Here is a 72,089-nt window from a genome sequence, read left to right as displayed (position 1 = left end):
TTTCCCGTTAAGCAGCCATAGTGTGTTTTGTAAACGTGTGACTCTGTTCTGTTTTGTAATTCAGTTCAAGTGTAGCGGTTTTTACATTCCCTCTATAAGTGATAGCTTATAATAAGTGTGTTTTTCTGTATGACTTATTTCACATAGAATCGTCGTAGCTAAAGCCACTCATCATGCTGCTACTAGCCTTATGACATTGATTTCATGGCTGAGTGATATTCCATTGTACATAAGGACCACCACTTCTTTATCCATTTTTCTCTTTCCTGGGATATTTAAGGTGTCACGAAGTGGAGGTTCTTGTCAACAGAGCAGCCCCAAACTTTGGGGTGCCTGTGTCTTGCTGATTTTTAGTTTTCCCAATTTATACGCCCATGAGTGGAAGTGCCCTATGCGCTCTAAGCTGTGTTTTTTCGATGTTTCAGGACACACCGTACACTTCTCCAGAGTGGCTGTTGGCAATTTACATCCCTCCCATCATCGTAGCAAGGCTCCCATTTCTCCATGGCCTGTTCTGCATTTCTGGTTTTGACACTTTTTTCCGCATGGCCCTTTTGACCGATGGGAAGCGAGACTTCTTTGTAGCGCTGATTTGCCTTTCCAGGTTGCTTGGTTGGCCAAAAAGGGCGTATGCGTTTTTTCCTGAATATATTCAGGAAAAAACGCATACGCCCTTTTTGGCCAAGGGCATCATTGTCGACGTTTTGCCGCTTTTCATGTGCTTTAAAGGCGATTCGAATCGACCTCCTGAAATCTGTTTCCTGCAATTCTGCCTTGCTTTCAGATCCTCTTCGTTGCCTTCCCTCAATATATTTGTGGACGAGAGTTATCATTTATAACTCTGCAGGTTTGTGAATTGCAGTGCCCCTGAGCTCCATTTTTCAACTCGCTTTTTTGGGAGCTGGCCACAAAAGCGCAGGATTGCCTCAGGCCCTATTCTGCTTCCGGGCGGCAGGCTGAGCCTGTGGTTAATTCTTCTTCCTGATGGGAAAATAGAGTGACCTGTGCCTGTCCCAACACCTAGAGCTAGTCTCTCATTGGCTCCCCCTCTTCCCGTTCATCCTCAGGACAAATTGCAAGCTGTACGGAACGGGAGGTTAAAGGTGCTGATTCTCCAAGGAGGGAGATTGCTAGTAAAGCGGCTGGAATGGCGAACCCGAGCACAAGGAGATGAGAAATGAGGTGCGTTTTAGAAACCTTTCCCGATCACACGGTGTACCACCTTCTGGGTTTCTCATGCATGTTTTCGAGGTAGGAAGATGCCCTTGAACCTGGAGATTTGGGACCCATGGGATGGGTAACAGGCAGTATTACTTTAAAGGCTCTGCGTTTGCTCCCCCAACCTCACCAAACCTCTCAGCCCCGAGAATGTCCACCCTTATGTCTCCTCCAGCTGTGGGTCTAGATATGGTCAATCCAGGTTGCATCACAGCCCCTGAACGAATTTTGTAAGAATTTCTCTCTCTTTCACTGTCTTTGTTTCACGGGTTTTTAAAAGTAATTTATTTTTATAATGGGGTTTAGCTGCTTTTCACGGCTGTGTTTCTGCCGCTTTACACCCACTTGACTGACTTCCAGAGAGATATCAATACATAGGTTTTAAGATTCTTACTAGTCAGATATATTCTTGTGCGGTGAATAGGGGGTGTTGAGTCCAGTTCACTGAGCAAGGAGTAGGTCTTTCTATTACATATTGGGTTTATGGAACGGTATCTGAGCTCATTTGAAACCCTTGTTTTATGCATCACCCCACCCCACCTTTCCCGTTAAGCAGCCATAGTGTGTTTTGTAAACGTGTGACTCTGTTCTGTTTTGTAATTCAGTTCAAGTGTAGCGGTTTTTACATTCCCTCTATAAGTGATAGCTTATAATAAGTGTGTGTTTCTGTGTGACTTATTTCACTTAGAATCGTCGAAGCTAAAGCCACTCATCATGCTGCTACTAGCCTTATGACATTGATTTCATGGCTGAGTGATATTCCATTGTACATAAGGACCACCACTTCTTTATCCATTTTTCTCTTTCCTGGGATATTTAAGGTGTCACGAAGTGGAGGTTCTTGTCAACAGAGCAGCCCCAAACTTTGGGGTGCCTGTGTCTTGCTGATTTTTAGTTTTCCCAATTTATACGCCCATGAGTGGAAGTGCCCTATGCGCTCTAAGCTGTGTTTTTTTGATGTTTCAGGACACACCGTACACTTCTCCAGAGTGGCTGTTGGCAATTTACATCCCTCCCATCATCGTAGCAAGGCTCCCATTTCTCCATGGCCTGTTCTGCATTTCTGGTTTTGACACTTTTTTCCGCATGGCCCTTTTGACCGATGGGAAGCGAGACTTCTTTGTAGCGCTGATTTGCCTTTCCAGGTTGCTTGGTTGGCCAAAAAGGGCGTATGCGTTTTTTCCTGAATATATTCAGGAAAAAACGCATACGCCCTTTTTGGCCAAGGGCATCATTGTCGACGTTTTGCCGCTTTTCATGTGCTTTAAAGGCGATTCGAATCGACCTCCTGAAATCTGTTTCCTGCAATTCTGCCTTGCTTTCAGATCCTCTTCGTTGCCTTCCCTCAATATATTTGTGGACGAGAGTTATCATTTATAACTCTGCAGGTTTGTGAATTGCAGTGCCCCTGAGCTCCATTTTTCAACTCGCTTTTTTGGGAGCTGGCCACAAAAGCGCAGGATTGCCTCAGGCCCTATTCTGCTTCCGGGCGGCAGGCTGAGCCTGTGGTTAATTCTTCTTCCTGATGGGAAAATAGAGTGACCTGTGCCTGTCCCAACACCTAGAGCTAGTCTCTCATTGGCTCCCCCTCTTCCCGTTCATCCTCAGGACAAATTGCAAGCTGTACGGAACGGGAGGTTAAAGGTGCTGATTCTCCAAGGAGGGAGATTGCTAGTAAAGCGGCTGGAATGGCGAACCCGAGCACAAGGAGATGAGAAATGAGGTGCGTTTTAGAAACCTTTCCCGATCACACGGTGTACCACCTTCTGGGTTTCTCATGCATGTTTTCGAGGTAGGAAGATGCCCTTGAACCTGGAGATTTGGGACCCATGGGATGGGTAACAGGCAGTATTACTTTAAAGGCTCTGCGTTTGCTCCCCCAACCTCACCAAACCTCTCAGCCCCGAGAATGTCCACCCTTATGTCTCCTCCAGCTGTGGGTCTAGATATGGTCAATCCAGGTTGCATCACAGCCCCTGAACGAATTTTGTAAGAATTTCTCTCTCTTTCACTGTCTTTGTTTCACGGGTTTTTAAAAGGAATTTATTTTTATAATGGGGTTTAGCTGCTTTTCACGGCTGTGTTTCTGCCGCTTTACAGCCACTTGACTCACTTCCAGAGAGATATCAATACATAGGTTTTAAGATTCTTACTAGTCAGATATATTCTTGTGCGGTGAATAGGGGGTGTTGAGTCCAGTTCACTGAGCAAGGAGTAGGTCTTTCTATTACATATTGGGTTTATGGAACGGTATCTGAGCTCATTTGAAACCCTTGTTTTATGCATCACCCCACCCCACCTTTCCCGTTAAGCAGCCATAGTGTGTTTTGTAAACGTGTGACTCTGTTCTGTTTTGTAATTCAGTTCAAGTGTAGCGGTTTTTACATTCCCTCTATAAGTGATAGCTTATAATAAGTGTGTTTTTCTGTATGACTTATTTCACATAGAATCGTCGTAGCTAAAGCCACTCATCATGCTGCTACTAGCCTTATGACATTGATTTCATGGCTGAGTGATATTCCATTGTACATAAGGACCACCACTTCTTTATCCATTTTTCTCTTTCCTGGGATATTTAAGGTGTCACGAAGTGGAGGTTCTTGTCAACAGAGCAGCCCCAAACTTTGGGGTGCCTGTGTCTTGCTGATTTTTAGTTTTCCCAATTTATACGCCCATGAGTGGAAGTGCCCTATGCGCTCTAAGCTGTGTTTTTTCGATGTTTCAGGACACACCGTACACTTCTCCAGAGTGGCTGTTGGCAATTTACATCCCTCCCATCAGCGTAGCAAGGCTCCCATTTCTCCATGGCCTGTTCTGCATTTCTGGTTTTGACACTTTTTTCCGCATGGCCCTTTTGACCGATGGGAAGCGAGACTTCTTTGTAGCGCTGATTTGCCTTTCCAGGTTGCTTGGTTGGCCAAAAAGGGCGTATGCGTTTTTTCCTGAATATATTCAGGAAAAAACGCATACGCCCTTTTTGGCCAAGGGCATCATTGTCGACGTTTTGCCGCTTTTCATGTGCTTTAAAGGCGATTCGAATCGACCTCCTGAAATCTGTTTCCTGCAATTCTGCCTTGCTTTCAGATCCTCTTCGTTGCCTTCCCTCAATATATTTGTGGACGAGAGTTATCATTTATAACTCTGCAGGTTTGTGAATTGCAGTGCCCCTGAGCTCCATTTTTCAACTCGCTTTTTTGGGAGCTGGCCACAAAAGCGCAGGATTGCCTCAGGCCCTATTCTGCTTCCGGGCGGCAGGCTGAGCCTGTGGTTAATTCTTCTTCCTGATGGGAAAATAGAGTGACCTGTGCCTGTCCCAACACCTAGAGCTAGTCTCTCATTGGCTCCCCCTCTTCCCGTTCATCCTCAGGACAAATTGCAAGCTGTACGGAACGGGAGGTTAAAGGTGCTGATTCTCCAAGGAGGGAGATTGCTAGTAAAGCGGCTGGAATGGCGAACCCGAGCACAAGGAGATGAGAAATGAGGTGCGTTTTAGAAACCTTTCCCGATCACACGGTGTACCACCTTCTGGGTTTCTCATGCATGTTTTCGAGGTAGGAAGATGCCCTTGAACCTGGAGATTTGGGACCCATGGGATGGGTAACAGGCAGTATTACTTTAAAGGCTCTGCGTTTGCTCCCCCAACCTCACCAAACCTCTCAGCCCCGAGAATGTCCACCCTTATGTCTCCTCCAGCTGTCGGTCTAGATATGGTCAATCCAGGTTGCATCACAGCCCCTGAACGAATTTTGTAAGAATTTCTCTCTCTTTCACTGTCTTTGTTTCACGGGTTTTTAAAAGTAATTTATTTTTATAATGGGGTTTAGCTGCTTTTCACGGCTGTGTTTCTGCCGCTTTACACCCACTTGACTGACTTCCAGAGAGATATCAATACATAGGTTTTAAGATTCTTACTAGTCAGATATATTCTTGTGCGGTGAATAGGGGGTGTTGAGTCCAGTTCACTGAGCAAGGAGTAGGTCTTTCTATTACATATTGGGTTTATGGAACGGTATCTGAGCTCATTTGAAACCCTTGTTTTATGCATCACCCCACCCCACCTTTCCCGTTAAGCAGCCATAGTGTGTTTTGTAAACGTGTGACTCTGTTCTGTTTTGTAATTCAGTTCAAGTGTAGCGGTTTTTACATTCCCTCTATAAGTGATAGCTTATAATAAGTGTGTGTTTCTGTGTGACTTATTTCACTTAGAATCGTCGAAGCTAAAGCCACTCATCATGCTGCTACTAGCCTTATGACATTGATTTCATGGCTGAGTGATATTCCATTGTACATAAGGACCACCACTTCTTTATCCATTTTTCTCTTTCCTGGGATATTTAAGGTGTCACGAAGTGGAGGTTCTTGTCAACAGAGCAGCCCCAAACTTTGGGGTGCCTGTGTCTTGCTGATTTTTAGTTTTCCCAATTTATACGCCCATGAGTGGAAGTGCCCTATGCGCTCTAAGCTGTGTTTTTTTGATGTTTCAGGACACACCGTACACTTCTCCAGAGTGGCTGTTGGCAATTTACATCCCTCCCATCATCGTAGCAAGGCTCCCATTTCTCCATGGCCTGTTCTGCATTTCTGGTTTTGACACTTTTTTCCGCATGGCCCTTTTGACCGATGGGAAGCGAGACTTCTTTGTAGCGCTGATTTGCCTTTCCAGGTTGCTTGGTTGGCCAAAAAGGGCGTATGCGTTTTTTCCTTAATATATTCAGGAAAAAACGCATACGCCCTTTTTGGCCAAGGGCATCATTGTCGACGTTTTGCCGCTTTTCATGTGCTTTAAAGGCGATTCGAATCGACCTCCTGAAATCTGTTTCCTGCAATTCTGCCTTGCTTTCAGATCCTCTTCGTTGCCTTCCCTCAATATATTTGTGGACGAGAGTTATCATTTATAACTCTGCAGGTTTGTGAATTGCAGTGCCCCTGAGCTTCATTTTTCAACTCGCTTTTTTGGGAGCTGGCCGCAAAAGCGCAGGATCGCCTCAGGCCCTATTCTGCTTCCGGGCGGCAGGCTGAGCCTGTGGTTAATTCTTCTTCCTGATGGGAAAATAGAGTGACCTGTGCCTGTCCCAACACCTAGAGCTAGTCTCTCATTGGCTCCCCCTCTTCCCGTTCATCCTCAGGACAAATTGCAAGCTGTACGGAACGGGAGGTTAAAGGTGCTGATTCTCCAAGGAGGGAGATTGCTAGTAAAGCGGCTGGAATGGCGAACCCGAGCACAAGGAGATGAGAAATGAGGTGCGTTTTAGAAACCTTTCCCGATCACACGGTGTACCACCTTCTGGGTTTCTCATGCATGTTTTCGAGGTAGGAAGATGCCCTTGAACCTGGAGATTTGGGACCCATGGGATGGGTAACAGGCAGTATTACTTTAAAGGCTCTGCGTTTGCTCCCCCAACCTCACCAAACCTCTCAGCCCCGAGAATGTCCACCCTTATGTCTCCTCCAGCTGTGGGTCTAGATATGGTCAATCCAGGTTGCATCACAGCCCCTGAACGAATTTTGTAAGAATTTCTCTCTCTTTCACTGTCTTTGTTTCACGGGTTTTTAAAAGTAATTTATTTTTATAATGGGGTTTAGCTGCTTTTCACGGCTGTGTTTCTGCCGCTTTACACCCACTTGACTGACTTCCAGAGAGATATCAATACATAGGTTTTAAGATTCTTACTAGTCAGATATATTCTTGTGCGGTGAATAGGGGGTGTTGAGTCCAGTTCACTGAGCAAGGAGTAGGTCTTTCTATTACATATTGGGTTTATGGAACGGTATCTGAGCTCATTTGAAACCCTTGTTTTATGCATCACCCCACCCCACCTTTCCCGTTAAGCAGCCATAGTGTGTTTTGTAAACGTGTGACTCTGTTCTGTTTTGTAATTCAGTTCAAGTGTAGCGGTTTTTACATTCCCTCTATAAGTGATAGCTTATAATAAGTGTGTTTTTCTGTATGACTTATTTCACATAGAATCGTCGTAGCTAAAGCCACTCATCATGCTGCTACTAGCCTTATGACATTGATTTCATGGCTGAGTGATATTCCATTGTACATAAGGACCACCACTTCTTTATCCATTTTTCTCTTTCCTGGGATATTTAAGGTGTCACGAAGTGGAGGTTCTTGTCAACAGAGCAGCCCCAAACTTTGGGGTGCCTGTGTCTTGCTGATTTTTAGTTTTCCCAATTTATACGCCCATGAGTGGAAGTGCCCTATGCGCTCTAAGCTGTGTTTTTTCGATGTTTCAGGACACACCGTACACTTCTCCAGAGTGGCTGTTGGCAATTTACATCCCTCCCATCATCGTAGCAAGGCTCCCATTTCTCCATGGCCTGTTCTGCATTTCTGGTTTTGACACTTTTTTCCGCATGGCCCTTTTGACCGATGGGAAGCGAGACTTCTTTGTAGCGCTGATTTGCCTTTCCAGGTTGCTTGGTTGGCCAAAAAGGGCGTATGCGTTTTTTCCTGAATATATTCAGGAAAAAACGCATACGCCCTTTTTGGCCAAGGGCATCATTGTCGACGTTTTGCCGCTTTTCATGTGCTTTAAAGGCGATTCGAATCGACCTCCTGAAATCTGTTTCCTGCAATTCTGCCTTGCTTTCAGATCCTCTTCGTTGCCTTCCCTCAATATATTTGTGGACGAGAGTTATCATTTATAACTCTGCAGGTTTGTGAATTGCAGTGCCCCTGAGCTCCATTTTTCAACTCGCTTTTTTGGGAGCTGGCCACAAAAGCGCAGGATTGCCTCAGGCCCTATTCTGCTTCCGGGCGGCAGGCTGAGCCTGTGGTTAATTCTTCTTCCTGATGGGAAAATAGAGTGACCTGTGCCTGTCCCAACACCTAGAGCTAGTCTCTCATTGGCTCCCCCTCTTCCCGTTCATCCTCAGGACAAATTGCAAGCTGTACGGAACGGGAGGTTAAAGGTGCTGATTCTCCAAGGAGGGAGATTGCTAGTAAAGCGGCTGGAATGGCGAACCCGAGCACAAGGAGATGAGAAATGAGGTGCGTTTTAGAAACCTTTCCCGATCACACGGTGTACCACCTTCTGGGTTTCTCATGCATGTTTTCGAGGTAGGAAGATGCCCTTGAACCTGGAGATTTGGGACCCATGGGATGGGTAACAGGCAGTATTACTTTAAAGGCTCTGCGTTTGCTCCCCCAACCTCACCAAACCTCTCAGCCCCGAGAATGTCCACCCTTATGTCTCCTCCAGCTGTGGGTCTAGATATGGTCAATCCAGGTTGCATCACAGCCCCTGAACGAATTTTGTAAGAATTTCTCTCTCTTTCACTGTCTTTGTTTCACGGGTTTTTAAAAGTAATTTATTTTTATAATGGGGTTTAGCTGCTTTTCACGGCTGTGTTTCTGCCGCTTTACACCCACTTGACTGACTTCCAGAGAGATATCAATACATAGGTTTTAAGATTCTTACTAGTCAGATATATTCTTGTGCGGTGAATAGGGGGTGTTGAGTCCAGTTCACTGAGCAAGGAGTAGGTCTTTCTATTACATATTGGGTTTATGGAACGGTATCTGAGCTCATTTGAAACCCTTGTTTTATGCATCACCCCACCCCACCTTTCCCGTTAAGCAGCCATAGTGTGTTTTGTAAACGTGTGACTCTGTTCTGTTTTGTAATTCAGTTCAAGTGTAGCGGTTTTTACATTCCCTCTATAAGTGATAGCTTATAATAAGTGTGTTTTTCTGTATGACTTATTTCACATAGAATCGTCGTAGCTAAAGCCACTCATCATGCTGCTACTAGCCTTATGACATTGATTTCATGGCTGAGTGATATTCCATTGTACATAAGGACCACCACTTCTTTATCCATTTTTCTCTTTCCTGGGATATTTAAGGTGTCACGAAGTGGAGGTTCTTGTCAACAGAGCAGCCCCAAACTTTGGGGTGCCTGTGTCTTGCTGATTTTTAGTTTTCCCAATTTATACGCCCATGAGTGGAAGTGCCCTATGCGCTCTAAGCTGTGTTTTTTCGATGTTTCAGGACACACCGTACACTTCTCCAGAGTGGCTGTTGGCAATTTACATCCCTCCCATCATCGTAGCAAGGCTCCCATTTCTCCATGGCCTGTTCTGCATTTCTGGTTTTGACACTTTTTTCCGCATGGCCCTTTTGACCGATGGGAAGCGAGACTTCTTTGTAGCGCTGATTTGCCTTTCCAGGTTGCTTGGTTGGCCAAAAAGGGCGTATGCGTTTTTTCCTGAATATATTCAGGAAAAAACGCATACGCCCTTTTTGGCCAAGGGCATCATTGTCGACGTTTTGCCGCTTTTCATGTGCTTTAAAGGCGATTCGAATCGACCTCCTGAAATCTGTTTCCTGCAATTCTGCCTTGCTTTCAGATCCTCTTCGTTGCCTTCCCTCAATATATTTGTGGACGAGAGTTATCATTTATAACTCTGCAGGTTTGTGAATTGCAGTGCCCCTGAGCTCCATTTTTCAACTCGCTTTTTTGGGAGCTGGCCACAAAAGCGCAGGATTGCCTCAGGCCCTATTCTGCTTCCGGGCGGCAGGCTGAGCCTGTGGTTAATTCTTCTTCCTGATGGGAAAATAGAGTGACCTGTGCCTGTCCCAACACCTAGAGCTAGTCTCTCATTGGCTCCCCCTCTTCCCGTTCATCCTCAGGACAAATTGCAAGCTGTACGGAACGGGAGGTTAAAGGTGCTGATTCTCCAAGGAGGGAGATTGCTAGTAAAGCGGCTGGAATGGCGAACCCGAGCACAAGGAGATGAGAAATGAGGTGCGTTTTAGAAACCTTTCCCGATCACACGGTGTACCACCTTCTGGGTTTCTCATGCATGTTTTCGAGGTAGGAAGATGCCCTTGAACCTGGAGATTTGGGACCCATGGGATGGGTAACAGGCAGTATTACTTTAAAGGCTCTGCGTTTGCTCCCCCAACCTCACCAAACCTCTCAGCCCCGAGAATGTCCACCCTTATGTCTCCTCCAGCTGTGGGTCTAGATATGGTCAATCCAGGTTGCATCACAGCCCCTGAACGAATTTTGTAAGAATTTCTCTCTCTTTCACTGTCTTTGTTTCACGGGTTTTTAAAAGTAATTTATTTTTATAATGGGGTTTAGCTGCTTTTCACGGCTGTGTTTCTGCCGCTTTACACCCACTTGACTGACTTCCAGAGAGATATCAATACATAGGTTTTAAGATTCTTACTAGTCAGATATATTCTTGTGCGGTGAATAGGGGGTGTTGAGTCCAGTTCACTGAGCAAGGAGTAGGTCTTTCTATTACATATTGGGTTTATGGAACGGTATCTGAGCTCATTTGAAACCCTTGTTTTATGCATCACCCCACCCCACCTTTCCCGTTAAGCAGCCATAGTGTGTTTTGTAAACGTGTGACTCTGTTCTGTTTTGTAATTCAGTTCAAGTGTAGCGGTTTTTACATTCCCTCTATAAGTGATAGCTTATAATAAGTGTGTGTTTCTGTGTGACTTATTTCACTTAGAATCGTCGAAGCTAAAGCCACTCATCATGCTGCTACTAGCCTTATGACATTGATTTCATGGCTGAGTGATATTCCATTGTACATAAGGACCACCACTTCTTTATCCATTTTTCTCTTTCCTGGGATATTTAAGGTGTCACGAAGTGGAGGTTCTTGTCAACAGAGCAGCCCCAAACTTTGGGGTGCCTGTGTCTTGCTGATTTTTAGTTTTCCCAATTTATACGCCCATGAGTGGAAGTGCCCTATGCGCTCTAAGCTGTGTTTTTTCGATGTTTCAGGACACACCGTACACTTCTCCAGAGTGGCTGTTGGCAATTTACATCCCTCCCATCATCGTAGCAAGGCTCCCATTTCTCCATGGCCTGTTCTGCATTTCTGGTTTTGACACTTTTTTCCGCATGGCCCTTTTGACCGATGGGAAGCGAGACTTCTTTGTAGCGCTGATTTGCCTTTCCAGGTTGCTTGGTTGGCCAAAAAGGGCGTATGCGTTTTTTCCTTAATATATTCAGGAAAAAACGCATACGCCCTTTTTGGCCAAGGGCATCATTGTCGACGTTTTGCCGCTTTTCATGTGCTTTAAAGGCGATTCGAATCGACCTCCTGAAATCTGTTTCCTGCAATTCTGCCTTGCTTTCAGATCCTCTTCGTTGCCTTCCCTCAATATATTTGTGGACGAGAGTTATCATTTATAACTCTGCAGGTTTGTGAATTGCAGTGCCCCTGAGCTTCATTTTTCAACTCGCTTTTTTGGGAGCTGGCCGCAAAAGCGCAGGATCGCCTCAGGCCCTATTCTGCTTCCGGGCGGCAGGCTGAGCCTGTGGTTAATTCTTCTTCCTGATGGGAAAATAGAGTGACCTGTGCCTGTCCCAACACCTAGAGCTAGTCTCTCATTGGCTCCCCCTCTTCCCGTTCATCCTCAGGACAAATTGCAAGCTGTACGGAACGGGAGGTTAAAGGTGCTGATTCTCCAAGGAGGGAGATTGCTAGTAAAGCGGCTGGAATGGCGAACCCGAGCACAAGGAGATGAGAAATGAGGTGCGTTTTAGAAACCTTTCCCGATCACATGGTGTACCACCTTCTGGGTTTCTCATGCATGTTTTCGAGGTAGGAAGATGCCCTTGAACCTGGAGATTTGGGACCCATGGGATGGGTAACAGGCAGTATTACTTTAAAGGCTCTGCGTTTGCTCCCCCAACCTCACCAAACCTCTCAGCCCCGAGAGTGTCCACCCTTATGTCTCCTCCAGCTGTGGGTCTAGATATGGTCAATCCAGGTTGCATCACAGCCCCTGAACGAATTTTGTAAGAATTTCTCTCTCTTTCACTGTCTTTGTTTCACGGGTTTTTAAAAGGAATTTATTTTTATAATGGGGTTTAGCTGCTTTTCACGGCTGTGTTTCTGCCGCTTTACACCCACTTGACTGACTTCCAGAGAGATATCAATACATAGGTTTTAAGATTCTTACTAGTCAGATATATTCTTGTGCGGTGAATAGGGGGTGTTGAGTCCAGTTCACTGAGCAAGGAGTAGGTCTTTCTATTACATATTGGGTTTATGGAACGGTATCTGAGCTCATTTGAAACCCTTGTTTTATGCATCACCCCACCCCACCTTTCCCGTTAAGCAGCCATAGTGTGTTTTGTAAACGTGTGACTCTGTTCTGTTTTGTAATTCAGTTCAAGTGTAGCGGTTTTTACATTCCCTCTATAAGTGATAGCTTATAATAAGTGTGTTTTTCTGTATGACTTATTTCACATAGAATCGTCGTAGCTAAAGCCACTCATCATGCTGCTACTAGCCTTATGACATTGATTTCATGGCTGAGTGATATTCCATTGTACATAAGGACCACCACTTCTTTATCCATTTTTCTCTTTCCTGGGATATTTAAGGTGTCACGAAGTGGAGGTTCTTGTCAACAGAGCAGCCCCAAACTTTGGGGTGCCTGTGTCTTGCTGATTTTTAGTTTTCCCAATTTATACGCCCATGAGTGGAAGTGCCCTATGCGCTCTAAGCTGTGTTTTTTCGATGTTTCAGGACACACCGTACACTTCTCCAGAGTGGCTGTTGGCAATTTACATCCCTCCCATCATCGTAGCAAGGCTCCCATTTCTCCATGGCCTGTTCTGCATTTCTGGTTTTGACACTTTTTTCCGCATGGCCCTTTTGACCGATGGGAAGCGAGACTTCTTTGTAGCGCTGATTTGCCTTTCCAGGTTGCTTGGTTGGCCAAAAAGGGCGTATGCGTTTTTTCCTGAATATATTCAGGAAAAAACGCATACGCCCTTTTTGGCCAAGGGCATCATTGTCGACGTTTTGCCGCTTTTCATGTGCTTTAAAGGCGATTCGAATCGACCTCCTGAAATCTGTTTCCTGCAATTCTGCCTTGCTTTCAGATCCTCTTCGTTGCCTTCCCTCAATATATTTGTGGACGAGAGTTATCATTTATAACTCTGCAGGTTTGTGAATTGCAGTGCCCCTGAGCTCCATTTTTCAACTCGCTTTTTTGGGAGCTGGCCACAAAAGCGCAGGATTGCCTCAGGCCCTATTCTGCTTCCGGGCGGCAGGCTGAGCCTGTGGTTAATTCTTCTTCCTGATGGGAAAATAGAGTGACCTGTGCCTGTCCCAACACCTAGAGCTAGTCTCTCATTGGCTCCCCCTCTTCCCGTTCATCCTCAGGACAAATTGCAAGCTGTACGGAACGGGAGGTTAAAGGTGCTGATTCTCCAAGGAGGGAGATTGCTAGTAAAGCGGCTGGAATGGCGAACCCGAGCACAAGGAGATGAGAAATGAGGTGCGTTTTAGAAACCTTTCCCGATCACACGGTGTACCACCTTCTGGGTTTCTCATGCATGTTTTCGAGGTAGGAAGATGCCCTTGAACCTGGAGATTTGGGACCCATGGGATGGGTAACAGGCAGTATTACTTTAAAGGCTCTGCGTTTGCTCCCCCAACCTCACCAAACCTCTCAGCCCCGAGAATGTCCACCCTTATGTCTCCTCCAGCTGTGGGTCTAGATATGGTCAATCCAGGTTGCATCACAGCCCCTGAACGAATTTTGTAAGAATTTCTCTCTCTTTCACTGTCTTTGTTTCACGGGTTTTTAAAAGTAATTTATTTTTATAATGGGGTTTAGCTGCTTTTCACGGCTGTGTTTCTGCCGCTTTACACCCACTTGACTGACTTCCAGAGAGATATCAATACATAGGTTTTAAGATTCTTACTAGTCAGATATATTCTTGTGCGGTGAATAGGGGGTGTTGAGTCCAGTTCACTGAGCAAGGAGTAGGTCTTTCTATTACATATTGGGTTTATGGAACGGTATCTGAGCTCATTTGAAACCCTTGTTTTATGCATCACCCCACCCCACCTTTCCCGTTAAGCAGCCATAGTGTGTTTTGTAAACGTGTGACTCTGTTCTGTTTTGTAATTCAGTTCAAGTGTAGCGGTTTTTACATTCCCTCTATAAGTGATAGCTTATAATAAGTGTGTGTTTCTGTGTGACTTATTTCACTTAGAATCGTCGAAGCTAAAGCCACTCATCATGCTGCTACTAGCCTTATGACATTGATTTCATGGCTGAGTGATATTCCATTGTACATAAGGACCACCACTTCTTTATCCATTTTTCTCTTTCCTGGGATATTTAAGGTGTCACGAAGTGGAGGTTCTTGTCAACAGAGCAGCCCCAAACTTTGGGGTGCCTGTGTCTTGCTGATTTTTAGTTTTCCCAATTTATACGCCCATGAGTGGAAGTGCCCTATGCGCTCTAAGCTGTGTTTTTTTGATGTTTCAGGACACACCGTACACTTCTCCAGAGTGGCTGTTGGCAATTTACATCCCTCCCATCATCGTAGCAAGGCTCCCATTTCTCCATGGCCTGTTCTGCATTTCTGGTTTTGACACTTTTTTCCGCATGGCCCTTTTGACCGATGGGAAGCGAGACTTCTTTGTAGCGCTGATTTGCCTTTCCAGGTTGCTTGGTTGGCCAAAAAGGGCGTATGCGTTTTTTCCTTAATATATTCAGGAAAAAACGCATACGCCCTTTTTGGCCAAGGGCATCATTGTCGACGTTTTGCCGCTTTTCATGTGCTTTAAAGGCGATTCGAATCGACCTCCTGAAATCTGTTTCCTGCAATTCTGCCTTGCTTTCAGATCCTCTTCGTTGCCTTCCCTCAATATATTTGTGGACGAGAGTTATCATTTATAACTCTGCAGGTTTGTGAATTGCAGTGCCCCTGAGCTTCATTTTTCAACTCGCTTTTTTGGGAGCTGGCCGCAAAAGCGCAGGATCGCCTCAGGCCCTATTCTGCTTCCGGGCGGCAGGCTGAGCCTGTGGTTAATTCTTCTTCCTGATGGGAAAATAGAGTGACCTGTGCCTGTCCCAACACCTAGAGCTAGTCTCTCATTGGCTCCCCCTCTTCCCGTTCATCCTCAGGACAAATTGCAAGCTGTACGGAACGGGAGGTTAAAGGTGCTGATTCTCCAAGGAGGGAGATTGCTAGTAAAGCGGCTGGAATGGCGAACCCGAGCACAAGGAGATGAGAAATGAGGTGCGTTTTAGAAACCTTTCCCGATCACATGGTGTACCACCTTCTGGGTTTCTCATGCATGTTTTCGAGGTAGGAAGATGCCCTTGAACCTGGAGATTTGGGACCCATGGGATGGGTAACAGGCAGTATTACTTTAAAGGCTCTGCGTTTGCTCCCCCAACCTCACCAAACCTCTCAGCCCCGAGAGTGTCCACCCTTATGTCTCCTCCAGCTGTGGGTCTAGATATGGTCAATCCAGGTTGCATCACAGCCCCTGAACGAATTTTGTAAGAATTTCTCTCTCTTTCACTGTCTTTGTTTCACGGGTTTTTAAAAGGAATTTATTTTTATAATGGGGTTTAGCTGCTTTTCACGGCTGTGTTTCTGCCGCTTTACAGCCACTTGACTCACTTCCAGAGAGATATCAATACATAGGTTTTAAGATTCTTACTAGTCAGATATATTCTTGTGCGGTGAATAGGGGGTGTTGAGTCCAGTTCACTGAGCAAGGAGTAGGTCTTTCTATTACATATTGGGTTTATGGAACGGTATCTGAGCTCATTTGAAACCCTTGTTTTATGCATCACCCCACCCCACCTTTCCCGTTAAGCAGCCATAGTGTGTTTTCTAAACGTGTGACTCTGTTCTGTTTTGTAATTCAGTTCAAGTGTAGCGGTTTTTACATTCCCTCTATAAGTGATAGCTTATAATAAGTGTGTTTTTCTGTATGACTTATTTCACATAGAATCGTCGTAGCTAAAGCCACTCATCATGCTGCTACTAGCCTTATGACATTGATTTCATGGCTGAGTGATATTCCATTGTACATAAGGACCACCACTTCTTTATCCATTTTTCTCTTTCCTGGGATATTTAAGGTGTCACGAAGTGGAGGTTCTTGTCAACAGAGCAGCCCCAAACTTTGGGGTGCCTGTGTCTTGCTGATTTTTAGTTTTCCCAATTTATACGCCCATGAGTGGAAGTGCCCTATGCGCTCTAAGCTGTGTTTTTTCGATGTTTCAGGACACACCGTACACTTCTCCAGAGTGGCTGTTGGCAATTTACATCCCTCCCATCATCGTAGCAAGGCTCCCATTTCTCCATGGCCTGTTCTGCATTTCTGGTTTTGACACTTTTTTCCGCATGGCCCTTTTGACCGATGGGAAGCGAGACTTCTTTGTAGCGCTGATTTGCCTTTCCAGGTTGCTTGGTTGGCCAAAAAGGGCGTATGCGTTTTTTCCTGAATATATTCAGGAAAAAACGCATACGCCCTTTTTGGCCAAGGGCATCATTGTCGACGTTTTGCCGCTTTTCATGTGCTTTAAAGGCGATTCGAATCGACCTCCTGAAATCTGTTTCCTGCAATTCTGCCTTGCTTTCAGATCCTCTTCGTTGCCTTCCCTCAATATATTTGTGGACGAGAGTTATCATTTATAACTCTGCAGGTTTGTGAATTGCAGTGCCCCTGAGCTCCATTTTTCAACTCGCTTTTTTGGGAGCTGGCCACAAAAGCGCAGGATTGCCTCAGGCCCTATTCTGCTTCCGGGCGGCAGGCTGAGCCTGTGGTTAATTCTTCTTCCTGATGGGAAAATAGAGTGACCTGTGCCTGTCCCAACACCTAGAGCTAGTCTCTCATTGGCTCCCCCTCTTCCCGTTCATCCTCAGGACAAATTGCAAGCTGTACGGAACGGGAGGTTAAAGGTGCTGATTCTCCAAGGAGGGAGATTGCTAGTAAAGCGGCTGGAATGGCGAACCCGAGCACAAGGAGATGAGAAATGAGGTGCGTTTTAGAAACCTTTCCCGATCACACGGTGTACCACCTTCTGGGTTTCTCATGCATGTTTTCGAGGTAGGAAGATGCCCTTGAACCTGGAGATTTGGGACCCATGGGATGGGTAACAGGCAGTATTACTTTAAAGGCTCTGCGTTTGCTCCCCCAACCTCACCAAACCTCTCAGCCCCGAGAATGTCCACCCTTATGTCTCCTCCAGCTGTGGGTCTAGATATGGTCAATCCAGGTTGCATCACAGCCCCTGAACGAATTTTGTAAGAATTTCTCTCTCTTTCACTGTCTTTGTTTCACGGGTTTTTAAAAGGAATTTATTTTTATAATGGGGTTTAGCTGCTTTTCACGGCTGTGTTTCTGCCGCTTTACAGCCACTTGACTCACTTCCAGAGAGATATCAATACATAGGTTTTAAGATTCTTACTAGTCAGATATATTCTTGTGCGGTGAATAGGGGGTGTTGAGTCCAGTTCACTGAGCAAGGAGTAGGTCTTTCTATTACATATTGGGTTTATGGAACGGTATCTGAGCTCATTTGAAACCCTTGTTTTATGCATCACCCCACCCCACCTTTCCCGTTAAGCAGCCATAGTGTGTTTTCTAAACGTGTGACTCTGTTCTGTTTTGTAATTCAGTTCAAGTGTAGCGGTTTTTACATTCCCTCTATAAGTGATAGCTTATAATAAGTGTGTTTTTCTGTATGACTTATTTCACATAGAATCGTCGTAGCTAAAGCCACTCATCATGCTGCTACTAGCCTTATGACATTGATTTCATGGCTGAGTGATATTCCATTGTACATAAGGACCACCACTTCTTTATCCATTTTTCTCTTTCCTGGGATATTTAAGGTGTCACGAAGTGGAGGTTCTTGTCAACAGAGCAGCCCCAAACTTTGGGGTGCCTGTGTCTTGCTGATTTTTAGTTTTCCCAATTTATACGCCCATGAGTGGAAGTGCCCTATGCGCTCTAAGCTGTGTTTTTTCGATGTTTCAGGACACACCGTACACTTCTCCAGAGTGGCTGTTGGCAATTTACATCCCTCCCATCAGCGTAGCAAGGCTCCCATTTCTCCATGGCCTGTTCTGCATTTCTGGTTTTGACACTTTTTTCCGCATGGCCCTTTTGACCGATGGGAAGCGAGACTTCTTTGTAGCGCTGATTTGCCTTTCCAGGTTGCTTGGTTGGCCAAAAAGGGCGTATGCGTTTTTTCCTGAATATATTCAGGAAAAAACGCATACGCCCTTTTTGGCCAAGGGCATCATTGTCGACGTTTTGCCGCTTTTCATGTGCTTTAAAGGCGATTCGAATCGACCTCCTGAAATCTGTTTCCTGCAATTCTGCCTTGCTTTCAGATCCTCTTCGTTGCCTTCCCTCAATATATTTGTGGACGAGAGTTATCATTTATAACTCTGCAGGTTTGTGAATTGCAGTGCCCCTGAGCTCCATTTTTCAACTCGCTTTTTTGGGAGCTGGCCACAAAAGCGCAGGATTGCCTCAGGCCCTATTCTGCTTCCGGGCGGCAGGCTGAGCCTGTGGTTAATTCTTCTTCCTGATGGGAAAATAGAGTGACCTGTGCCTGTCCCAACACCTAGAGCTAGTCTCTCATTGGCTCCCCCTCTTCCCGTTCATCCTCAGGACAAATTGCAAGCTGTACGGAACGGGAGGTTAAAGGTGCTGATTCTCCAAGGAGGGAGATTGCTAGTAAAGCGGCTGGAATGGCGAACCCGAGCACAAGGAGATGAGAAATGAGGTGCGTTTTAGAAACCTTTCCCGATCACACGGTGTACCACCTTCTGGGTTTCTCATGCATGTTTTCGAGGTAGGAAGATGCCCTTGAACCTGGAGATTTGGGACCCATGGGATGGGTAACAGGCAGTATTACTTTAAAGGCTCTGCGTTTGCTCCCCCAACCTCACCAAACCTCTCAGCCCCGAGAATGTCCACCCTTATGTCTCCTCCAGCTGTCGGTCTAGATATGGTCAATCCAGGTTGCATCACAGCCCCTGAACGAATTTTGTAAGAATTTCTCTCTCTTTCACTGTCTTTGTTTCACGGGTTTTTAAAAGGAATTTATTTTTATAATGGGGTTTAGCTGCTTTTCACGGCTGTGTTTCTGCCGCTTTACACCCACTTGACTGACTTCCAGAGAGATATCAATACATAGGTTTTAAGATTCTTACTAGTCAGATATATTCTTGTGCGGTGAATAGGGGGTGTTGAGTCCAGTTCACTGAGCAAGGAGTAGGTCTTTCTATTACATATTGGGTTTATGGAACGGTATCTGAGCTCATTTGAAACCCTTGTTTTATGCATCACCCCACCCCACCTTTCCCGTTAAGCAGCCATAGTGTGTTTTGTAAACGTGTGACTCTGTTCTGTTTTGTAATTCAGTTCAAGTGTAGCGGTTTTTACATTCCCTCTATAAGTGATAGCTTATAATAAGTGTGTGTTTCTGTGTGACTTATTTCACTTAGAATCGTCGAAGCTAAAGCCACTCATCATGCTGCTACTAGCCTTATGACATTGATTTCATGGCTGAGTGATATTCCATTGTACATAAGGACCACCACTTCTTTATCCATTTTTCTCTTTCCTGGGATATTTAAGGTGTCACGAAGTGGAGGTTCTTGTCAACAGAGCAGCCCCAAACTTTGGGGTGCCTGTGTCTTGCTGATTTTTAGTTTTCCCAATTTATACGCCCATGAGTGGAAGTGCCCTATGCGCTCTAAGCTGTGTTTTTTCGATGTTTCAGGACACACCGTACACTTCTCCAGAGTGGCTGTTGGCAATTTACATCCCTCCCATCAGCGTAGCAAGGCTCCCATTTCTCCATGGCCTGTTCTGCATTTCTGGTTTTGACACTTTTTTCCGCATGGCCCTTTTGACCGATGGGAAGCGAGACTTCTTTGTAGCGCTGATTTGCCTTTCCAGGTTGCTTGGTTGGCCAAAAAGGGCGTATGCGTTTTTTCCTGAATATATTCAGGAAAAAACGCATACGCCCTTTTTGGCCAAGGGCATCATTGTCGACGTTTTGCCGCTTTTCATGTGCTTTAAAGGCGATTCGAATCGACCTCCTGAAATCTGTTTCCTGCAATTCTGCCTTGCTTTCAGATCCTCTTCGTTGCCTTCCCTCAATATATTTGTGGACGAGAGTTATCATTTATAACTCTGCAGGTTTGTGAATTGCAGTGCCCCTGAGCTCCATTTTTCAACTCGCTTTTTTGGGAGCTGGCCACAAAAGCGCAGGATTGCCTCAGGCCCTATTCTGCTTCCGGGCGGCAGGCTGAGCCTGTGGTTAATTCTTCTTCCTGATGGGAAAATAGAGTGACCTGTGCCTGTCCCAACACCTAGAGCTAGTCTCTCATTGGCTCCCCCTCTTCCCGTTCATCCTCAGGACAAATTGCAAGCTGTACGGAACGGGAGGTTAAAGGTGCTGATTCTCCAAGGAGGGAGATTGCTAGTAAAGCGGCTGGAATGGCGAACCCGAGCACAAGGAGATGAGAAATGAGGTGCGTTTTAGAAACCTTTCCCGATCACACGGTGTACCACCTTCTGGGTTTCTCATGCATGTTTTCGAGGTAGGAAGATGCCCTTGAACCTGGAGATTTGGGACCCATGGGATGGGTAACAGGCAGTATTACTTTAAAGGCTCTGCGTTTGCTCCCCCAACCTCACCAAACCTCTCAGCCCCGAGAATGTCCACCCTTATGTCTCCTCCAGCTGTGGGTCTAGATATGGTCAATCCAGGTTGCATCACAGCCCCTGAACGAATTTTGTAAGAATTTCTCTCTCTTTCACTGTCTTTGTTTCACGGGTTTTTAAAAGGAATTTATTTTTATAATGGGGTTTAGCTGCTTTTCACGGCTGTGTTTCTGCCGCTTTACAGCCACTTGACTCACTTCCAGAGAGATATCAATACATAGGTTTTAAGATTCTTACTAGTCAGATATATTCTTGTGCGGTGAATAGGGGGTGTTGAGTCCAGTTCACTGAGCAAGGAGTAGGTCTTTCTATTACATATTGGGTTTATGGAACGGTATCTGAGCTCATTTGAAACCCTTGTTTTATGCATCACCCCACCCCACCTTTCCCGTTAAGCAGCCATAGTGTGTTTTCTAAACGTGTGACTCTGTTCTGTTTTGTAATTCAGTTCAAGTGTAGCGGTTTTTACATTCCCTCTATAAGTGATAGCTTATAATAAGTGTGTTTTTCTGTATGACTTATTTCACATAGAATCGTCGTAGCTAAAGCCACTCATCATGCTGCTACTAGCCTTATGACATTGATTTCATGGCTGAGTGATATTCCATTGTACATAAGGACCACCACTTCTTTATCCATTTTTCTCTTTCCTGGGATATTTAAGGTGTCACGAAGTGGAGGTTCTTGTCAACAGAGCAGCCCCAAACTTTGGGGTGCCTGTGTCTTGCTGATTTTTAGTTTTCCCAATTTATACGCCCATGAGTGGAAGTGCCCTATGCGCTCTAAGCTGTGTTTTTTCGATGTTTCAGGACACACCGTACACTTCTCCAGAGTGGCTGTTGGCAATTTACATCCCTCCCATCAGCGTAGCAAGGCTCCCATTTCTCCATGGCCTGTTCTGCATTTCTGGTTTTGACACTTTTTTCCGCATGGCCCTTTTGACCGATGGGAAGCGAGACTTCTTTGTAGCGCTGATTTGCCTTTCCAGGTTGCTTGGTTGGCCAAAAAGGGCGTATGCGTTTTTTCCTGAATATATTCAGGAAAAAACGCATACGCCCTTTTTGGCCAAGGGCATCATTGTCGACGTTTTGCCGCTTTTCATGTGCTTTAAAGGCGATTCGAATCGACCTCCTGAAATCTGTTTCCTGCAATTCTGCCTTGCTTTCAGATCCTCTTCGTTGCCTTCCCTCAATATATTTGTGGACGAGAGTTATCATTTATAACTCTGCAGGTTTGTGAATTGCAGTGCCCCTGAGCTCCATTTTTCAACTCGCTTTTTTGGGAGCTGGCCACAAAAGCGCAGGATTGCCTCAGGCCCTATTCTGCTTCCGGGCGGCAGGCTGAGCCTGTGGTTAATTCTTCTTCCTGATGGGAAAATAGAGTGACCTGTGCCTGTCCCAACACCTAGAGCTAGTCTCTCATTGGCTCCCCCTCTTCCCGTTCATCCTCAGGACAAATTGCAAGCTGTACGGAACGGGAGGTTAAAGGTGCTGATTCTCCAAGGAGGGAGATTGCTAGTAAAGCGGCTGGAATGGCGAACCCGAGCACAAGGAGATGAGAAATGAGGTGCGTTTTAGAAACCTTTCCCGATCACACGGTGTACCACCTTCTGGGTTTCTCATGCATGTTTTCGAGGTAGGAAGATGCCCTTGAACCTGGAGATTTGGGACCCATGGGATGGGTAACAGGCAGTATTACTTTAAAGGCTCTGCGTTTGCTCCCCCAACCTCACCAAACCTCTCAGCCCCGAGAATGTCCACCCTTATGTCTCCTCCAGCTGTGGGTCTAGATATGGTCAATCCAGGTTGCATCACAGCCCCTGAACGAATTTTGTAAGAATTTCTCTCTCTTTCACTGTCTTTGTTTCACGGGTTTTTAAAAGTAATTTATTTTTATAATGGGGTTTAGCTGCTTTTCACGGCTGTGTTTCTGCCGCTTTACACCCACTTGACTGACTTCCAGAGAGATATCAATACATAGGTTTTAAGATTCTTACTAGTCAGATATATTCTTGTGCGGTGAATAGGGGGTGTTGAGTCCAGTTCACTGAGCAAGGAGTAGGTCTTTCTATTACATATTGGGTTTATGGAACGGTATCTGAGCTCATTTGAAACCCTTGTTTTATGCATCACCCCACCCCACCTTTCCCGTTAAGCAGCCATAGTGTGTTTTGTAAACGTGTGACTCTGTTCTGTTTTGTAATTCAGTTCAAGTGTAGCGGTTTTTACATTCCCTCTATAAGTGATAGCTTATAATAAGTGTGTGTTTCTGTGTGACTTATTTCACTTAGAATCGTCGAAGCTAAAGCCACTCATCATGCTGCTACTAGCCTTATGACATTGATTTCATGGCTGAGTGATATTCCATTGTACATAAGGACCACCACTTCTTTATCCATTTTTCTCTTTCCTGGGATATTTAAGGTGTCACGAAGTGGAGGTTCTTGTCAACAGAGCAGCCCCAAACTTTGGGGTGCCTGTGTCTTGCTGATTTTTAGTTTTCCCAATTTATACGCCCATGAGTGGAAGTGCCCTATGCGCTCTAAGCTGTGTTTTTTTGATGTTTCAGGACACACCGTACACTTCTCCAGAGTGGCTGTTGGCAATTTACATCCCTCCCATCATCGTAGCAAGGCTCCCATTTCTCCATGGCCTGTTCTGCATTTCTGGTTTTGACACTTTTTTCCGCATGGCCCTTTTGACCGATGGGAAGCGAGACTTCTTTGTAGCGCTGATTTGCCTTTCCAGGTTGCTTGGTTGGCCAAAAAGGGCGTATGCGTTTTTTCCTTAATATATTCAGGAAAAAACGCATACGCCCTTTTTGGCCAAGGGCATCATTGTCGACGTTTTGCCGCTTTTCATGTGCTTTAAAGGCGATTCGAATCGACCTCCTGAAATCTGTTTCCTGCAATTCTGCCTTGCTTTCAGATCCTCTTCGTTGCCTTCCCTCAATATATTTGTGGACGAGAGTTATCATTTATAACTCTGCAGGTTTGTGAATTGCAGTGCCCCTGAGCTTCATTTTTCAACTCGCTTTTTTGGGAGCTGGCCGCAAAAGCGCAGGATCGCCTCAGGCCCTATTCTGCTTCCGGGCGGCAGGCTGAGCCTGTGGTTAATTCTTCTTCCTGATGGGAAAATAGAGTGACCTGTGCCTGTCCCAACACCTAGAGCTAGTCTCTCATTGGCTCCCCCTCTTCCCGTTCATCCTCAGGACAAATTGCAAGCTGTACGGAACGGGAGGTTAAAGGTGCTGATTCTCCAAGGAGGGAGATTGCTAGTAAAGCGGCTGGAATGGCGAACCCGAGCACAAGGAGATGAGAAATGAGGTGCGTTTTAGAAACCTTTCCCGATCACATGGTGTACCACCTTCTGGGTTTCTCATGCATGTTTTCGAGGTAGGAAGATGCCCTTGAACCTGGAGATTTGGGACCCATGGGATGGGTAACAGGCAGTATTACTTTAAAGGCTCTGCGTTTGCTCCCCCAACCTCACCAAACCTCTCAGCCCCGAGAGTGTCCACCCTTATGTCTCCTCCAGCTGTGGGTCTAGATATGGTCAATCCAGGTTGCATCACAGCCCCTGAACGAATTTTGTAAGAATTTCTCTCTCTTTCACTGTCTTTGTTTCACGGGTTTTTAAAAGGAATTTATTTTTATAATGGGGTTTAGCTGCTTTTCACGGCTGTGTTTCTGCCGCTTTACAGCCACTTGACTCACTTCCAGAGAGATATCAATACATAGGTTTTAAGATTCTTACTAGTCAGATATATTCTTGTGCGGTGAATAGGGGGTGTTGAGTCCAGTTCACTGAGCAAGGAGTAGGTCTTTCTATTACATATTGGGTTTATGGAACGGTATCTGAGCTCATTTGAAACCCTTGTTTTATGCATCACCCCACCCCACCTTTCCCGTTAAGCAGCCATAGTGTGTTTTCTAAACGTGTGACTCTGTTCTGTTTTGTAATTCAGTTCAAGTGTAGCGGTTTTTACATTCCCTCTATAAGTGATAGCTTATAATAAGTGTGTTTTTCTGTATGACTTATTTCACATAGAATCGTCGTAGCTAAAGCCACTCATCATGCTGCTACTAGCCTTATGACATTGATTTCATGGCTGAGTGATATTCCATTGTACATAAGGACCACCACTTCTTTATCCATTTTTCTCTTTCCTGGGATATTTAAGGTGTCACGAAGTGGAGGTTCTTGTCAACAGAGCAGCCCCAAACTTTGGGGTGCCTGTGTCTTGCTGATTTTTAGTTTTCCCAATTTATACGCCCATGAGTGGAAGTGCCCTATGCGCTCTAAGCTGTGTTTTTTCGATGTTTCAGGACACACCGTACACTTCTCCAGAGTGGCTGTTGGCAATTTACATCCCTCCCATCAGCGTAGCAAGGCTCCCATTTCTCCATGGCCTGTTCTGCATTTCTGGTTTTGACACTTTTTTCCGCATGGCCCTTTTGACCGATGGGAAGCGAGACTTCTTTGTAGCGCTGATTTGCCTTTCCAGGTTGCTTGGTTGGCCAAAAAGGGCGTATGCGTTTTTTCCTGAATATATTCAGGAAAAAACGCATACGCCCTTTTTGGCCAAGGGCATCATTGTCGACGTTTTGCCGCTTTTCATGTGCTTTAAAGGCGATTCGAATCGACCTCCTGAAATCTGTTTCCTGCAATTCTGCCTTGCTTTCAGATCCTCTTCGTTGCCTTCCCTCAATATATTTGTGGACGAGAGTTATCATTTATAACTCTGCAGGTTTGTGAATTGCAGTGCCCCTGAGCTCCATTTTTCAACTCGCTTTTTTGGGAGCTGGCCACAAAAGCGCAGGATTGCCTCAGGCCCTATTCTGCTTCCGGGCGGCAGGCTGAGCCTGTGGTTAATTCTTCTTCCTGATGGGAAAATAGAGTGACCTGTGCCTGTCCCAACACCTAGAGCTAGTCTCTCATTGGCTCCCCCTCTTCCCGTTCATCCTCAGGACAAATTGCAAGCTGTACGGAACGGGAGGTTAAAGGTGCTGATTCTCCAAGGAGGGAGATTGCTAGTAAAGCGGCTGGAATGGCGAACCCGAGCACAAGGAGATGAGAAATGAGGTGCGTTTTAGAAACCTTTCCCGATCACACGGTGTACCACCTTCTGGGTTTCTCATGCATGTTTTCGAGGTAGGAAGATGCCCTTGAACCTGGAGATTTGGGACCCATGGGATGGGTAACAGGCAGTATTACTTTAAAGGCTCTGCGTTTGCTCCCCCAACCTCACCAAACCTCTCAGCCCCGAGAATGTCCACCCTTATGTCTCCTCCAGCTGTGGGTCTAGATATGGTCAATCCAGGTTGCATCACAGCCCCTGAACGAATTTTGTAAGAATTTCTCTCTCTTTCACTGTCTTTGTTTCACGGGTTTTTAAAAGTAATTTATTTTTATAATGGGGTTTAGCTGCTTTTCACGGCTGTGTTTCTGCCGCTTTACACCCACTTGACTGACTTCCAGAGAGATATCAATACATAGGTTTTAAGATTCTTACTAGTCAGATATATTCTTGTGCGGTGAATAGGGGGTGTTGAGTCCAGTTCACTGAGCAAGGAGTAGGTCTTTCTATTACATATTGGGTTTATGGAACGGTATCTGAGCTCATTTGAAACCCTTGTTTTATGCATCACCCCACCCCACCTTTCCCGTTAAGCAGCCATAGTGTGTTTTGTAAACGTGTGACTCTGTTCTGTTTTGTAATTCAGTTCAAGTGTAGCGGTTTTTACATTCCCTCTATAAGTGATAGCTTATAATAAGTGTGTGTTTCTGTGTGACTTATTTCACTTAGAATCGTCGAAGCTAAAGCCACTCATCATGCTGCTACTAGCCTTATGACATTGATTTCATGGCTGAGTGATATTCCATTGTACATAAGGACCACCACTTCTTTATCCATTTTTCTCTTTCCTGGGATATTTAAGGTGTCACGAAGTGGAGGTTCTTGTCAACAGAGCAGCCCCAAACTTTGGGGTGCCTGTGTCTTGCTGATTTTTAGTTTTCCCAATTTATACGCCCATGAGTGGAAGTGCCCTATGCGCTCTAAGCTGTGTTTTTTTGATGTTTCAGGACACACCGTACACTTCTCCAGAGTGGCTGTTGGCAATTTACATCCCTCCCATCATCGTAGCAAGGCTCCCATTTCTCCATGGCCTGTTCTGCATTTCTGGTTTTGACACTTTTTTCCGCATGGCCCTTTTGACCGATGGGAAGCGAGACTTCTTTGTAGCGCTGATTTGCCTTTCCAGGTTGCTTGGTTGGCCAAAAAGGGCGTATGCGTTTTTTCCTTAATATATTCAGGAAAAAACGCATACGCCCTTTTTGGCCAAGGGCATCATTGTCGACGTTTTGCCGCTTTTCATGTGCTTTAAAGGCGATTCGAATCGACCTCCTGAAATCTGTTTCCTGCAATTCTGCCTTGCTTTCAGATCCTCTTCGTTGCCTTCCCTCAATATATTTGTGGACGAGAGTTATCATTTATAACTCTGCAGGTTTGTGAATTGCAGTGCCCCTGAGCTTCATTTTTCAACTCGCTTTTTTGGGAGCTGGCCGCAAAAGCGCAGGATCGCCTCAGGCCCTATTCTGCTTCCGGGCGGCAGGCTGAGCCTGTGGTTAATTCTTCTTCCTGATGGGAAAATAGAGTGACCTGTGCCTGTCCCAACACCTAGAGCTAGTCTCTCATTGGCTCCCCCTCTTCCCGTTCATCCTCAGGACAAATTGCAAGCTGTACGGAACGGGAGGTTAAAGGTGCTGATTCTCCAAGGAGGGAGATTGCTAGTAAAGCGGCTGGAATGGCGAACCCGAGCACAAGGAGATGAGAAATGAGGTGCGTTTTAGAAACCTTTCCCGATCACATGGTGTACCACCTTCTGGGTTTCTCATGCATGTTTTCGAGGTAGGAAGATGCCCTTGAACCTGGAGATTTGGGACCCATGGGATGGGTAACAGGCAGTATTACTTTAAAGGCTCTGCGTTTGCTCCCCCAACCTCACCAAACCTCTCAGCCCCGAGAGTGTCCACCCTTATGTCTCCTCCAGCTGTGGGTCTAGATATGGTCAATCCAGGTTGCATCACAGCCCCTGAACGAATTTTGTAAGAATTTCTCTCTCTTTCACTGTCTTTGTTTCACGGGTTTTTAAAAGGAATTTATTTTTATAATGGGGTTTAGCTGCTTTTCACGGCTGTGTTTCTGCCGCTTTACAGCCACTTGACTCACTTCCAGAGAGATATCAATACATAGGTTTTAAGATTCTTACTAGTCAGATATATTCTTGTGCGGTGAATAGGGGGTGTTGAGTCCAGTTCACTGAGCAAGGAGTAGGTCTTTCTATTACATATTGGGTTTATGGAACGGTATCTGAGCTCATTTGAAACCCTTGTTTTATGCATCACCCCACCCCACCTTTCCCGTTAAGCAGCCATAGTGTGTTTTCTAAACGTGTGACTCTGTTCTGTTTTGTAATTCAGTTCAAGTGTAGCGGTTTTTACATTCCCTCTATAAGTGATAGCTTATAATAAGTGTGTTTTTCTGTATGACTTATTTCACATAGAATCGTCGTAGCTAAAGCCACTCATCATGCTGCTACTAGCCTTATGACATTGATTTCATGGCTGAGTGATATTCCATTGTACATAAGGACCACCACTTCTTTATCCATTTTTCTCTTTCCTGGGATATTTAAGGTGTCACGAAGTGGAGGTTCTTGTCAACAGAGCAGCCCCAAACTTTGGGGTGCCTGTGTCTTGCTGATTTTTAGTTTTCCCAATTTATACGCCCATGAGTGGAAGTGCCCTATGCGCTCTAAGCTGTGTTTTTTCGATGTTTCAGGACACACCGTACACTTCTCCAGAGTGGCTGTTGGCAATTTACATCCCTCCCATCAGCGTAGCAAGGCTCCCATTTCTCCATGGCCTGTTCTGCATTTCTGGTTTTGACACTTTTTTCCGCATGGCCCTTTTGACCGATGGGAAGCGAGACTTCTTTGTAGCGCTGATTTGCCTTTCCAGGTTGCTTGGTTGGCCAAAAAGGGCGTATGCGTTTTTTCCTGAATATATTCAGGAAAAAACGCATACGCCCTTTTTGGCCAAGGGCATCATTGTCGACGTTTTGCCGCTTTTCATGTGCTTTAAAGGCGATTCGAATCGACCTCCTGAAATCTGTTTCCTGCAATTCTGCCTTGCTTTCAGATCCTCTTCGTTGCCTTCCCTCAATATATTTGTGGACGAGAGTTATCATTTATAACTCTGCAGGTTTGTGAATTGCAGTGCCCCTGAGCTCCATTTTTCAACTCGCTTTTTTGGGAGCTGGCCACAAAAGCGCAGGATTGCCTCAGGCCCTATTCTGCTTCCGGGCGGCAGGCTGAGCCTGTGGTTAATTCTTCTTCCTGATGGGAAAATAGAGTGACCTGTGCCTGTCCCAACACCTAGAGCTAGTCTCTCATTGGCTCCCCCTCTTCCCGTTCATCCTCAGGACAAATTGCAAGCTGTACGGAACGGGAGGTTAAAGGTGCTGATTCTCCAAGGAGGGAGATTGCTAGTAAAGCGGCTGGAATGGCGAACCCGAGCACAAGGAGATGAGAAATGAGGTGCGTTTTAGAAACCTTTCCCGATCACACGGTGTACCACCTTCTGGGTTTCTCATGCATGTTTTCGAGGTAGGAAGATGCCCTTGAACCTGGAGATTTGGGACCCATGGGATGGGTAACAGGCAGTATTACTTTAAAGGCTCTGCGTTTGCTCCCCCAACCTCACCAAACCTCTCAGCCCCGAGAGTGTCCACCCTTATGTCTCCTCCAGCTGTGGGTCTAGATATGGTCAATCCAGGTTGCATCACAGCCCCTGAACGAATTTTGTAAGAATTTCTCTCTCTTTCACTGTCTTTGTTTCACGGGCTTTTAAAAGGAATTTATTTTTATAATGGGGTTTAGCTGCTTTTCACGGCTGTGTTTCTGCCGCTTTACACCCACTTGACTCACTTCCAGAGAGATATCAATACATAGGTTTTAAGATTCTTACTAGTCAGATATATTCTTGTGCGGTGAATAGGGGGTGTTGAGTCCAGTTCACTGAGCAAGGAGTAGGTCTTTCTATTACATATTGGGTTTATGGAACGGTATCTGAGCTCATTTGAAACCCTTGTTTTATGCATCACCCCACCCCACCTTTCCCGTTAAGCAGCCATAGTGTGTTTTGTAAACGTGTGACTCTGTTCTGTTTTGTAATTCAGTTCAAGTGTAGCGGTTTTTACATTCCCTCTATAAGTGATAGCTTATAATAAGTGTGTTTTTCTGTATGACTTATTTCACATAGAATCGTCGTAGCTAAAGCCACTCATCATGCTGCTACTAGCCTTATGACATTGATTTCATGGCTGAGTGATATTCCATTGTACATAAGGACCACCACTTCTTTATCCATTTTTCTCTTTCCTGGGATATTTAAGGTGTCACGAAGTGGAGGTTCTTGTCAACAGAGCAGCCCCAAACTTTGGGGTGCCTGTGTCTTGCTGATTTTTAGTTTTCCCAATTTATACGCCCATGAGTGGAAGTGCCCTATGCGCTCTAAGCTGTGTTTTTTCGATGTTTCAGGACACACCGTACACTTCTCCAGAGTGGCTGTTGGCAATTTACATCCCTCCCATCAGCGTAGCAAGGCTCCCATTTCTCCATGGCCTGTTCTGCATTTCTGGTTTTGACACTTTTTTCCGCATGGCCCTTTTGACCGATGGGAAGCGAGACTTCTTTGTAGCGCTGATTTGCCTTTCCAGGTTGCTTGGTTGGCCAAAAAGGGCGTATGCGTTTTTTCCTGAATATATTCAGGAAAAAACGCATACGCCCTTTTTGGCCAAGGGCATCATTGTCGACGTTTTGCCGCTTTTCATGTGCTTTAAAGGCGATTCGAATCGACCTCCTGAAATCTGTTTCCTGCAATTCTGCCTTGCTTTCAGATCCTCTTCGTTGCCTTCCCTCAATATATTTGTGGACGAGAGTTATCATTTATAACTCTGCAGGTTTGTGAATTGCAGTGCCCCTGAGCTCCATTTTTCAACTCGCTTTTTTGGGAGCTGGCCACAAAAGCGCAGGATTGCCTCAGGCCCTATTCTGCTTCCGGGCGGCAGGCTGAGCCTGTGGTTAATTCTTCTTCCTGATGGGAAAATAGAGTGACCTGTGCCTGTCCCAACACCTAGAGCTAGTCTCTCATTGGCTCCCCCTCTTCCCGTTCATCCTCAGGACAAATTGCAAGCTGTACGGAACGGGAGGTTAAAGGTGCTGATTCTCCAAGGAGGGAGATTGCTAGTAAAGCGGCTGGAATGGCGAACCCGAGCACAAGGAGATGAGAAATGAGGTGCGTTTTAGAAACCTTTCCCGATCACACGGTGTACCACCTTCTGGGTTTCTCATGCATGTTTTCGAGGTAGGAAGATGCCCTTGAACCTGGAGATTTGGGACCCATGGGATGGGTAACAGGCAGTATTACTTTAAAGGCTCTGCGTTTGCTCCCCCAACCTCACCAAACCTCTCAGCCCCGAGAATGTCCACCCTTATGTCTCCTCCAGCTGTGGGTCTAGATATGGTCAATCCAGGTTGCATCACAGCCCCTGAACGAATTTTGTAAGAATTTCTCTCTCTTTCACTGTCTTTGTTTCACGGGTTTTTAAAAGTAATTTATTTTTATAATGGGGTTTAGCTGTTTTTCACGGCTGTGTTTATGCGGCTTTACAGCCACTTGACTCACTTCCAGAGAGATATCAATACATAGGTTTTAAGATTCTTACTAGTCAGATATATTCTTGTGCGGTGAATAGGGGGTGTTGAGTCCAGTTCACTGAGCAAGGAGTAGGTCTTTCTATTACATATTGGGTTTATGGAACGGTATCTGAGCTCATTTGAAACCCTTGTTTTATGCATCACCCCACCCCACCTTTCCCGTTAAGCAGCCATAGTGTGTTTTGTAAACGTGTGACTCTGTTCTGTTTTGTAATTCAGTTCAAGTGTAGCGGTTTTTACATTCCCTCTATAAGTGATAGATTATAATAAGTGTGTGTTTCTGTGTGACTTATTTCACTTAGAATCGTCGAAGCTAAAGCCACTCATCATGCTGCTACTAGCCTTATGACATTGATTTCATGGCTGAGTGATATTCCATTGTACATAAGGACCACCACTTCTTTATCCATTTTTCTCTTTCCTGGGATATTTAAGGTGTCACGAAGTGGAGCTTCTTGTCAACAGAGCAGCCCCAAACTTTGGGGTGCCTGTGTCTTGCTGATTTTTAGTTTTCCCAATTTATACGCCCATGAGTGGAAGTGCCCTATGCGCTCTAAGCTGTGTTTTTTCGATGTTTCAGGACACAGCGTACACTTCTCCAGAGTGGCTGTTGGCAATTTACATCCCGCCCATCAGCGTAGCAAGGCTCCCATTTCTCCATGGCCTGTTCTGCATTTCTGGTTTTGACACTTTTTTCCGCATGGCCCTTTTGACCGATGGGAAGCGAGACTTCTTTGTAGCGCTGATTTGCCTTTCCAGGTTGCTTGGTTGGCCAAAAAGGGCGTATGCGTTTTTTCCTGAATATATTCAGGAAAAAACGCATACGCCCTTTTTGGCCAAGGGCATCATTGTCGACGTTTTGCCGCTTTTCATGTGCTTTAAAGGCGATTCGAATCGACCTCCTGAAATCTGTTTCCTGCAATTCTGCCTTGCTTTCAGATCCTCTTCGTTGCCTTCCCTCAATATATTTGTGGACGAGAGTTATCATTTATAACTCTGCAGGTTTGTGAATTGCAGTGCCCCTGAGCTCCATTTTTCAACTCGCTTTTTTGGGAGCTGGCCACAAAAGAACAGGATTGACTCAGGACCTATTCTGCTTCCGGGCGGCAGGCTGAGCCTGTGGTTAATTCTTCTTCCTGATGGGAAAATAGAGTGACCTGTGCCTGTCCCAACACCTAGAGCTAGTCTCTCATTGGCTCCCCCTCTTCCCGTTCATCCTCAGGACAAATTGCAAGCTGTACGGAACGGGAGGTTAAAGGTGCTGATTCTCCAAGGAGGGAGATTGCTAGTAAAGCGGCTGGAATGGCGAACCCGAGCACAAGGAGATGAGAAATGAGGTGCGTTTTAGAAACCTTTCCCGATCACACGGTGTACCACCTTCTGGGTTTCTCATGCATGTTTTCGAGGTAGGAAGATGCCCTTGAACCTGGAGATTTGGGACCCATGGGATGGGTAACAGACAGTATTACTTTAAAGGCTCTGCGTTTGCTCCCCCAACCTCACCAAACCTCTCAGCCCCGAGAATGTCCACCCTTATGTCTCCTCCAGCTGTGGGTCTAGATATGGTCAATCCAGGTTGCATCACAGCCCCTGAACGAATTTTGTAAGAATTTCTCTCTCTTTCACTGTCTTTGTTTCACGGGTTTTTAAAAGTAATTTATTTTTATAATGGGGTTTAGCTGCTTTTCACGGCTGTGTTTCTGCCGCTTTACACCCACTTGACTCACTTCCAGAGAGATATCAATACATAGGTTTTAAGATTCTTACTAGTCAGATATATTCTTGTGCGGTGAATAGGGGGTGTTGAGTCCAGTTCACTGAGCAAGGAGTAGGTCTTTCTATTACATATTGGGTTTATGGAACGGTATCTGAGCTCATTTGAAACCCTTGTTTTATGCATCACCCCACCCCACCTTTCCCGTTAAGCAGCCATAGTGTGTTTTGTAAACGTGTGACTCTGTTCTGTTTTGTAATTCAGTTCAAGTGTAGCGGTTTTTACATTCCCTCTATAAGTGATAGCTTATAATAAGTGTGTGTTTCTGTGTGACTTATTTCACTTAGAATCGTCGAAGCTAAAGCCACTCATCATGCTGCTACTAGCCTTATGACATTGATTTCATGGCTGAGTGATATTCCATTGTACATAAGGACCACCACTTCTTTATCCATTTTTCTCTTTCCTGGGATATTTAAGGTGTCACGAAGTGGAGCTTCTTGTCAACAGAGCAGCCCCAAACTTTGGGGTGCCTGTGTCTTGCTGATTTTTAGTTTTCCCAATTTATACGCCCATGAGTGGAAGTGCCCTATGCGCTCTAAGCTGTGTTTTTTCGATGTTTCAGGACACACCGTACACTTCTCCAGAGTGGCTGTTGGCAATTTACATCCCGCCCATCAGCGTAGCAAGGCTCCCATTTCTCCATGGCCTGTTCTGCATTTCTGGTTTTGACACTTTTTTCCGCATGGCCCTTTTGACCGATGGGAAGCGAGACTTCTTTGTAGCGCTGATTTGCCTTTCCAGGTTGCTTGGTTGGCCAAAAAGGGCGTATGCGTTTTTTCCTGAATATATTCAGGAAAAAACGCATACGCCCTTTTTGGCCAAGGGCATCATTGTCGACGTTTTGCCGCTTTTCATGTGCTTTAAAGGCGATTCGAATCGACCTCCTGAAATCTGTTTCCTGCAATTCTGCCTTGCTTTCAGATCCTCTTCGTTGCCTTCCCTCAATATATTTGTGGACGAGAGTTATCATTTATAACTCTGCAGGTTTGTGAATTGCAGTGCCCCTGAGCTCCATTTTTCAACTCGCTTTTTTGGGAGCTGGCCACAAAAGAACAGGATTGCCTCAGGCCCTATTCTGCTTCCGGGCGGCAGGCTGAGCCTGTGGTTAATTCTTCTTCCTGATGGGAAAATAGAGTGACCTGTGCCTGTCCCAACACCTAGAGCTAGTCTCTCATTGGCTCCCCCTCTTCCCGTTCATCCTCAGGACAAATTGCAAGCTGTACGGAACGGGAGGTTAAAGGTGCTGATTCTCCAAGGAGGGAGATTGCTAGTAAAGCGGCTGGAATGGCGAACCCGAGCACAAGGAGATGAGAAATGAGGTGCGTTTTAGAAACCTTTCCCGATCACACGGTGTACCACCTTCTGGGTTTCTCATGCATGTTTTCGAGGTAGGAAGATGCCCTTGAACCTGGAGATTTGGGACCCATGGGATGGGTAACAGACAGTATTACTTTAAAGGCTCTGCGTTTGCTCCCCCAACCTCACCAAACCTCTCAGCCCCGAGAATGTCCACCCTTATGTCTCCTCCAGCTGTGGGTCTAGATATGGTCAATCCAGGTTGCATCACAGCCCCTGAACGAATTTTGTAAGAATTTCTCTCTCTTTCACTGTCTTTGTTTCACGGGTTTTTAAAAGTAATTTATTTTTATAATGGGGTTTAGCTGCTTTTCACGGCTGTGTTTCTGCCGCTTTACACCCACTTGACTCACTTCCAGAGAGATATCAATACATAGGTTTTAAGATTCTTACTAGTCAGATATATTCTTGTGCGGTGAATAGGGGGTGTTGAGTCCAGTTCACTGAGCAAGGAGTAGGTCTTTCTATTACATATTGGGTTTATGGAACGGTATCTGAGCTCATTTGAAACCCTTGTTTTATGCATCACCCCACCCCACCTTTCCCGTTAAGCAGCCATAGTGTGTTTTGTAAACGTGTGACTCTGTTCTGTTTTGTAATTCAGTTCAAGTGTAGCGGTTTTTACATTCCCTCTATAAGTGATAGCTTATAATAAGTGTGTGTTTCTGTGTGACTTATTTCACTTAGAATCGTCGAAGCTAAAGCCACTCATCATGCTGCTACTAGCCTTATGACATTGATTTCATGGCTGAGTGATATTCCATTGTACATAAGGACCACCACTTCTTTATCCATTTTTCTCTTTCCTGGGATATTTAAGGTGTCACGAAGTGGAGCTTCTTGTCAACAGAGCAGCCCCAAACTTTGGGGTGCCTGTGTCTTGCTGATTTTTAGTTTTCCCAATTTATACGCCCGTGAGTGGAAGTGCCCTATGCGCTCTAAGCTGTGTTTTTTCGATGTTTCAGGACACACCGTACACTTCTCCAGAGTGGCTGTTGGCAATTTACATCCCGCCCATCAGCGTAGCAAGGCTCCCATTTCTCCATGGCCTGTTCTGCATTTCTGGTTTTGACACTTTTTTCCGCATGGCCCTTTTGACCGATGGGAAGCGAGACTTCTTTGTAGCGCTGATTTGCCTTTCCAGGTTGCTTGGTTGGCCAAAAAGGGCGTATGCGTTTTTTCCTGAATATATTCAGGAAAAAACGCATACGCCCTTTTTGGCCAAGGGCATCATTGTCGACGTTTTGCCGCTTTTCATGTGCTTTAAAGGCGATTCGAATCGACCTCCTGAAATCTGTTTCCTGCAATTCTGCCTTGCTTTCAGATCCTCTTCGTTGCCTTCCCTCAATATATTTGTGGACGAGAGTTATCATTTATAACTCTGCAGGTTTGTGAATTGCAGTGCCCCTGAGCTCCATTTTTCAACTCGCCTTTTTGGGAGCTGGCCGCAAAAGCGCAGGATTGCCTCAGGCCCTATTCTGCTTCCGGGCGGCAGGCTGAGCCTGTGGTTAATTCTTCTTCCTGATGGGAAAATAGAGTGACCTGTGCCTGTCCCAACACCTAGAGCTAGTCTCTCATTGGCTCCCCCTCTTCCCGTTCATCCTCAGGACAAATTGCAAGCTGTACGGAACGGGAGGTTAAAGGTGCTGATTCTCCAAGGAGGGAGATTGCTAGTAAAGCGGCTGGAATGGCGAACCCGAGCACAAGGAGATGAGAAATGAGGTGCGTTTTAGAAACCTTTCCCGATCACACGGTGTACCACCTTCTGGGTTTCTCATGCATGTTTTCGAGGTAGGAAGATGCCCTTGAACCTGGAGATTTGGGACCCATGGGATGGGTAACAGGCAGTATTACTTTAAAGGCTCTGCGTTTGCTCCCCCAACCTCACCAAACCTCTCAGCCCCGAGAGTGTCCACCCTTATGTCTCATCCAGCTGTGGGTCTAGATATGGTCAATCCAGGTTGCATCACAGCCCCTGAACGAATTTTGTAAGAAATTCTCTCTCTTTCACTGTCTTTGTTTCACGGGTTTTTAAAAGGAATTTATTTTTATAATGGGGTTTAGCTGTTTTTCACGGCTGTGTTTATGCGGCTTTACAGCCACTTGACTCACTTCCAGAGAGATATCAATACATAGGTTTTAAGATTCTTACTAGTCAGATATATTCTTGTGCGGTGAATAGGGGGTGTTGAGTCCAGTTCACTGAGCAAGGAGTAGGTCTTTCTATTACATATTGGGTTTATGGAACGGTATCTGAGCTCATTTGAAACCCTTGTTTTATGCATCACCCCACCCCACCTTTCCCGTTAAGCAGCCATAGTGTGTTTTGTAAACGTGTGACTCTGTTCTGTTTTGTAATTCAGTTCAAGTGTAGCGGTTTTTACATTCCCTCTATAAGTGATAGCTTATGATAAGTGTCTTTTTCTGTGTGACTTATTTCACTTAGAATCGTCGTAGCTAAAGCCACTCATCATGCTGCTACTAGCCTTATGACATTGATTTCATGGCTGAGTGATATTCCATTGTACATAAGGACCACCACTTCTTTATCCATTTTTCTCTTTCCTGGGATATTTAAGGTGTCATGAAGTGGAGGTTCTTGTCAACAGAGCAGCCCTAAACTTTCGGGTGCCTGTGTCTTGCTGATTTTTAGTTTTCCCAATTTATACGCCCATGAGTGGAAGTGCCCTATGCGCTCTAAGCTGTGTTTTTTCGATGTTTCAGGACACAGCGTACACTTCTCCAGAGTGGCTGTTGGCAATTTACATCCCGCCCATCAGCGTAGCAAGGCTCCCATTTCTCCATGGCCTATTCTGCATTTCTGGTTTTGACACTTTTTTCCGCATGGCCCTTTTGACCGATGGGAAGCGAGACTTCTTTGTAGCGCTGATTTGCCTTTCCAGGTTGCTTGGTTGGCCAAAAAGGGCGTATGCGTTTTTTCCTGAATATATTCAGGAAAAAACGCATACGCCCTTTTTGGCCAAGGGCATCATTGTCGACGTTTTGCCGCTTTTCATGTGCTTTAAAGGCGATTCGAATCGACCTCCTGAAATCTGTTTCCTGCAATTCTGCCTTGCTTTCAGATCCTCTTCGTTGCCTTCCCTCAATATATTTGTGGACGAGAGTTATCATTTATAACTCTGCAGGTTTGTGAATTGCAGTGCCCCTGAGCTCCATTTTTCAACTCGCTTTTTTGGGAGCTGGCCACAAAAGAACAGGATTGCCTCAGGCCCTATTCTGGTTCCGGGCGGCAGGCTGAGCCTGTGGTTAATTCTTCTTCCTGATGGGAAAATAGAGTGACCTGTGCCTGTCCCAACACCTAGAGCTAGTCTCTCATTGGCTCCCCCTCTTCCCGTTCATCCTCAGGACAAATTGCAAGCTGTACGGAACGGGAGGTTAAAGGTGCTGATTCTCCAAGGAGGGAGATTGCTAGTAAAGCGGCTGGAATGGCGAACCCGAGCACAAGGAGATGAGAAATGAGGTGCGTTTTAGAAACCTTTCCCGATCACACGGTGTACCACCTTCTGCGTTTCTCATGCCTGTTTTCGAGGTAGGAAGATGCCCTTGAACCTGGAGATTTGGGACCCATGGGATGGGTAACAGGCAGTATTACTTTAAAGGCTCTGCGTTTGCTCCCCCAACCTCACCAAACCTCTCAGCCCCGAGAATGTCCACCCTTATGTCTCCTCCAGCTGTGGGTCTAGATATGGTCAATCCAGGTTGCATCACAGCCCCTGAACGAATTTTGTAAGAATTTCTCTCTCTTTCACTGTCTTTGTTTCACGGGTTTTTAAAAGTAATTTATTTTTATAATGGGGTTTAGCTGCTTTTCACGGCTGTGTTTCTGCCGCTTTACACCCACTTGACTCACTTCCAGAGAGATATCAATACATAGGTTTTAAGATTCTTACTAGTCAGATATATTCTTGTGCGGTGAATAGGGGGTGTTGAGTCCAGTTCACTGAGCAAGGAGTAGGTCTTTCTATTACATATTGGGTTTATGGAACGGTATCTGAGCTCATTTGAAACCCTTGTTTTATGCATCACCCCACCCCACCTTTCCCGTTAAGCAGCCATAGTGTGTTTTGTAAACGTGTGACTCTGTTCTGTTTTGTAATTCAGTTCAAGTGTAGCGGTTTTTACATTCCCTCTATAAGTGATAGCTTATAATAAGTGTGTTTTTCTGTGTGACTTATTTCACTTAGAATCGTCGAAGCTAAAGCCACTCATCATGCTGCTACTAGCCTTATGACATTGATTTCATGGCTGAGTGATATTCCATTGTACATAAGGACCACCACTTCTTTATCCATTTTTCTCTTTCCTGGGATATTTAAGGTGTCACGAAGTGGAGCTTCTTGTCATCAGAGCAGCCCCAAACTTTGGGGTGCCTGTGTCTTGCTGATTTTTAGTTTTCCCAATTTATACGCCCATGAGTGGAAGTGCCCTATGCGCTCTAAGCTGTGTTTTTTCGATGTTTCAGGACACAGCGTACACTTCTCCAGAGTGGCTGTTGGCAATTTACATCCCGCCCATCAGCGTAGCAAGGCTCCCATTTCTCCATGGCCTATTCTGCATTTCTGGTTTTGACACTTTTTTCCGCATGGCCCTTTTGACCGATGGGAAGCGAGACTTCTTTGTAGCGCTGATTTGCCTTTCCAGGTTGCTTGGTTGGCCAAAAAGGGCGTATGCGTTTTTTCCTGAATATATTCAGGAAAAAACGCATACGCCCTTTTTGGCCAAGGGCATCATTGTCGACGTTTTGCCGCTTTTCATGTGCTTTAAAGGCGATTCGAATCGACCTCCTGAAATCTGTTTCCTGCAATTCTGCCTTGCTTTCAGATCCTCTTCGTTGCCTTCCCTCAATATATTTGTGGACGAGAGTTATCATTTATAACTCTGCAGGTTTGTGAATTGCAGTGCCCCTGAGCTCCATTTTTCAACTCGCTTTTTTGGGAGCTGGCCGCAAAAGCGCAGGATTGCCTCAGGCCCTATTCTGCTTCCGGGCGGCAGGCTGAGCCTGTGGTTAATTCTTCTTCCTGATGGGAAAATATAGTGACCTGTGCCTGTCCCAACACCTAGAGCTAGTCTCTCATTGGCTCCCCCTCTTCCCGTTCATCCTCAGGACAAATTGCAAGCTGTACGGAACGGGAGGTTAAAGGTGCTGATTCTCCAAGGAGGGAGATTGCTAGTAAAGCGGCTGGAATGGCGAACCCGAGCACAAGGAGATGAGAAATGAGGTGCGTTTTAGAAACCTTTCCCGATCACACGGTGTACCACCTTCTGGGTTTCTCATGCATGTTTTCGAGGTAGGAAGATGCCCTTGAACCTGGAGATTTGGGACCCATGGGATGGGTAACAGGCAGTATTACTTTAAAGGCTCTGCGTTTGCTCCCCCAACCTCACCAAACCTCTCAGCCCCGAGAGTGTCCACCCTTATGTCTCATCCAGCTGTGGGTCTAGATATGGTCAATCCAGGTTGCATCACAGCCCCTGAACGAATTTTGTAAGAAATTCTCTCTCTTTCACTGTCTTTGTTTCACGGGTTTTTAAAAGGAATTTATTTTTATAATGGGGTTTAGCTGTTTTTCACGGCTGTGTTTATGCGGCTTTACAGCCACTTGACTCACTTCCAGAGAGATATCAATACATAGGTTTTAAGATTCTTACTAGTCAGATATATTCTTGTGCGTTGAATAGGGGGTGTTGAGTCCAGTTCACTGAGCAAGGAGTAGGTCTTTCTATTACATATTGGGTTTATGGAACGGTATCTGAGCTCATTTGAAACCCTTGTTTTATGCATCACCCCACCCCACCTTTCCCGTTAAGCAGCCATAGTGTGTTTTGTAAACGTGTGACTCTGTTCTGTTTTGTAATTCAGTTCAAGTGTAGCGGTTTTTACATTCCCTCTATAAGTGATAGCTTATGATAAGTGTCTTTTTCTGTGTGACTTATTTCACTTAGAATCGTCGTAGCTAAAGCCACTCATCATGCTGCTACTAGCCTTATGACATTGATTTCATGGCTGAGTGATATTCCATTGTACATAAGGACCACCACTTCTTTATCCATTTTTCTCTTTCCTGGGATATTTAAGGTGTCATGAAGTGGAGGTTCTTGTCAACAGAGCAGCCCTAAACTTTCGGGTGCCTGTGTCTTGCTGATTTTTAGTTTTCCCTATTTATACGCCCATGAGTGGAAGTGCCCTATGCGCTCTAAGCTGTGTTTTTTCGATGTTTCAGGACACACCGTACACTTCTCCAGAGTGGCTGTTGGCAATTTACATCCCGCCCATCAGCGTAGCAAGGCTCCCATTTCTCCATGGCCTGTTCTGCATTTCTGGTTTTGACACTTTTTTCCGCATGGCCCTTTTGACCGATGGGAAGCGAGACTTCTTTGTAGCGCTGATTTGCCTTTCCAGGTTGCTTGGTTGGCCAAAAAGGGCGTATGCGTTTTTTCCTGAATATATTCAGGAAAAAACGCATACGCCCTTTTTGGCCAAGGGCATCATTGTCGACGTTTTGCCGCTTTTCATGTGCTTTAAAGGCGATTCGAATCGACCTCCTGAAATCTGTTTCCTGCAATTCTGCCTTGCTTTCAGATCCTCTTCGTTGCCTTCCCTCAATATATTTGTGGACGAGAGTTATCATTTATAACTCTGCAGGTTTGTGAATTGCAGTGCCCCTGAGCTCCATTTTTCAACTCGCTTTTTTGGGAGCTGGCCACAAAAGAACAGGATTGCCTCAGGCCCTATTCTGCTTCCGGGCGGCAGGCTGAGCCTGTGGTTAATTCTTCTTCCTGATGGGAAAATAGAGTGACCTGTGCCTGTCCCAACACCTAGAGCTAGTCTCTCATTGGCTCCCCCTCTTCCCGTTCATCCTCAGGACAAATTGCAAGCTGTACGGAACGGGAGGTTAAAGGTGCTGATTCTCCAAGGAGGGAGATTGCTAGTAAAGCGGCTGGAATGGCGAACCCGAGCACAAGGAGATGAGAAATGAGGTGCGTTTTAGAAACCTTTCCCGATCACACGGTGTACCACCTTCTGGGTTTCTCATGCATGTTTTCGAGGTAGGAAGATGCCCTTGAACCTGGAGATTTGGGACCCATGGGATGGGTAACAGGCAGTATTACTTTAAAGGCTCTGCGTTTGCTCCCCCAACCTCACCAAACCTCTCAGCCCCGAGAATGTCCACCCTTATGTCTCCTCCAGCTGTGGGTCTAGATATGGTCAATCCAGGTTGCATCACAGCCCCTGAACGAATTTTGTAAGAATTTCTCTCTCTTTCACTGTCTTTGTTTCACGGGTTTTTAAAAGGAATTTATTTTTATAATGGGGTTTAGCTGCTTTTCACGGCTGTGTTTCTGCCGCTTTAAAGCCACTTGACTCACTTCCAGAGAGATATCAATACATAGGTTTTAAGATTCTTACTAGTCAGATATATTCTTGTGCGGTGAATAGGGGGTGTTGAGTCCAGTTCACTGAGCAAGGAGTAGGTCTTTCTATTACATATTGGGTTTATGGAACGGTATCTGAGCTCATTTGAAACCCTTGTTTTATGCATCACCCCACCCCACCTTTCCCGTTAAGCAGCCATAGTGTGTTTTGTAAACGTGTGACTCTGTTCTGTTTTGTAATTCAGTTCAAGTGTAGCGGTTTTTACATTCCCTCTATAAGTGATAGCTTATAATAAGTGTGTGTTTCTGTGTGACTTATTTCACTTAGAATCGTCGAAGCTAAAGCCACTCATCATGCTGCTACTAGCCTTATGACATTGATTTCATGGCTGAGTGATATTCCATTGTACATAAGGACCACCACTTCTTTATCCATTTTTCTCTTTCCTGGGATATTTAAGGTGTCATGAAGTGGAGCTTCTTGTCAACAGAGCAGCCCCAAACTTTGGGGTGCCTGTGTCTTGCTGATTTTTAGTTTTCCCAATTTATACGCCCATGAGTGGAAGTGCCCTATGCGCTCTAAGCTGTGTTTTTTCGATGTTTCAGGACACACCGTACACTTCTCCAGAGTGGCTGTTGGCAATTTACATCCCGCCCATCAGCGTAGCAAGGCTCCCATTTCTCCATGGCCTGTTCTGCATTTCTGGTTTTGACACTTTTTTCCGCATGGCCCTTTTGACCGATGGGAAGCGAGACTTCTTTGTAGCGCTGATTTGCCTTTCCAGGTTGCTTGGTTGGCCAAAAAGGGCGTATGCGTTTTTTCCTGAATATATTCAGGAAAAAACGCATACGCCCTTTTTGGCCAAGGGCATCATTGTCGACGTTTTGCCGCTTTTCATGTGCTTTAAAGGCGATTCGAATCGACCTCCTGAAATCTGTTTCCTGCAATTCTGCCTTGCTTTCAGATCCTCTTCGTTGCCTTCCCTCAATATATTTGTGGACGAGAGTTATCATTTATAACTCTGCAGGTTTGTGAATTGCAGTGCCCCTGAGCTCCATTTTTCAACTCGCCTTTTTGGGAGCTGGCCGCAAAAGCGCAGGATTGCCTCAGGCCCTATTCTGCTTCCGGGCGGCAGGCTGAGCCTGTGGTTAATTCTTCTTCCTGATGGGAAAATAGAGTGACCTGTGCCTGTCCCAACACCTAGAGCTAGTCTCTCATTGGCTCCCCCTCTTCCCGTTCATCCTCAGGACAAATTGCAAGCTGTACGGAACGGGAGGTTAAAGGTGCTGATTCTCCAAGGAGGGAGATTGCTAGTAAAGCGGCTGGAATGGCGAACCCGAGCACAAGGAGATGAGAAATGAGGTGCGTTTTAGAAACCTTTCCCGATCACACGGTGTACCACCTTCTGGGTTTCTCATGCATGTTTTCGAGGTAGGAAGATGCCCTTGAACCTGGAGATTTGGGACCCATGGGATGGGTAACAGGCAGTATTACTTTAAAGGCTCTGCGTTTGCTCCCCCAACCTCACCAAACCTCTCAGCCCCGAGAGTGTCCACCCTTATGTCTCATCCAGCTGTGGGTCTAGATATGGTCAATCCAGGTTGCATCACAGCCCCTGAACGAATTTTGTAAGAAATTCTCTCTCTTTCACTGTCTTTGTTTCACGGGTTTTTAAAAGGAATTTATTTTTATAATGGGGTTTAGCTGTTTTTCACGGCTGTGTTTATGCGGCTTTACAGCCACTTGACTCACTTCCAGAGAGATATCAATACATAGGTTTTAAGATTCTTACTAGTCAGATATATTCTTGTGCGGTGAATAGGGGGTGTTGAGTCCAGTTCACTGAGCAAGGAGTAGGTCTTTCTATTACATATTGGGTTTATGGAACGGTATCTGAGCTCATTTGAAACCCTTGTTTTATGCATCACCCCACCCCACCTTTCCCGTTAAGCAGCCATAGTGTGTTTTGTAAACGTGTGACTCTGTTCTGTTTTGTAATTCAGTTCAAGTGTAGCGGTTTTTACATTCCCTCTATAAGTGATAGCTTATAATAAGTGTGTTTTTCTGTGTGACTTATTTCACTTAGAATCGTCGAAGCTAAAGCCACTCATCATGCTGCTACTAGCCTTATGACATTGATTTCATGGCTGAGTGATATTCCATTGTACATAAGGACCACCACTTCTTTATCCATTTTTCTCTTTCCTGGGATATTTAAGGTGTCACGAAGTGGAGCTTCTTGTCAACAGAGCAGCCCCAAACTTTGGGGTGCCTGTGTCTTGCTGATTTTTAGTTTTCCCAATTTATACGCCCATGAGTGGAAGTGCCCTATGCGCTCTAAGCTGTGTTTTTTTGATGTTTCAGGACACACCGTACACTTCTCCAGAGTGGCTGTTGGCAATTTACATCCCGCCCATCAGCGTAGCAAGGCTCCCATTTCTCCATGGCCTGTTCTGCATTTCTGGTTTTGACAGTTTTTTCCGCATGGCCCTTTTGACCGATGGGAAGCGAGACTTCTTTGTAGCGCTGATTTGCCTTTCCAGGTTGCTTGGTTGGCCGAAAAGGGCGTATGCGTTTTTTACTGAATACATTCAGGAAAAAACGCATACGCCCTTTTTGGCCAAGGGCATCATTGTCGACGTTTTGCCGCTTTTCATGTGCTTTAAAGGCGATTCGAATCGACCTCCTGAAATCTGTTTCCTGCAATTCTGCCTTGCTTTCAGATCCTCTTCGTTGCCTTCCCTCAATATATTTGTGGACGAGAGTTATCATTTATAACTCTGCAGGTTTGTGAATTGCAGTGCCCCTGAGCTCCATTTTTCAACTCGCTTTTTTGGGAGCTGGCCGCAAAAGCGCAGGATTGCCTCAGGCCCTATTCTGGTTCCGGGCGGCAGGCTGAGCCTGTGGTTAATTCTTCTTCCTGATGGGAAAATAGAGTGACCTGTGCCTGTCCCAACACCTAGAGCTAGTCTCTCATTGGCTCCCCCTCTTCCCGTTCATCCTCAGGACAAATTGCAAGCTGTACGGAACAGGATGTTAAAGGTGCTGATTCTCCAAGGAGGGAGATTGCTAGTAAAGCGGCTGGAATGGCGAACCCGAGCACAAGGAGATGAGAAATGAGGTGCGTTTTAGAAACCTTTCCCGATCACACGGTGTACCACCTTCTGGGTTTCTCATGCATGTTTTCGAGGTAGGAAGATGCCCTTGAACCTGGAGATTTGGGACCCATGGGATGGGTAACAGGCAGTATTACTTTAAAGGCTCTGCGTTTGCTCCCCCAACCTCACCAAACCTCTCAGCCCCGAGAGTGTCCACCCTTATGTCTCATCCAGCTGTGGGTCTAGATATGGTCAATCCAGGTTGCATCACAGCCCCTGAACGAATTTTGTAAGAAATTCTCTCTCTTTCACTGTCTTTGTTTCACGGGTTTTTAAAAGTAATTTATTTTTATAATGGGGTTTAGCTGTTTTTCACGGCTGTGTTTATGCGGCTTTACAGCCACTTGACTCACTTCCAGAGAGATATCAATACATAGGTTTTAAGATTCTTACTAGTCAGATATATTCTTGTGCGGTGAATAGGGCGTGTTGAGTCCAGTTCACTGAGCAAGGAGTAGGTCTTTCTATTACATATTGGGTTTATGGAACGGTATCTGAGCTCATTTGAAACCCTTGTTTTATGCATCACCCCACCCCACCTTTCCCGTTAAGCAGCCATAGTGTGTTTTGTAAACGTGTGACTCTGTTCTGTTTTGTAATTCAGTTCAAGTGTAGCGGTTTTTACATTCCCTCTATAAGTGATAGCTTATGATAAGTGTCTTTTTCTGTGTGACTTATTTCACTTAGAATCGTCGTAGCTAAAGCCACTCATCATGCTGCTACTAGCCTTATGACATTGATTTCATGGCTGAGTGATATTCCATTGTACATAAGGACCACCACTTCTTTATCCATTTTTCTCTTTCCTGGGATATTTAAGGTGTCATGAAGTGGAGGTTCTTGTCAACAGAGCAGCCCTAAACTTTCGGGTGCCTGTGTCTTGCTGATTTTTAGTTTTCCCAATTTATACGCCCATGAGTGGAAGTGCCCTATGCGCTCTAAGCTGTGTTTTTTCGATGTTTCAGGACACACCGTACACTTCTCCAGAGTGGCTGTTGGCAATTTACATCCCGCCCATCAGCGTAGCAAGGCTCCCATTTCTCCATGGCCTATTCTGCATTTCTGGTTTTGACACTTTTTTCCGCATGGCCCTTTTGACCGATGGGAAGCGAGACTTCTTTGTAGCGCTGATTTGCCTTTCCAGGTTGCTTGGTTGGCCAAAAAGGGCGTATGCGTTTTTTCCTGAATATATTCAGGAAAAAACGCATACGCCCTTTTTGGCCAAGGGCATCATTGTCGACGTTTTGCCGCTTTTCATGTGCTTTAAAGGCGATTCGAATCGACCTCCTGAAATCTGTTTCCTGCAATTCTGCCTTGCTTTCAGATCCTCTTCGTTGCCTTCCCTCAATATATTTGTGGACGAGAGTTATCATTTATAACTCTGCAGGTTTGTGAATTGCAGTGCCCCTGAGCTCCATTTTTCAACTCGCCTTTTTGGGAGCTGGCCGCAAAAGCGCAGGATTGCCTCAGGCCCTATTCTGCTTCCGGGCGGCAGGCTGAGCCTGTGGTTAATTCTTCTTCCTGATGGGAAAATAGAGTGACCTGTGCCTGTCCCAACACCTAGAGCTAGTCTCTCATTGGCTCCCCCTCTTCCCGTTCATCCTCAGGACAAATTGCAAGCTGTACGGAACGGGAGGTTAAAGGTGCTGATTCTCCAAGGAGGGAGATTGCTAGTAAAGCGGCTGGAATGGCGAACCCGAGCACAAGGAGATGAGAAATGAGGTGCGTTTTAGAAACCTTTCCCGATCACACGGTGTACCACCTTCTGGGTTTCTCATGCATGTTTTCGAGGTAGGAAGATGCCCTTGAACCTGGAGATTTGGGACCCATGGGATGGGTAACAGGCAGTATTACTTTAAAGGCTCTGCGTTTGCTCCCCCAACCTCACCAAACCTCTCAGCCCCGAGAGTGTCCACCCTTATGTCTCATCCAGCTGTGGGTCTAGATATGGTCAATCCAGGTTGCATCACAGCCCCTGAACGAATTTTGTAAGAAATTCTCTCTCTTTCACTGTCTTTGTTTCACGGGTTTTTAAAAGGAATTTATTTTTATAATGGGGTTTAGCTGTTTTTCACGGCTGTGTTTATGCGGCTTTACAGCCACTTGACTCACTTCCAGAGAGATATCAATACATAGGTTTTAAGATTCTTACTAGTCAGATATATTCTTGTGCGGTGAATAGGGGGTGTTGAGTCCAGTTCACTGAGCAAGGAGTAGGTCTTTCTATTACATATTGGGTTTATGGAACGGTATCTGAGCTCATTTGAAACCCTTGTTTTATGCATCACCCCACCCCACCTTTCCCGTTAAGCAGCCATAGTGTGTTTTGTAAACGTGTGACTCTGTTCTGTTTTGTAATTCAGTTCAAGTGTAGCGGTTTTTACATTCCCTCTATAAGTGATAGCTTATGATAAGTGTCTTTTTCTGTGTGACTTATTTCACTTAGAATCGTCGTAGCTAAAGCCACTCATCATGCTGCTACTAGCCTTATGACATTGATTTCATGGCTGAGTGATATTCCATTGTACATAAGGACCACCACTTCTTTATCCATTTTTCTCTTTCCTGGGATATTTAAGGTGTCATGAAGTGGAGGTTCTTGTCAACAGAGCAGCCCTAAACTTTCGGGTGCCTGTGTCTTGCTGATTTTTAGTTTTCCCAATTTATACGCCCATGAGTGGAAGTGCCCTATGCGCTCTAAGCTGTGTTTTTTCGATGTTTCAGGACACACCGTACACTTCTCCAGAGTGGCTGTTGGCAATTTACATCCCGCCCATCAGCGTAGCAAGGCTCCCATTTCTCCATGGCCTATTCTGCATTTCTGGTTTTGACACTTTTTTCCGCATGGCCCTTTTGACCGATGGGAAGCGAGACTTCTTTGTAGCGCTGATTTGCCTTTCCAGGTTGCTTGGTTGGCCAAAAAGGGCGTATGCGTTTTTTCCTGAATATATTCAGGAAAAAACGCATACGCCCTTTTTGGCCAAGGGCATCATTGTCGACGTTTTGCCGCTTTTCATGTGCTTTAAAGGCGATTCGAATCGACCTCCTGAAATCTGTTTCCTGCAATTCTGCCTTGCTTTCAGATCCTCTTCGTTGCCTTCCCTCAATATATTTGTGGACGAGAGTTATCATTTATAACTCTGCAGGTTTGTGAATTGCAGTGCCCCTGAGCTCCATTTTTCAACTCGCCTTTTTGGGAGCTGGCCGCAAAAGCGCAGGATTGCCTCAGGCCCTATTCTGCTTCCGGGCGGCAGGCTGAGCCTGTGGTTAATTCTTCTTCCTGATGGGAAAATAGAGTGACCTGTGCCTGTCCCAACACCTAGAGCTAGTCTCTCATTGGCTCCCCCTCTTCCCGTTCATCCTCAGGACAAATTGCAAGCTGTACGGAACGGGAGGTTAAAGGTGCTGATTCTCCAAGGAGGGAGATTGCTAGTAAAGCGGCTGGAATGGCGAACCCGAGCACAAGGAGATGAGAAATGAGGTGCGTTTTAGAAACCTTTCCCGATCACACGGTGTACCACCTTCTGGGTTTCTCATGCATGTTTTCGAGGTAGGAAGATGCCCTTGAACCTGGAGATTTGGGACCCATGGGATGGGTAACAGGCAGTATTACTTTAAAGGCTCTGCGTTTGCTCCCCCAACCTCACCAAACCTCTCAGCCCCGAGAGTGTCCACCCTTATGTCTCATCCAGCTGTGGGTCTAGATATGGTCAATCCAGGTTGCATCACAGCCCCTGAACGAATTTTGTAAGAAATTCTCTCTCTTTCACTGTCTTTGTTTCACGGGTTTTTAAAAGGAATTTATTTTTATAATGGGGTTTAGCTGTTTTTCACGGCTGTGTTTATGCGGCTTTACAGCCACTTGACTCACTTCCAGAGAGATATCAATACATAGGTTTTAAGATTCTTACTAGTCAGATATATTCTTGTGCGGTGAATAGGGGGTGTTGAGTCCAGTTCACTGAGCAAGGAGTAGGTCTTTCTATTACATATTGGGTTTATGGAACGGTATCTGAGCTCATTTGAAACCCTTGTTTTATGCATCACCCCACCCCACCTTTCCCGTTAAGCAGCCATAGTGTGTTTTGTAAACGTGTGACTCTGTTCTGTTTTGTAATTCAGTTCAAGTGTAGCGGTTTTTACATTCCCTCTATAAGTGATAGCTTATGATAAGTGTCTTTTTCTGTGTGACTTATTTCACTTAGAATCGTCGTAGCTAAAGCCACTCATCATGCTGCTACTAGCCTTATGACATTGATTTCATGGCTGAGTGATATTCCATTGTACATAAGGACCACCACTTCTTTATCCATTTTTCTCTTTCCTGGGATATTTAAGGTGTCATGAAGTGGAGGTTCTTGTCAACAGAGCAGCCCTAAACTTTCGGGTGCCTGTGTCTTGCTGATTTTTAGTTTTCCCAATTTATACGCCCATGAGTGGAAGTGCCCTATGCGCTCTAAGCTGTGTTTTTTCGATGTTTCAGGACACAGCGTACACTTCTCCAGAGTGGCTGTTGGCAATTTACATCCCGCCCATCAGCGTAGCAAGGCTCCCATTTCTCCATGGCCTATTCTGCATTTCTGGTTTTGACACTTTTTTCCGCATGGCCCTTTTGACCGATGGGAAGCGAGACTTCTTTGTAGCGCTGATTTGCCTTTCCAGGTTGCTTGGTTGGCCAAAAAGGGCGTATGCGTTTTTTCCTGAATATATTCAGGAAAAAACGCATACGCCCTTTTTGGCCAAGGGCATCATTGTCGACGTTTTGCCGCTTTTCATGTGCTTTAAAGGCGATTCGAATCGACCTCCTGAAATCTGTTTCCTGCAATTCTGCCTTGCTTTCAGATCCTCTTCGTTGCCTTCCCTCAATATATTTGTGGACGAGAGTTATCATTTATAACTCTGCAGGTTTGTGAATTGCAGTGCCCCTGAGCTCCATTTTTCAACTCGCTTTTTTGGGAGCTGGCCACAAAAGAACAGGATTGCCTCAGGCCCTATTCTGCTTCCGGGCGGCAGGCTGAGCCTGTGGTTAATTCTTCTTCCTGATGGGAAAATAGAGTGACCTGTGCCTGTCCCAACACCTAGAGCTAGTCTCTCATTGGCTCCCCCTCTTCCCGTTCATCCTCAGGACAAATTGCAAGCTGTACGGAACGGGAGGTTAAAGGTGCTGATTCTCCAAGGAGGGAGATTGCTAGTAAAGCGGCTGGAATGGCGAACCCGAGCACAAGGAGATGAGAAATGAGGTGCGTTTTAGAAACCTTTCCCGATCACACGGTGTACCACCTTCTGCGTTTCTCATGCCTGTTTTCGAGGTAGGAAGATGCCCTTGAACCTGGAGATTTGGGACCCATGGGATGGGTAACAGGCAGTATTACTTTAAAGGCTCTGCGTTTGCTCCCCCAACCTCACCAAACCTCTCAGCCCCGAGAATGTCCACCCTTATGTCTCCTCCAGCTGTGGGTCTAGATATGGTCAATCCAGGTTGCATCACAGCCCCTGAACGAATTTTGTAAGAATTTCTCTCTCTTTCACTGTCTTTGTTTCACGGGTTTTTAAAAGTAATTTATTTTTATAATGGGGTTTAGCTGCTTTTCACGGCTGTGTTTCTGCCGCTTTACACCCACTTGACTCACTTCCAGAGAGATATCAATACATAGGTTTTAAGATTCTTACTAGTCAGATATATTCTTGTGCGGTGAATAGGGGGTGTTGAGTCCAGTTCACTGAGCAAGGAGTAGGTCTTTCTATTACATATTGGGTTTATGGAACGGTATCTGAGCTCATTTGAAACCCTTGTTTTATGCATCACCCCACCCCACCTTTCCCGTTAAGCAGCCATAGTGTGTTTTGTAAACGTGTGACTCTGTTCTGTTTTGTAATTCAGTTCAAGTGTAGCGGTTTTTACATTCCCTCTATAAGTGATAGCTTATAATAAGTGTGTTTTTCTGTGTGACTTATTTCACTTAGAATCGTCGAAGCTAAAGCCACTCATCATGCTGCTACTAGCCTTATGACATTGATTTCATGGCTGAGTGATATTCCATTGTACATAAGGACCACCACTTCTTTATCCATTTTTCTCTTTCCTGGGATATTTAAGGTGTCACGAAGTGGAGCTTCTTGTCATCAGAGCAGCCCCAAACTTTGGGGTGCCTGTGTCTTGCTGATTTTTAGTTTTCCCAATTTATACGCCCATGAGTGGAAGTGCCCTATGCGCTCTAAGCTGTGTTTTTTCGATGTTTCAGGACACAGCGTACACTTCTCCAGAGTGGCTGTTGGCAATTTACATCCCGCCCATCAGCGTAGCAAGGCTCCCATTTCTCCATGGCCTATTCTGCATTTCTGGTTTTGACACTTTTTTCCGCATGGCCCTTTTGACCGATGGGAAGCGAGACTTCTTTGTAGCGCTGATTTGCCTTTCCAGGTTGCTTGGTTGGCCAAAAAGGGCGTATGCGTTTTTTCCTGAATATATTCAGGAAAAAACGCATACGCCCTTTTTGGCCAAGGGCATCATTGTCGACGTTTTGCCGCTTTTCATGTGCTTTAAAGGCGATTCGAATCGACCTCCTGAAATCTGTTTCCTGCAATTCTGCCTTGCTTTCAGATCCTCTTCGTTGCCTTCCCTCAATATATTTGTGGACGAGAGTTATCATTTATAACTCTGCAGGTTTGTGAATTGCAGTGCCCCTGAGCTCCATTTTTCAACTCGCTTTTTTGGGAGCTGGCCGCAAAAGCGCAGGATTGCCTCAGGCCCTATTCTGCTTCCGGGCGGCAGGCTGAGCCTGTGGTTAATTCTTCTTCCTGATGGGAAAATATAGTGACCTGTGCCTGTCCCAACACCTAGAGCTAGTCTCTCATTGGCTCCCCCTCTTCCCGTTCATCCTCAGGACAAATTGCAAGCTGTACGGAACGGGAGGTTAAAGGTGCTGATTCTCCAAGGAGGGAGATTGCTAGTAAAGCGGCTGGAATGGCGAACCCGAGCACAAGGAGATGAGAAATGAGGTGCGTTTTAGAAACCTTTCCCGATCACACGGTGTACCACCTTCTGGGTTTCTCATGCATGTTTTCGAGGTAGGAAGATGCCCTTGAACCTGGAGATTTGGGACCCATGGGATGGGTAACAGGCAGTATTACTTTAAAGGCTCTGCGTTTGCTCCCCCAACCTCACCAAACCTCTCAGCCCCGAGAGTGTCCACCCTTATGTCTCATCCAGCTGTGGGTCTAGATATGGTCAATCCAGGTTGCATCACAGCCCCTGAACGAATTTTGTAAGAAATTCTCTCTCTTTCACTGTCTTTGTTTCACGGGTTTTTAAAAGGAATTTATTTTTATAATGGGGTTTAGCTGTTTTTCACGGCTGTGTTTATGCGGCTTTACAGCCACTTGACTCACTTCCAGAGAGATATCAATACATAGGTTTTAAGATTCTTACTAGTCAGATATATTCTTGTGCGTTGAATAGGGGGTGTTGAGTCCAGTTCACTGAGCAAGGAGTAGGTCTTTCTATTACATATTGGGTTTATGGAACGGTATCTGAGCTCATTTGAAACCCTTGTTTTATGCATCACCCCACCCCACCTTTCCCGTTAAGCAGCCATAGTGTGTTTTGTAAACGTGTGACTCTGTTCTGTTTTGTAATTCAGTTCAAGTGTAGCGGTTTTTACATTCCCTCTATAAGTGATAGCTTATGATAAGTGTCTTTTTCTGTGTGACTTATTTCACTTAGAATCGTCGTAGCTAAAGCCACTCATCATGCTGCTACTAGCCTTATGACATTGATTTCATGGCTGAGTGATATTCCATTGTACATAAGGACCACCACTTCTTTATCCATTTTTCTCTTTCCTGGGATATTTAAGGTGTCATGAAGTGGAGGTTCTTGTCAACAGAGCAGCCCTAAACTTTCGGGTGCCTGTGTCTTGCTGATTTTTAGTTTTCCCTATTTATACGCCCATGAGTGGAAGTGCCCTATGCGCTCTAAGCTGTGTTTTTTCGATGTTTCAGGACACACCGTACACTTCTCCAGAGTGGCTGTTGGCAATTTACATCCCGCCCATCAGCGTAGCAAGGCTCCCATTTCTCCATGGCCTGTTCTGCATTTCTGGTTTTGACACTTTTTTCCGCATGGCCCTTTTGACCGATGGGAAGCGAGACTTCTTTGTAGCGCTGATTTGCCTTTCCAGGTTGCTTGGTTGGCCAAAAAGGGCGTATGCGTTTTTTCCTGAATATATTCAGGAAAAAACGCATACGCCCTTTTTGGCCAAGGGCATCATTGTCGACGTTTTGCCGCTTTTCATGTGCTTTAAAGGCGATTCGAATCGACCTCCTGAAATCTGTTTCCTGCAATTCTGCCTTGCTTTCAGATCCTCTTCGTTGCCTTCCCTCAATATATTTGTGGACGAGAGTTATCATTTATAACTCTGCAGGTTTGTGAATTGCAGTGCCCCTGAGCTCCATTTTTCAACTCGCTTTTTTGGGAGCTGGCCACAAAAGAACAGGATTGCCTCAGGCCCTATTCTGCTTCCGGGCGGCAGGCTGAGCCTGTGGTTAATTCTTCTTCCTGATGGGAAAATAGAGTGACCTGTGCCTGTCCCAACACCTAGAGCTAGTCTCTCATTGGCTCCCCCTCTTCCCGTTCATCCTCAGGACAAATTGCAAGCTGTACGGAACGGGAGGTTAAAGGTGCTGATTCTCCAAGGAGGGAGATTGCTAGTAAAGCGGCTGGAATGGCGAACCCGAGCACAAGGAGATGAGAAATGAGGTGCGTTTTAGAAACCTTTCCCGATCACACGGTGTACCACCTTCTGGGTTTCTCATGCATGTTTTCGAGGTAGGAAGATGCCCTTGAACCTGGAGATTTGGGACCCATGGGATGGGTAACAGGCAGTATTACTTTAAAGGCTCTGCGTTTGCTCCCCCAACCTCACCAAACCTCTCAGCCCCGAGAATGTCCACCCTTATGTCTCCTCCAGCTGTGGGTCTAGATATGGTCAATCCAGGTTGCATCACAGCCCCTGAACGAATTTTGTAAGAATTTCTCTCTCTTTCACTGTCTTTGTTTCACGGGTTTTTAAAAGGAATTTATTTTTATAATGGGGTTTAGCTGCTTTTCACGGCTGTGTTTCTGCCGCTTTAAAGCCACTTGACTCACTTCCAGAGAGATATCAATACATAGGTTTTAAGATTCTTACTAGTCAGATATATTCTTGTGCGGTGAATAGGGGGTGTTGAGTCCAGTTCACTGAGCAAGGAGTAGGTCTTTCTATTACATATTGGGTTTATGGAACGGTATCTGAGCTCATTTGAAACCCTTGTTTTATGCATCACCCCACCCCACCTTTCCCGTTAAGCAGCCATAGTGTGTTTTGTAAACGTGTGACTCTGTTCTGTTTTGTAATTCAGTTCAAGTGTAGCGGTTTTTACATTCCCTCTATAAGTGATAGCTTATAATAAGTGTGTGTTTCTGTGTGACTTATTTCACTTAGAATCGTCGAAGCTAAAGCCACTCATCATGCTGCTACTAGCCTTATGACATTGATTTCATGGCTGAGTGATATTCCATTGTACATAAGGACCACCACTTCTTTATCCATTTTTCTCTTTCCTGGGATATTTAAGGTGTCATGAAGTGGAGCTTCTTGTCAACAGAGCAGCCCCAAACTTTGGGGTGCCTGTGTCTTGCTGATTTTTAGTTTTCCCAATTTATACGCCCATGAGTGGAAGTGCCCTATGCGCTCTAAGCTGTGTTTTTTCGATGTTTCAGGACACACCGTACACTTCTCCAGAGTGGCTGTTGGCAATTTACATCCCGCCCATCAGCGTAGCAAGGCTCCCATTTCTCCATGGCCTGTTCTGCATTTCTGGTTTTGACACTTTTTTCCGCATGGCCCTTTTGACCGATGGGAAGCGAGACTTCTTTGTAGCGCTGATTTGCCTTTCCAGGTTGCTTGGTTGGCCAAAAAGGGCGTATGCGTTTTTTCCTGAATATATTCAGGAAAAAACGCATACGCCCTTTTTGGCCAAGGGCATCATTGTCGACGTTTTGCCGCTTTTCATGTGCTTTAAAGGCGATTCGAATCGACCTCCTGAAATCTGTTTCCTGCAATTCTGCCTTGCTTTCAGATCCTCTTCGTTGCCTTCCCTCAATATATTTGTGGACGAGAGTTATCATTTATAACTCTGCAGGTTTGTGAATTGCAGTGCCCCTGAGCTCCATTTTTCAACTCGCCTTTTTGGGAGCTGGCCGCAAAAGCGCAGGATTGCCTCAGGCCCTATTCTGCTTCCGGGCGGCAGGCTGAGCCTGTGGTTAATTCTTCTTCCTGATGGGAAAATAGAGTGACCTGTGCCTGTCCCAACACCTAGAGCTAGTCTCTCATTGGCTCCCCCTCTTCCCGTTCATCCTCAGGACAAATTGCAAGCTGTACGGAACGGGAGGTTAAAGGTGCTGATTCTCCAAGGAGGGAGATTGCTAGTAAAGCGGCTGGAATGGCGAACCCGAGCACAAGGAGATGAGAAATGAGGTGCGTTTTAGAAACCTTTCCCGATCACACGGTGTACCACCTTCTGGGTTTCTCATGCATGTTTTCGAGGTAGGAAGATGCCCTTGAACCTGGAGATTTGGGACCCATGGGATGGGTAACAGGCAGTATTACTTTAAAGGCTCTGCGTTTGCTCCCCCAACCTCACCAAACCTCTCAGCCCCGAGAGTGTCCACCCTTATGTCTCATCCAGCTGTGGGTCTAGATATGGTCAATCCAGGTTGCATCACAGCCCCTGAACGAATTTTGTAAGAAATTCTCTCTCTTTCACTGTCTTTGTTTCACGGGTTTTTAAAAGGAATTTATTTTTATAATGGGGTTTAGCTGTTTTTCACGGCTGTGTTTATGCGGCTTTACAGCCACTTGACTCACTTCCAGAGAGATATCAATACATAGGTTTTAAGATTCTTACTAGTCAGATATATTCTTGTGCGGTGAATAGGGGGTGTTGAGTCCAGTTCACTGAGCAAGGAGTAGGTCTTTCTATTACATATTGGGTTTATGGAACGGTATCTGAGCTCATTTGAAACCCTTGTTTTATGCATCACCCCACCCCACCTTTCCCGTTAAGCAGCCATAGTGTGTTTTGTAAACGTGTGACTCTGTTCTGTTTTGTAATTCAGTTCAAGTGTAGCGGTTTTTACATTCCCTCTATAAGTGATAGCTTATAATAAGTGTGTTTTTCTGTGTGACTTATTTCACTTAGAATCGTCGAAGCTAAAGCCACTCATCATGCTGCTACTAGCCTTATGACATTGATTTCATGGCTGAGTGATATTCCATTGTACATAAGGACCACCACTTCTTTATCCATTTTTCTCTTTCCTGGGATATTTAAGGTGTCACGAAGTGGAGCTTCTTGTCAACAGAGCAGCCCCAAACTTTGGGGTGCCTGTGTCTTGCTGATTTTTAGTTTTCCCAATTTATACGCCCATGAGTGGAAGTGCCCTATGCGCTCTAAGCTGTGTTTTTTTGATGTTTCAGGACACACCGTACACTTCTCCAGAGTGGCTGTTGGCAATTTACATCCCGCCCATCAGCGTAGCAAGGCTCCCATTTCTCCATGGCCTGTTCTGCATTTCTGGTTTTGACAGTTTTTTCCGCATGGCCCTTTTGACCGATGGGAAGCGAGACTTCTTTGTAGCGCTGATTTGCCTTTCCAGGTTGCTTGGTTGGCCGAAAAGGGCGTATGCGTTTTTTACTGAATACATTCAGGAAAAAACGCATACGCCCTTTTTGGCCAAGGGCATCATTGTCGACGTTTTGCCGCTTTTCATGTGCTTTAAAGGCGATTCGAATCGACCTCCTGAAATCTGTTTCCTGCAATTCTGCCTTGCTTTCAGATCCTCTTCGTTGCCTTCCCTCAATATATTTGTGGACGAGAGTTATCATTTATAACTCTGCAGGTTTGTGAATTGCAGTGCCCCTGAGCTCCATTTTTCAACTCGCTTTTTTGGGAGCTGGCCGCAAAAGCGCAGGATTGCCTCAGGCCCTATTCTGGTTCCGGGCGGCAGGCTGAGCCTGTGGTTAATTCTTCTTCCTGATGGGAAAATAGAGTGACCTGTGCCTGTCCCAACACCTAGAGCTAGTCTCTCATTGGCTCCCCCTCTTCCCGTTCATCCTCAGGACAAATTGCAAGCTGTACGGAACAGGATGTTAAAGGTGCTGATTCTCCAAGGAGGGAGATTGCTAGTAAAGCGGCTGGAATGGCGAACCCGAGCACAAGGAGATGAGAAATGAGGTGCGTTTTAGAAACCTTTCCCGATCACACGGTGTACCACCTTCTGGGTTTCTCATGCATGTTTTCGAGGTAGGAAGATGCCCTTGAACCTGGAGATTTGGGACCCATGGGATGGGTAACAGGCAGTATTACTTTAAAGGCTCTGCGTTTGCTCCCCCAACCTCACCAAACCTCTCAGCCCCGAGAGTGTCCACCCTTATGTCTCATCCAGCTGTGGGTCTAGATATGGTCAATCCAGGTTGCATCACAGCCCCTGAACGAATTTTGTAAGAAATTCTCTCTCTTTCACTGTCTTTGTTTCACGGGTTTTTAAAAGTAATTTATTTTTATAATGGGGTTTAGCTGTTTTTCACGGCTGTGTTTATGCGGCTTTACAGCCACTTGACTCACTTCCAGAGAGATATCAATACATAGGTTTTAAGATTCTTACTAGTCAGATATATTCTTGTGCGGTGAATAGGGCGTGTTGAGTCCAGTTCACTGAGCAAGGAGTAGGTCTTTCTATTACATATTGGGTTTATGGAACGGTATCTGAGCTCATTTGAAACCCTTGTTTTATGCATCACCCCACCCCACCTTTCCCGTTAAGCAGCCATAGTGTGTTTTGTAAACGTGTGACTCTGTTCTGTTTTGTAATTCAGTTCAAGTGTAGCGGTTTTTACATTCCCTCTATAAGTGATAGCTTATGATAAGTGTCTTTTTCTGTGTGACTTATTTCACTTAGAATCGTCGTAGCTAAAGCCACTCATCATGCTGCTACTAGCCTTATGACATTGATTTCATGGCTGAGTGATATTCCATTGTACATAAGGACCACCACTTCTTTATCCATTTTTCTCTTTCCTGGGATATTTAAGGTGTCATGAAGTGGAGGTTCTTGTCAACAGAGCAGCCCTAAACTTTCGGGTGCCTGTGTCTTGCTGATTTTTAGTTTTCCCAATTTATACGCCCATGAGTGGAAGTGCCCTATGCGCTCTAAGCTGTGTTTTTTCGATGTTTCAGGACACACCGTACACTTCTCCAGAGTGGCTGTTGGCAATTTACATCCCGCCCATCAGCGTAGCAAGGCTCCCATTTCTCCATGGCCTATTCTGCATTTCTGGTTTTGACACTTTTTTCCGCATGGCCCTTTTGACCGATGGGAAGCGAGACTTCTTTGTAGCGCTGATTTGCCTTTCCAGGTTGCTTGGTTGGCCAAAAAGGGCGTATGCGTTTTTTCCTGAATATATTCAGGAAAAAACGCATACGCCCTTTTTGGCCAAGGGCATCATTGTCGACGTTTTGCCGCTTTTCATGTGCTTTAAAGGCGATTCGAATCGACCTCCTGAAATCTGTTTCCTGCAATTCTGCCTTGCTTTCAGATCCTCTTCGTTGCCTTCCCTCAATATATTTGTGGACGAGAGTTATCATTTATAACTCTGCAGGTTTGTGAATTGCAGTGCCCCTGAGCTCCATTTTTCAACTCGCCTTTTTGGGAGCTGGCCGCAAAAGCGCAGGATTGCCTCAGGCCCTATTCTGCTTCCGGGCGGCAGGCTGAGCCTGTGGTTAATTCTTCTTCCTGATGGGAAAATAGAGTGACCTGTGCCTGTCCCAACACCTAGAGCTAGTCTCTCATTGGCTCCCCCTCTTCCCGTTCATCCTCAGGACAAATTGCAAGCTGTACGGAACGGGAGGTTAAAGGTGCTGATTCTCCAAGGAGGGAGATTGCTAGTAAAGCGGCTGGAATGGCGAACCCGAGCACAAGGAGATGAGAAATGAGGTGCGTTTTAGAAACCTTTCCCGATCACACGGTGTACCACCTTCTGGGTTTCTCATGCATGTTTTCGAGGTAGGAAGATGCCCTTGAACCTGGAGATTTGGGACCCATGGGATGGGTAACAGGCAGTATTACTTTAAAGGCTCTGCGTTTGCTCCCCCAACCTCACCAAACCTCTCAGCCCCGAGAGTGTCCACCCTTATGTCTCATCCAGCTGTGGGTCTAGATATGGTCAATCCAGGTTGCATCACAGCCCCTGAACGAATTTTGTAAGAAATTCTCTCTCTTTCACTGTCTTTGTTTCACGGGTTTTTAAAAGTAATTTATTTTTATAATGGGGTTTAGCTGTTTTTCACGGCTGTGTTTATGCGGCTTTACAGCCACTTGACTCACTTCCAGAGAGATATCAATACATAGGTTTTAAGATTCTTACTAGTCAGATATATTCTTGTGCGGTGAATAGGGCGTGTTGAGTCCAGTTCACTGAGCAAGGAGTAGGTCTTTCTATTACATATTGGGTTTATGGAACGGTATCTGAGCTCATTTGAAACCCTTGTTTTATGCATCACCCCACCCCACCTTTCCCGTTAAGCAGCCATAGTGTGTTTTGTAAACGTGTGACTCTGTTCTGTTTTGTAATTCAGTTCAAGTGTAGCGGTTTTTACATTCCCTCTATAAGTGATAGCTTATGATAAGTGTCTTTTTCTGTGTGACTTATTTCACTTAGAATCGTCGTAGCTAAAGCCACTCATCATGCTGCTACTAGCCTTATGACATTGATTTCATGGCTGAGTGATATTCCATTGTACATAAGGACCACCACTTCTTTATCCATTTTTCTCTTTCCTGGGATATTTAAGGTGTCATGAAGTGGAGGTTCTTGTCAACAGAGCAGCCCTAAACTTTCGGGTGCCTGTGTCTTGCTGATTTTTAGTTTTCCCAATTTATACGCCCATGAGTGGAAGTGCCCTATGCGCTCTAAGCTGTGTTTTTTCGATGTTTCAGGACACACCGTACACTTCTCCAGAGTGGCTGTTGGCAATTTACATCCCGCCCATCAGCGTAGCAAGGCTCCCATTTCTCCATGGCCTATTCTGCATTTCTGGTTTTGACACTTTTTTCCGCATGGCCCTTTTGACCGATGGGAAGCGAGACTTCTTTGTAGCGCTGATTTGCCTTTCCAGGTTGCTTGGTTGGCCAAAAAGGGCGTATGCGTTTTTTCCTGAATATATTCAGGAAAAAACGCATACGCCCTTTTTGGCCAAGGGCATCATTGTCGACGTTTTGCCGCTTTTCATGTGCTTTAAAGGCGATTCGAATCGACCTCCTGAAATCTGTTTCCTGCAATTCTGCCTTGCTTTCAGATCCTCTTCGTTGCCTTCCCTCAATATATTTGTGGACGAGAGTTATCATTTATAACTCTGCAGGTTTGTGAATTGCAGTGCCCCTGAGCTCCATTTTTCAACTCGCCTTTTTGGGAGCTGGCCGCAAAAGCGCAGGATTGCCTCAGGCCCTATTCTGCTTCCGGGCGGCAGGCTGAGCCTGTGGTTAATTCTTCTTCCTGATGGGAAAATAGAGTGACCTGTGCCTGTCCCAACACCTAGAGCTAGTCTCTCATTGGCTCCCCCTCTTCCCGTTCATCCTCAGGACAAATTGCAAGCTGTACGGAACGGGAGGTTAAAGGTGCTGATTCTCCAAGGAGGGAGATTGCTAGTAAAGCGGCTGGAATGGCGAACCCGAGCACAAGGAGATGAGAAATGAGGTGCGTTTTAGAAACCTTTCCCGATCACACGGTGTACCACCTTCTGGGTTTCTCATGCATGTTTTCGAGGTAGGAAGATGCCCTTGAACCTGGAGATTTGGGACCCATGGGATGGGTAACAGGCAGTATTACTTTAAAGGCTCTGCGTTTGCTCCCCCAACCTCACCAAACCTCTCAGCCCCGAGAGTGTCCACCCTTATGTCTCATCCAGCTGTGGGTCTAGATATGGTCAATCCAGGTTGCATCACAGCCCCTGAACGAATTTTGTAAGAAATTCTCTCTCTTTCACTGTCTTTGTTTCACGGGTTTTTAAAAGGAATTTATTTTTATAATGGGGTTTAGCTGTTTTTCACGGCTGTGTTTATGCGGCTTTACAGCCACTTGACTCACTTCCAGAGAGATATCAATACATAGGTTTTAAGATTCTTACTAGTCAGATATATTCTTGTGCGGTGAATAGGGGGTGTTGAGTCCAGTTCACTGAGCAAGGAGTAGGTCTTTCTATTACATATTGGGTTTATGGAACGGTATCTGAGCTCATTTGAAACCCTTGTTTTATGCATCACCCCACCCCACCTTTCCCGTTAAGCAGCCATAGTGTGTTTTGTAAACGTGTGACTCTGTTCTGTTTTGTAATTCAGTTCAAGTGTAGCGGTTTTTACATTCCCTCTATAAGTGATAGCTTATGATAAGTGTCTTTTTCTGTGTGACTTATTTCACTTAGAATCGTCGTAGCTAAAGCCACTCATCATGCTGCTACTAGCCTTATGACATTGATTTCATGGCTGAGTGATATTCCATTGTACATAAGGACCACCACTTCTTTATCCATTTTTCTCTTTCCTGGGATATTTAAGGTGTCATGAAGTGGAGGTTCTTGTCAACAGAGCAGCCCTAAACTTTCGGGTGCCTGTGTCTTGCTGATTTTTAGTTTTCCCAATTTATACGCCCATGAGTGGAAGTGCCCTATGCGCTCTAAGCTGTGTTTTTTCGATGTTTCAGGACACACCGTACACTTCTCCAGAGTGGCTGTTGGCAATTTACATCCCGCCCATCAGCGTAGCAAGGCTCCCATTTCTCCATGGCCTATTCTGCATTTCTGGTTTTGACACTTTTTTCCGCATGGCCCTTTTGACCGATGGGAAGCGAGACTTCTTTGTAGCGCTGATTTGCCTTTCCAGGTTGCTTGGTTGGCCAAAAAGGGCGTATGCGTTTTTTCCTGAATATATTCAGGAAAAAACGCATACGCCCTTTTTGGCCAAGGGCATCATTGTCGACGTTTTGCCGCTTTTCATGTGCTTTAAAGGCGATTCGAATCGACCTCCTGAAATCTGTTTCCTGCAATTCTGCCTTGCTTTCAGATCCTCTTCGTTGCCTTCCCTCAATATATTTGTGGACGAGAGTTATCATTTATAACTCTGCAGGTTTGTGAATTGCAGTGCCCCTGAGCTCCATTTTTCAACTCGCCTTTTTGGGAGCTGGCCGCAAAAGCGCAGGATTGCCTCAGGCCCTATTCTGCTTCCGGGCGGCAGGCTGAGCCTGTGGTTAATTCTTCTTCCTGATGGGAAAATAGAGTGACCTGTGCCTGTCCCAACACCTAGAGCTAGTCTCTCATTGGCTCCCCCTCTTCCCGTTCATCCTCAGGACAAATTGCAAGCTGTACGGAACGGGAGGTTAAAGGTGCTGATTCTCCAAGGAGGGAGATTGCTAGTAAAGCGGCTGGAATGGCGAACCCGAGCACAAGGAGATGAGAAATGAGGTGCGTTTTAGAAACCTTTCCCGATCACACGGTGTACCACCTTCTGGGTTTCTCATGCATGTTTTCGAGGTAGGAAGATGCCCTTGAACCTGGAGATTTGGGACCCATGGGATGGGTAACAGGCAGTATTACTTTAAAGGCTCTGCGTTTGCTCCCCCAACCTCACCAAACCTCTCAGCCCCGAGAGTGTCCACCCTTATGTCTCATCCAGCTGTGGGTCTAGATATGGTCAATCCAGGTTGCATCACAGCCCCTGAACGAATTTTGTAAGAAATTCTCTCTCTTTCACTGTCTTTGTTTCACGGGTTTTTAAAAGGAATTTATTTTTATAATGGGGTTTAGCTGTTTTTCACGGCTGTGTTTATGCGGCTTTACAGCCACTTGACTCACTTCCAGAGAGATATCAATACATAGGTTTTAAGATTCTTACTAGTCAGATATATTCTTGTGCGGTGAATAGGGGGTGTTGAGTCCAGTTCACTGAGCAAGGAGTAGGTCTTTCTATTACATATTGGGTTTATGGAACGGTATCTGAGCTCATTTGAAACCCTTGTTTTATGCATCACCCCACCCCACCTTTCCCGTTAAGCAGCCATAGTGTGTTTTGTAAACGTGTGACTCTGTTCTGTTTTGTAATTCAGTTCAAGTGTAGCGGTTTTTACATTCCCTCTATAAGTGATAGCTTATGATAAGTGTCTTTTTCTGTGTGACTTATTTCACTTAGAATCGTCGTAGCTAAAGCCACTCATCATGCTGCTACTAGCCTTATGACATTGATTTCATGGCTGAGTGATATTCCATTGTACATAAGGACCACCACTTCTTTATCCATTTTTCTCTTTCCTGGGATATTTAAGGTGTCATGAAGTGGAGGTTCTTGTCAACAGAGCAGCCCTAAACTTTCGGGTGCCTGTGTCTTGCTGATTTTTAGTTTTCCCAATTTATACGCCCATGAGTGGAAGTGCCCTATGCGCTCTAAGCTGTGTTTTTTCGATGTTTCAGGACACACCGTACACTTCTCCAGAGTGGCTGTTGGCAATTTACATCCCGCCCATCAGCGTAGCAAGGCTCCCATTTCTCCATGGCCTATTCTGCATTTCTGGTTTTGACACTTTTTTCCGCATGGCCCTTTTGACCGATGGGAAGCGAGACTTCTTTGTAGCGCTGATTTGCCTTTCCAGGTTGCTTGGTTGGCCAAAAAGGGCGTATGCGTTTTTTCCTGAATATATTCAGGAAAAAACGCATACGCCCTTTTTGGCCAAGGGCATCATTGTCGACGTTTTGCCGCTTTTCATGTGCTTTAAAGGCGATTCGAATCGACCTCCTGAAATCTGTTTCCTGCAATTCTGCCTTGCTTTCAGATCCTCTTCGTTGCCTTCCCTCAATATATTTGTGGACGAGAGTTATCATTTATAACTCTGCAGGTTTGTGAATTGCAGTGCCCCTGAGCTCCATTTTTCAACTCGCTTTTTTGGGAGCTGGCCGCAAAAGCGCAGGATTGCCTCAGGCCCTATTCTGCTTCCGGGCGGCAGGCTGAGCCTGTGGTTAATTCTTCTTCCTGATGGGAAAATAGAGTGACCTGTGCCTGTCCCAACACCTAGAGCTAGTCTCTCATTGGCTCCCCCTCTTCCCGTTCATCCTCAGGACAAATTGCAAGCTGTACGGAACGGGATGTTAAAGGTGATGATTCTCCAAGGAGGGAGATTGCTAGTAAAGCGGCTGGAATGGCGAACCCGAGCACAAGGAGATGAGAAATGAGGTGCGTTTTAGAAACCTTTCCCGATCACACGGTGTACCACCTTCTGGGTTTCTCATGCATGTTTTCGAGGTAGGAAGATGCCCTTGAACCTGGAGATTTGGGACCCATGGGATGGGTAACAGGCAGTATTACTTTAAAGGCTCTGCGTTTGCTCCCCCAACCTCACCAAACCTCTCAGCCCCGAGAGTGTCCACCCTTATGTCTCATCCAGCTGTGGGTCTAGATATGGTCAATCCAGGTTGCATCACAGCCCCTGAACGAATTTTGTAAGAAATTCTCTCTCTTTCACTGTCTTTGTTTCACGGGTTTTTAAAAGGAATTTATTTTTATAATGGGGTTTAGCTGTTTTTCACGGCTGTGTTTATGCGGCTTTACAGCCACTTGACTCACTTCCAGAGAGATATCAATACATAGGTTTTAAGATTCTTACTAGTCAGATATATTCTTGTGCGGTGAATAGGGGGTGTTGAGTCCAGTTCACTGAGCAAGGAGTAGGTCTTTCTATTACATATTGGGTTTATGGAACGGTATCTGAGCTCATTTGAAACCCTTGTTTTATGCATCACCCCACCCCACCTTTCCCGTTAAGCAGCCATAGTGTGTTTTGTAAACGTGTGACTCTGTTCTGTTTTGTAATTCAGTTCAAGTGTAGCGGTTTTTACATTCCCTCTATAAGTGATAGCTTATAATAAGTGTGTTTTTCTGTGTGACTTATTTCACTTAGAATCGTCGAAGCTAAAGCCACTCATCATGCTGCTACTAGCCTTATGACATTGATTTCATGGCTGAGTGATATTCCATTGTACATAAGGACCACCACTTCTTTATCCATTTTTCTCTTTCCTGGGATATTTAAGGTGTCACGAAGTGGAGCTTCTTGTCAACAGAGCAGCCCCAAACTTTGGGGTGCCTGTGTCTTGCTGATTTTTAGTTTTCCCAATTTATACGCCCATGAGTGGAAGTGCCCTATGCGCTCTAAGCTGTGTTTTTTTGATGTTTCAGGACACACCGTACACTTCTCCAGAGTGGCTGTTGGCAATTTACATCCCGCCCATCAGCGTAGCAAGGCTCCCATTTCTCCATGGCCTGTTCTGCATTTCTGGTTTTGACAGTTTTTTCCGCATGGCCCTTTTGACCGATGGGAAGCGAGACTTCTTTGTAGCGCTGATTTGCCTTTCCAGGTTGCTTGGTTGGCCGAAAAGGGCGTATGCGTTTTTTACTGAATACATTCAGGAAAAAACGCATACGCCCTTTTTGGCCAAGGGCATCATTGTCGACGTTTTGCCGCTTTTCATGTGCTTTAAAGGCGATTCGAATCGACCTCCTGAAATCTGTTTCCTGCAATTCTGCCTTGCTTTCAGATCCTCTTCGTTGCCTTCCCTCAATATATTTGTGGACGAGAGTTATCATTTATAACTCTGCAGGTTTGTGAATTGCAGTGCCCCTGAGCTCCATTTTTCAACTCGCTTTTTTGGGAGCTGGCCGCAAAAGCGCAGGATTGCCTCAGGCCCTATTCTGGTTCCGGGCGGCAGGGTGAGCCTGTGGTTAATTCTTCTTCCTGATGGGAAAATAGAGTGACCTGTGCCTGTCCCAACACCTAGAGCTAGTCTCTCATTGGCTCCCCCTCTTCCCGTTCATCCTCAGGACAAATTGCAAGCTGTACGGAACGGGAGGTTAAAGGTGCTGATTCTCCAAGGAGGGAGATTGCTAGTAAAGCGGCTGGAATGGCGAACCCGAGCACAAGGAGATGAGAAATGAGGTGCGTTTTAGAAACCTTTCCCGATCACACGGTGTACCACCTTCTGGGTTTCTCATGCCTGTTTTCGAGGTAGGAAGATGCCCTTGAACCTGGAGATTTGGGACCCATGGGATGGGTAACAGGCAGTATTACTTTAAAGGCTCTGCGTTTGCTCCCCCAACCTCACCAAACCTCTCAGCCCCGAGAGTGTCCACCCTTATGTCTCATCCAGCTGTGGGTCTAGATATGGTCAATCCAGGTTGCATCACAGCCCCTGAACGAATTTTGTAAGAAATTCTCTCTCTTTCACTGTCTTTGTTTCACGGGTTTTTAAAAGTAATTTATTTTTATAATGGGGTTTAGCTGTTTTTCACGGCTGTGTTTATGCGGCTTTACAGCCACTTGACTCACTTCCAGAGAGATATCAATACATAGGTTTTAAGATTCTTACTAGTCAGATATATTCTTGTGCGGTGAATAGGGGGTGTTGAGTCCAGTTCACTGAGCAAGGAGTAGGTCTTTCTATTACATATTGGGTTTATGGAACGGTATCTGAGCTCATTTGAAACCCTTGTTTTATGCATCACCCCACCCCACCTTTCCCGTTAAGCAGCCATAGTGTGTTTTGTAAACGTGTGACTCTGTTCTGTTTTGTAATTCAGTTCAAGTGTAGCGGTTTTTACATTCCCTCTATAAGTGATAGCTTATGATAAGTGTCTTTTTCTGTGTGACTTATTTCACTTAGAATCGTCGTAGCTAAAGCCACTCATCATGCTGCTACTAGCCTTATGACATTGATTTCATGGCTGAGTGATATTCCATTGTACATAAGGACCACCACTTCTTTATCCATTTTTCTCTTTCCTGGGATATTTAAGGTGTCATGAAGTGGAGGTTCTTGTCAACAGAGCAGCCCTAAACTTTCGGGTGCCTGTGTCTTGCTGATTTTTAGTTTTCCCAATTTATACGCCCATGAGTGGAAGTGCCCTATGCGCTCTAAGCTGTGTTTTTTCGATGTTTCAGGACACACCGTACACTTCTCCAGAGTGGCTGTTGGCAATTTACATCCCGCCCATCAGCGTAGCAAGGCTCCCATTTCTCCATGGCCTATTCTGCATTTCTGGTTTTGACACTTTTTTCCGCATGGCCCTTTTGACCGATGGGAAGCGAGACTTCTTTGTAGCGCTGATTTGCCTTTCCAGGTTGCTTGGTTGGCCAAAAAGGGCGTATGCGTTTTTTCCTGAATATATTCAGGAAAAAACGCATACGCCCTTTTTGGCCAAGGGCATCATTGTCGACGTTTTGCCGCTTTTCATGTGCTTTAAAGGCGATTCGAATCGACCTCCTGAAATCTGTTTCCTGCAATTCTGCCTTGCTTTCAGATCCTCTTCGTTGCCTTCCCTCAATATATTTGTGGACGAGAGTTATCATTTATAACTCTGCAGGTTTGTGAATTGCAGTGCCCCTGAGCTCCATTTTTCAACTCGCTTTTTTGGGAGCTGGCCACAAAAGAACAGGATTGCCTCAGGCCCTATTCTGCTTCCGGGCGGCAGGCTGAGCCTGTGGTTAATTCTTCTTCCTGATGGGAAAATAGAGTGACCTGTGCCTGTCCCAACACCTAGAGCTAGTCTCTCATTGGCTCCCCCTCTTCCCGTTCATCCTCAGGACAAATTGCAAGCTGTACGGAACGGGAGGTTAAAGGTGCTGATTCTCCAAGGAGGGAGATTGCTAGTAAAGCGGCTGGAATGGCGAACCCGAGCACAAGGAGATGAGAAATGAGGTGCGTTTTAGAAACCTTTCCCGATCACACGGTGTACCACCTTCTGGGTTTCTCATGCATGTTTTCGAGGTAGGAAGATGCCCTTGAACCTGGAGATTTGGGACCCATGGGATGGGTAACAGGCAGTATTACTTTAAAGGCTCTGCGTTTGCTCCCCCAACCTCACCAAACCTCTCAGCCCCGAGAATGTCCACCCTTATGTCTCCTCCAGCTGTGGGTCTAGATATGGTCAATCCAGGTTGCATCACAGCCCCTGAACGAATTTTGTAAGAATTTCTCTCTCTTTCACTGTCTTTGTTTCACGGGTTTTTAAAAGTAATTTATTTTTATAATGGGGTTTAGCTGCTTTTCACGGCTGTGTTTCTGCCGCTTTACACCCACTTGACTGACTTCCAGAGAGATATCAATACATAGGTTTTAAGATTCTTACTAGTCAGATATATTCTTGTGCGGTGAATAGGGGGTGTTGAGTCCAGTTCACTGAGCAAGGAGTAGGTCTTTCTATTACATATTGGGTTTATGGAACGGTATCTGAGCTCATTTGAAACCCTTGTTTTATGCATCACCCCACCCCACCTTTCCCGTTAAGCAGCCATAGTGTGTTTTGTAAACGTGTGACTCTGTTCTGTTTTGTAATTCAGTTCAAGTGTAGCGGTTTTTACATTCCCTCTATAAGTGATAGCTTATAATAAGTGTGTTTTTCTGTGTGACTTATTTCACTTAGAATCGTCGAAGCTAAAGCCACTCATCATGCTGCTACTAGCCTTATGACATTGATTTCATGGCTGAGTGATATTCCATTGTACATAAGGACCACCACTTCTTTATCCATTTTTCTCTTTCCTGGGATATTTAAGGTGTCACGAAGTGGAGCTTCTTGTCAACAGAGCAGCCCCAAACTTTGGGGTGCCTGTGTCTTGCTGATTTTTAGTTTTCCCAATTTATACGCCCATGAGTGGAAGTGCCCTATGCGCTCTAAGCTGTGTTTTTTTGATGTTTCAGGACACACCGTACACTTCTCCAGAGTGGCTGTTGGCAATTTACATCCCGCCCATCAGCGTAGCAAGGCTCCCATTTCTCCATGGCCTGTTCTGCATTTCTGGTTTTGACAGTTTTTTCCGCATGGCCCTTTTGACCGATGGGAAGCGAGACTTCTTTGTAGCGCTGATTTGCCTTTCCAGGTTGCTTGGTTGGCCGAAAAGGGCGTATGCGTTTTTTACTGAATACATTCAGGAAAAAACGCATACGCCCTTTTTGGCCAAGGGCATCATTGTCGACGTTTTGCCGCTTTTCATGTGCTTTAAAGGCGATTCGAATCGACCTCCTGAAATCTGTTTCCTGCAATTCTGCCTTGCTTTCAGATCCTCTTCGTTGCCTTCCCTCAATATATTTGTGGACGAGAGTTATCATTTATAACTCTGCAGGTTTGTGAATTGCAGTGCCCCTGAGCTCCATTTTTCAACTCGCTTTTTTGGGAGCTGGCCGCAAAAGCGCAGGATTGCCTCAGGCCCTATTCTGCTTCCGGGCGGCAGGCTGAGCCTGTGGTTAATTCTTCTTCCTGATGGGAAAATAGAGTGACCTGTGCCTGTCCCAACACCTAGAGCTAGTCTCTCATTGGCTCCCCCTCTTCCCGTTCATCCTCAGGACAAATTGCAAGCTGTACGGAACGGGAGGTTAAAGGTGCTGATTCTCCAAGGAGGGAGATTGCTAGTAAAGCGGCTGGAATGGCGAACCCGAGCACAAGGAGATGAGAAATGAGGTGCGTTTTAGAAACCTTTCCCGATCACACGGTGTACCACCTTCTGGGTTTCTCATGCATGTTTTCGAGGTAGGAAGATGCCCTTGAACCTGGAGATTTGGGACCCATGGGATGGGTAACAGGCAGTATTACTTTAAAGGCTCTGCGTTTGCTCCCCCAACCTCACCAAACCTCTCAGCCCCGAGAGTGTCCACCCTTATGTCTCATCCAGCTGTGGGTCTAGATATGGTCAATCCAGGTTGCATCACAGCCCCTGAACGAATTTTGTAAGAAATTCTCTCTCTTTCACTGTCTTTGTTTCACGGGTTTTTAAAAGTAATTTATTTTTATAATGGGGTTTAGCTGTTTTTCACGGCTGTGTTTATGCGGCTTTACAGCCACTTGACTCACTTCCAGAGAGATATCAATACATAGGTTTTAAGATTCTTACTAGTCAGATATATTCTTGTGCGGTGAATAGGGGGTGTTGAGTCCAGTTCACTGAGCAAGGAGTAGGTCTTTCTATTACATATTGGGTTTATGGAACGGTATCTGAGCTCATTTGAAACCCTTGTTTTATGCATCACCCCACCCCACCTTTCCCGTTAAGCAGCCATAGTGTGTTTTGTAAACGTGTGACTCTGTTCTGTTTTGTAATTCAGTTCAAGTGTAGCGGTTTTTACATTCCCTCTATAAGTGATAGCTTATGATAAGTGTCTTTTTCTGTGTGACTTATTTCACTTAGAATCGTCGTAGCTAAAGCCACTCATCATGCTGCTACTAGCCTTATGACATTGATTTCATGGCTGAGTGATATTCCATTGTACATAAGGACCACCACTTCTTTATCCATTTTTCTCTTTCCTGGGATATTTAAGGTGTCATGAAGTGGAGGTTCTTGTCAACAGAGCAGCCCTAAACTTTGGGGTGCCTGTGTCTTGCTGATTTTTAGTTTTCCCAATTTATACGCCCATGAGTGGAAGTGCCCTATGCGCTCTAAGCTGTGTTTTTTCGATGTTTCAGGACACACCGTACACTTCTCCAGAGTGGCTGTTGGCAATTTACATCCCGCCCATCAGCGTAGCAAGGCTCCCATTTCTCCATGGCCTATTCTGCATTTCTGGTTTTGACACTTTTTTCCGCATGGCCCTTTTGACCGATGGGAAGCGAGACTTCTTTGTAGCGCTGATTTGCCTTTCCAGGTTGCTTGGTTGGCCAAAAAGGGCGTATGCGTTTTTTCCTGAATATATTCAGGAAAAAACGCATACGCCCTTTTTGGCCAAGGGCATCATTGTCGACGTTTTGCCGCTTTTCATGTGCTTTAAAGGCGATTCGAATCGACCTCCTGAAATCTGTTTCCTGCAATTCTGCCTTGCTTTCAGATCCTCTTCGTTGCCTTCCCTCAATATATTTGTGGACGAGAGTTATCATTTATAACTCTGCAGGTTTGTGAATTGCAGTGCCCCTGAGCTCCATTTTTCAACTCGCTTTTTTGGGAGCTGGCCGCAAAAGCGCAGGATTGCCTCAGGCCCTATTCTGGTTCCGGGCGGCAGGCTGAGCCTGTGGTTAATTCTTCTTCCTGATGGGAAAATAGAGTGACCTGTGCCTGTCCCAACACCTAGAGCTAGTCTCTCATTGGCTCCCCCTCTTCCCGTTCATCCTCAGGACAAATTGCAAGCTGTACGGAACGGGAGGTTAAAGGTGCTGATTCTCCAAGGAGGGAGATTGCTAGTAAAGCGGCTGGAATGGCGAACCCGAGCACAAGGAGATGAGAAATGAGGTGCGTTTTAGAAACCTTTCCCGATCACACGGTGTACCACCTTCTGGGTTTCTCATGCCTGTTTTCGAGGTAGGAAGATGCCCTTGAACCTGGAGATTTGGGACCCATGGGATGGGTAACAGGCAGTATTACTTTAAAGGCTCTGCGTTTGCTCCCCCAACCTCACCAAACCTCTCAGCCCCGAGAATGTCCACCCTTATGTCTCCTCCAGCTGTGGGTCTAGATATGGTCAATCCAGGTTGCATCACAGCCCCTGAACGAATTTTGTAAGAATTTCTCTCTCTTTCACTGTCTTTGTTTCACGGGTTTTTAAAAGTAATTTATTTTTATAATGGGGTTTAGCTGCTTTTCACGGCTGTGTTTCTGCCGCTTTACACCCACTTGACTCACTTCCAGAGAGATATCAATACATAGGTTTTAAGATTCTTACTAGTCAGATATATTCTTGTGCGGTGAATAGGGCGTGTTGAGTCCAGTTCACTGAGCAAGGAGTAGGTCTTTCTATTACATATTGGGTTTATGGAACGGTATCTGAGCTCATTTGAAA

Source organism: Balaenoptera ricei, chromosome 13 (genome assembly GCF_028023285.1).
Source record: "Balaenoptera ricei isolate mBalRic1 chromosome 13, mBalRic1.hap2, whole genome shotgun sequence".
In the NCBI taxonomy this organism is placed as follows: domain Eukaryota; kingdom Metazoa; phylum Chordata; class Mammalia; order Artiodactyla; family Balaenopteridae; genus Balaenoptera; species Balaenoptera ricei.
The sequence above is the reverse complement of the archived record's forward strand: the minus strand, read 5'-3'. Positions refer to the sequence as shown.